Genomic DNA, 63,925 nt, shown 5'->3' with positions numbered 1-63,925 from the left:
TCTTTCCCCCTCTCCTCATCAGAGGAGAGCGTGGGGATAGCAATTGTGAAGTTTGACATGAGCTTTGCAAGCTGGTGTGCTTGAGCAAGCTGGAAATGAAACAGAATGAGGTCACTCCACCCTGAATACAGCTGATAGTAAATCATGGTTCCAAAAAGCCCCTTTCATTGAAAAATCAGAGTTCAGCTATATTAATTCAGGAGCTAAGGTTGAGAAAGCTTGTCAAGTCAATGGTATTTCTTCTGCACTGAGATTGCAGGGAGCAGGCCCAGTTTCAGCAGAGAATAACAGCAGTTTGAAAAGGGTCACTGATTGCTCAGCTTTGTCTAATGTATTCTACTTCAGATTACAGATAGAAAAATTACACATTAAACGGCTGGAACTATGAGCATAGATTACATATCTGGGGGTTTTGGACAGGCAAAGGTCACAAGAGATAACCTTGAATGTGTCTCGAACTTTTCCAAATCCACTGAATTAGTTTCTCTGAATTGTGATTTCCCCACGTCTCCAAAGACAGAAGTACTGAAATAATATATAATATTTCTTTGAGATCCAAATAGTAAAAAAATAAACAGATACATTTATGCTGATGTATATACAATGCTTTCCTCATAAAAATATGGCCAAGCTGATAGAGGTATTACTGTTATTAATTTTTCTTCAATTTGTTTCCTGTGTAGGTATTTAGTAGTCATGCAGGCTTCATGTATTGATCAGTGTTTCTTCCTCTTTGTCACTGTGACTTCCACCCACTCAGCCTCAGACCTTTTATTCTTCCATTTCTGAGCCTGCCATTGTTTTGTAAACCTTTTGAGTCACTTAATGTTCATTGGGTACAGTATTGGCTCATGGGCACATAAGCCTTAGTAAAGTGCACTGAAGCACTGCATTAATTTTGATTCACTTACAAGTGATAATTTTGTTTCATGACTTGCAGCTGGGTAAAACTGGAAGGAAAACAATTCCTTCCCCAGAAAAAATAAACTGCCTAAAATAAAACAAAAACAGGTAAAAAAGGAAAAAAAATGAAACAAACCAGAAAGAATATCTAATAGCATTTCCCAGGGAAGAGGAGGTTGTTCAGTTATAGAAAAGGAAGACTGAGGAGGTTCCTTGTTGATACTTTGAAATCCTCACCTTTTCATAAAGATCCAGTGGTTCCCAAGAGGAGGCTGGTACTTTGTGTCCTCTTCTGTCAGGCTGAGTTTCTCATTTTATCTCATGGGTCCTGATTTTGTAAGTCATCCAAAAGGCTAATAATTATTTTTGCTGGACAAAAGTGTCGCTGAACATTCCTGTGTATATTAGCTAGGACTTTTCTAAAACCAGTAGCAGCAACAACAAAATTCTATGCTTGCTGTCTGAATTATTTTCCTGAAAACCTTGTTTTGGTGGAAGTTTTTTGATTGCCTTACTTTTAATTCAGTGAGTGATTAATGAGATACAGGAAGTTCTGCCTCAGTTGTACTTTCTTTTGAGATTTATAAGGATCTCAGACCTTAACTTTTTTGACATTGAGTTGACATTGAGCTGAGTGCTTTTGTAGTTGCTCATGTTCCAAGCGAGGTACATAAGCCAGTGTGCTGAAGCATGGTGTTGGGACCCACTGAGGGCCTGCCCAGGTGTGCAGGTGAACACTGGTGAGTTTGGAAGCAGCTTCTCTCATCCCTCACTGTAGTTCAGGATAACCTCACTCCCAGAAAGAAACATAAGTAATTAATCAAAGCTGACACTTAAGATGCTTGATGAAGACATCGATGATCTGTCTCATTGCCCTAAGTGACAAGTTCAAAATAAGAGGGACATGGTAACATCGTTTCGGCTTGAGCAGAACAGATGATGACAGATTATTTGTGAATTGGATTGAAACATCTCCGTTCCCCCATTAGTCTCCTCTTTTCCAGTGCAGCAAAGGATAGATTTTTTTAGGTATTTCTTATGACCAGACCTGTGATACAACTTGTCCTGATAAGACTGTGTTCTTTAAAAGTTGATAGAATAAATTTTGGAAAGAGGAGAAATTCAGAAAAAGCTCATAGTTAGGCATCCTAAAATTGTTGTTTGGGGAAGGAAAAAGTGTTTTTAAAATGATCCCTGGGTTTTCAGTTCTTTCCAGTTTTATCTGAGGGAAGCTGTATAAAATTTAGAAAGTATGTTATCATCACTATGCTGACACTGTTACACCACTCGTTACCCTAGTTTAAGTTCTACTTGGTTTTTAACTGAACTGTAAATGTACTGTGAGAGCCTACTACTGTTACCTCTGACTAGTGTTAGTTAGGGATGTATCATTATGAATGGTTCCTTTTGCTAAACCCATTCTCACAAAGCTGAGCTACAATCTGTGAAAAGACCCTCATCTGCAAGTGTATATGGGTACAAAGCAGCTCAAGTTCACCAAAACTTTAAAAAAAGGTTATATGCAAACAGATTCTCATATTACCTTCCCCAGCTTTCCACAGGTTCTTCCACACCAGCCTTTCCCTGAAGCATTTCTTACTAGAGCCATTAATCTTTTCTCCAAGGAAAGATTCTCCTTTTGATCCTCTTATTTTATTCCCTTCTGTTCCAGCTATATCAAATTGCCTACTATTTTACCCCAATTTTGTTTTAAATAAGCATGAGAAATTCAAATGAAATATTCAGAAGTGTTTGGAATAACTGGGAATAAGTGGGAGAAGGTAGTTTGGAGCTGCATAAGGGCAGTGGGAGTAGAAGCTCCCTGGCCCTCTGTCCCCCACAGGCCAGTGCCTTGCTGTGCTGCAGGTTTTGCCAGCAGCCTTCCATGCTCCAGCAAGGCATCTGCTCTTGACCTCACAGACAGGTTCCTTCTGCTAATGTCAGTGAACCTCATAACAGGTTTCCAACCTGGAGCCTTTCTAATGACTTTCACCTCAGTTGTTTGGCAGGACGGGCATCCAGATCTTTCTTCTTTTGAATTATGTAATACCAGGAAGAATTAAAACCATTTCCTGTGCAGATGTCACTGTCCTAAATTAAATGAAATCAAGACTGAAAAGAGGGGAAAAAAATATTTCTTATATATATATTGCAATGCAAATTGCACGCATTATCTATTAGGTTGGGCTTATTCCAAATCATATTTTATTAATGGTGTCAACAGATTCAGGATTATCTTACCAAACTAATTTTGTTTTGGAAAGCTCCTTGCCTACTTATGTAATGACCTCTCTAGCCTCACTGACTGAATTACCTGAGCATCTATCTTGTGTGAGTCTTTCAGTGACGAGTAAGAGCTAAAACTCCATTTTTTCTTTTCTATGGGAAAAATATTTTAAATGAGTTATGCTGCTCAGAAGTTGACTGCAGATGAGGAACATGCTTTGGTTCATTCTTGTCTGGTATTTTCTGTAATCTTTTTCCAGGTGCAAGTAAACATAAAGCACTATCAATTTTGATTTGATAGTCTTTTACAATAACTTTGCATTCAGCTTGTATCAGGGTGAACAAGGATTTTCTAGAGTGAAATTGGACTATAAATCAGACTATGTCTACAAAAATAACCACTTTAATGCATTGCTAACTTTCCAATTTCTTGTCCTTTTGCTTTGCAATATGCTGGAAGTCTTTTCCTCACCAACTATTACATTAGTCTGAGCAGGTTTTCTCATTTCCCCCAGGTCTGTTAAAATAATTTAACTCAAATGATTTAGACCAGAAACTTTTGCATATTGTGTTTACTTGTAAACCGAAGAAGTGATTTCTTTTCAAAATGAGTGCACCCAAGTTAATATGCAAAATGTAAGCAGGAGTGAAAACAGTTTCAAAGAAGCTTGTGTACAAGGAGAATATAAACTGCTTTTGTTTAATTTATTAGGTATTGATTTATTTGTATATTATAATAGTGAAAGGGGAAAAAAGACAAATCAAACAGGATGCTGAATGACATGTTTGCAATCAAGCATCCAAGGAAGTTGAAAATGAGTTGATATGTTTGCAAATCTGTCAGACAAACAAATTCTTTTCATATCATAATGTTAACATGTTTCATCTTACTCTAGAAGCTGTGTCGCCCAGTTCCAATAAGACAAAAAAGTTGTCATAGAGAAAATGCAATTTATTAATTTAGTGTATTTTCAGTAACCCTGGTCATGAATCTCAAAAAAATATTTGAACAAATGACTGACATAAGGAATAATTGCTAAATTATGATTTCTATACTAAATCAAAAGATGTCCCTATATATATATATGCTGAAAATGTCAGAGAAATTAGATTAATCAGTTTTAGGTCACTGACTACATAATGACACGTATGTTTGATTCGGTAACTGTGGCCAATATTCAGTGAAAGTACTTTGTATTAATGAAGACCACAGTTAATCAATTGTCATCACTCCCTCTCTCTTGGATATTTGCTTATTTTGCTTTTCTGTGCTTGAGGTGTTCTGTACCTACAGTAAGGAGTTAATATAAAAATCAGGGAGGGTTTCATAGATATGTAGAATCTAAATAACTGTATTGCAACTTACCTCTGCTCGTTCAATTCTCCAGAGGGCAAGACATTATATAGTTACCTGATAAGCAATTCTGTAATTTAGCAGGTCATCATTATGCACCTAGTAATGTGCAGCTTTGCTTGTTAAGAAAAATTTCTTTAATGAAAGACTAAGAATACACAGTACATACAAGATAAACCTTACAATGGGAAAAATCTAGACCTGCAGTCTAGGTCTTGCAGACAAAGATTCTCTCTGAAATGAGGTAGCATATTGTAACTGTCTGGGAACTTTCCAAGTAAAATCAGTTGGATTGTTTGTTTTTTCCCCACCAAAAGAGCAACATAGTCCAAGATGTCCAGAAAGATACAGCTGCTAAAAGCACAGAGCACACTTCAAAGGAAAGAATTTTTGGAGTATATTCCAGTTAAAGGAGATTTTTCTCAGAGCAAAAATGACTTTGAAACAGATAAATATAAAACAATTTTCTAAAGAGCTATAGAAACTGTAAATAAACTCTCACAGAACTCTAATGCTTTACTTGGCATATAATAAGGCATTCAGCTTGGTAACATACTGCATTTTTAATTGTAAGTTGTTACAATAAAAAAAATCAAGATGGAACACTTGAAAGTACCTTTAAAAACTTACAAACTAATAATTCCAAAGCAAAAGTAGGAAATAAAATATAGATCACAGAAGGGATGTGTTCCTAATGAGTTCCCACAGCAATTCCTTACGGACTTATGCATTGCTGTGATTCGAGAAGAGAATGTAAAATAATTACCTACCACGGTTTGCATATGAGACAAAAAAAGGTAGTAAAGAAAGGATAGGAAAGTTCACCAATACAGAATTATCTGAAGGTCACAAAAGAGCAACAAGCATTTTATTATGGTTAGTTTAGATACCAAGTGATACAAGATGTGTTACGTTGTAGAAGAATAAGGTACGGTCTCTGAGAAGTGGTGACTTAAGGGTTGTGGTAGATTATGAACTGAATAGAGTAACACGGTAGCCAATACCCAGCGTGGTCCCTTAATGTCTAGTCCCTGTGGTGACTAGATTGTACTCTACCTCTTTATTTGTCATTTGTGTTTGCAAGCAAAAAGCCTTTAGTAACAAAACAAGGTGTGTGAGTATAAACATTGGGCTTTTTTGAATGGCTCCAGTTAACTCTGACAAAAGAGTATTGAAGCTTGAGGGCAAAAAAGCAGCAGATAAATGTAAAATAATGGTTGTTGAAATGAAATTTTGTGGTAGGGGAGCCCTAGATCAGCACTTTCTTTTTTTCTTTTTTTTTTTTTTTTTGTCTTGCAGATAAGGAATAATAAATTTATAGAAAAAATATTGCTGACATTGAATACAGTCAAATCTGACTAGAATATGCTAACTGATTTAAGCTAAATAACTAATGACACGTAAGGTTGATTTATGTTTGCCTGTGGAAAGGAAGGTAGCAATGTAAAACCAGGTTGGAGTCAATCATTTGCCTCCCTCTCTGCCACTATGATGTTGACTGATTGCCCACTAGTTTGTCTAATACAAATAGGACATGTCTGACATCCAGTTTTGTGCCATCTCCTCAAAGATCAAACAGACCGGCAAGTTGAGAAATTGTTTTCAGGACACCACATTCACTTGTGGGGACCAAAACAAATACAGACGATTAAATCCAGAAAAGCATTAGAGACAGATATGAAAATATCAGACAGAAGCAGCATCTCTGTATTATGGTCATTTAGGTACTGAATCTTCAGTGGAAAAGGTGAAACTCAAATACATCTTCTGTCTTTGTGCCATTTATGGCTAATGGTCTTTGAGCATTTGTGTCACAGTAGGTTAATCGTGGCATCCAGTTCATTGACTAATTGCCAGCAATATAGAGTTTATTGAGAAAAATACCAGAAGGGAAAGAATCTGAAGTTAAAAACCTGAGAATTAAATACAAGACTTGGAGTAAAATTGCAGCCTTCCTGAATTTCAAAAGGCACTAAGTAGGTCCTTTCTGCAGTGGTTATGAATGTGTGTAGGGTATTAAAGGGGGGTTCAGTATTGCAGCTCCTCAAATCCTAATGGTCCAGAGCACTGGGAACAAAGTGACCTTCTCCACCTTCCTGCCATTGATAGTCTGAAACCTATGATATATTTAGAAAGTGTACACAGATTGAGATGGTGTAATTTACATGATCAATCATTATTTAAGTACTTGTTTTCAGAAATGACAGCTAACAGCTTGATTACAAATGCAAATTCTAATGCAGTAGCACAAAGTGAGTTTTAGGAGGTTATCAGCTGGCAGGAGCAAAATGGTAGGTGCTTTGGGTGCTGATGCCTTTGCTGCTTGCTTTGAGTCATGAATGAACCAAGGTATGGCTAGACCATTGCTCAATAGCTCCAAGTCTATAAGTACTAATGATGTTATGGACCTGGCTTTAAACTGTGGGCCTGTTTCAGTTCAAATGAAACTGAACTGAAAAATTCCCGATTTTCATTAACATGGTTTGGTGCTTGTCCCATGATTTATGTATTCCAGCCATAGATGTGCAGCTTAGAAATAAGATGCATTTGGATGATCTAGCAAAAATAAGAGCTTTCATTAATCTGAAACATTTTATGAAACTTCAGCCTCAAAAATCTCGGCAAGAAAACCATAGAAAATTCTCAGAATTTATGCCTATAGCTTCTAGTCTTGTGATGGGATAGTGAATAATCATGCATAATTATATTGGAGTATTATTATTATTGTCTTTGAACAATCATGCAATCTGTATTACCCATTTTTCTGTGATTATACAGATAACTTATACTTACTTCTTTATTTAAAAAAAACCCTAACTTAAACAATAGAACAGATAGAAGAGACTATTGTTTTGTCTTCTTGTGATTCTGAAAATAGTTGGGCCTCTTCAGCTTAAACACTTCTGAAGTCTGAATAGAAAACCTGCTTCATATGTAAATATTTATCATGAAAACTTAAAGAATTTTTGCCTGCTCATTTTCTAACCCTATCTTCTCCTGTTTCTTATATGCCCTTAAATTCTGGATTACAAACTAACATGCTGAAACTCAGGAATGCTGGGAGAAATGTAGTTTACAGTCTCTTGTTAACACAATCCATCTTACTTGGTGTGCTGTTAGGTCTTAATTACACAAAAATAAATTACTTATTTACTAATCCACACAGTCTACCCTAATTTGTTATTTTATCTCACCGAGAATAATTAAGTTCCATTCAAATATCGTATCGGTTAATCCTCCCTAGAAAATAAGCACATTAAATATGTGTGAGAAGGGTATTTTGTGTCAAGAATCTTTCTCCTGGTTGAATAAACAGAACTTTATTTGTGTTGCTGAGTAGGAACATTATTAACTTCTTGGTGACATTTTAATTATGACTGCTGATGCTGCAATAAGGAGCACAGTGAAAGCAGTGCAGTAAGACAAGGCCATTCCCAACCTATGACTACCTGTCACCTTCCAGAATACTTAGACTTTTATTTCTCTCCACATAAAAACACATGGAAGAGGTAGGGCTAACACAGGGGTAATTCTTATTTGAAGAAAGTGATAGTTGGAGCCATTGTTCTTGGTCCAGAATGAGATTATTTGAACTGTAGTTGTTGCTTGATAACAGTCTTTTCTGTTTCCTGTGAGGACTGAGGTGGTTCTTGTAGACTAGTCATTGGTGGCCAAATTCAGAGCACACAGTTCCTGAAATATAGCAATTTAAACACTCCTGTGTGTTTTAGTGACCCAGTTGTTGCAGGAGGGGAAGTTGAGAAGGTGTGAAAATGCATTTGATGATTTCCAGCTACACTGAACCGTAACACTATAGTGCCTTTTTTTTGTGTGTGTGTCAAAGCAGCTGGCACTAGTTTTGAACTTTGGCTTGAAAACTCAGTAAGACCACGTTCATTTCTTCAGCCGGTGTTTGTGCAGTACCTGGCACAATATACTATGGGCTGTGGTTCGGATAAACATAATAATAATAAAGGGAGTGTCACAATAACACACGTGTCATTTACATGTTTGCATATGTTTGCTTTCTTTGCATATGCTGTGTTCAATATTTTAAGCTATTTCAGATTCCTTCTGAAGTATCTAATTCTGTTATGTGAACTCACTTAATTTTTCATTCCTGGATGATTTCACTGGTCTATAAATGTCATTAGATATCCCTGGTATGGAAAAGCTGACTACTTTACACACCTGTCTTACAAATCAATAAAGAAGCATATGCAACAGCAAACAAGTCTCAATGAACTCCATTCAGTAGCTGGATTATGTACCAAAATTCAGTTGTCTATGACTCTCTTATATTTTAGTCTCTTTAAATAGTTGTTGGTCAGAATCATGGTTATGAACCTGTCTGACAGCTGTCAATCACAAGCTAATTGGAGTGTGACTGTGCAAAGAATTTGGTTTCCATTCTATGTTGAAGAAAATGTGTTAGAACTAACCTTGACTTCTGGAATCTTAAAGTCAAAATTAGGACATGTTTAATGATTTTGATTGGGTTTTGGGGGTGTGTGTTGTTTGGTTTGGTTTGGTTTTTTAGATAGTATCTGGGTTTTAGGAATGTCCCTGTTGTTTCTTCAGATCTTATTTATCTTCCAGAAAAGTAGAAATAGAAAGTCACCCAAATACAGATTTTCCTTTTATGGATAAGTGTTAAGAGTAGAAATAACTACTTTAAGGTTTCTTGCTCTATAACAGTGCTGGAACAGTTGTGGGTTAATGTAATTTTCCAGGCCATTTATGATAATCCCTTCATGATAGCAAGATTATCTGGCAGAGTGAAGCAACAAGTGAGCTGAGATCACTTAAATCTTTTTATGACAAGGGCTATAGCACTTTCATTATTATGGGGATTCAGGAGAGACTTAGGTTGTATTTCAGAATGGCAAGGGTCTGCTGGGGAGGGAAATTAATTTTATAGAGAGGTTATATGCTATCCCTTTCAAATGATGATTGTTCCAGCAGAGCTGAAAAGTGAGCCTCCAGTCTGTTGTCTAGCCATCTTGTAGTGTCTGAAGAGCAAGGAATAAGGCAGTAATAGGGGTAGGGAGAGAACACAAGATATACATTTTATATTCAGAGTATGATGGAGATACAGCAATGTATATAGGAGAAACTGGGCAAGACTTAGAAGATCCGCTTCTCTTTCTCACCTGCTCTCTTCTTTATCTGTGTGTCTCATTTCCTTTCAACCTTTCTTTTGCTTTGTTAATGGTAGTTTTCTGAAGACTTCTCATTTGTGTAGTGCCTGTTTCAGCTAAGTCACAGTATTGTCTGGGGCTCTGGACTATCTATTGTGCTGACTGAAACGCCCATTTTGCCCAATGTGGACCAAATAAGCATTTATATCTACATAGCATTTTCAAATATCTCTTTTAACTGGAATTAACTTTTCATCAATCAAGATGATGCACAGTGAGGACTCCCAGACCAGTTTACTTGTATGTTTCTCAGCAGTCTGCAAACCGAACAAGAATTAGCCCTTTGAGCTTTACGCTTTCATGGCAGCAGGATTTGGCAATGAAGTAGATAGATAAATTTCCTTCACTTTGGCTTAGGAATGTGGCTTTTCTGGTGAACAGTAATTCTACTTTTTGGAAAATGTCCTAATAGGCCAATTAGTTTGAATTTGCTGCATAATATTAATTGGTCTTGTTAACTTGCCTGATTAGTGCTTCAGAATGAAACAAGTAATATATCATTTTATGTTTAGTTGTCTGAACTGCTGCACAGATTTCCTTGCTTTTGCCTCACATTTTAATCTTTTCTAACAGAGATGTTCTTTCATTTTTTAACTTACGATATTTCAAAAACTAATTCTGATGAGTATTAAGTAATGTGCTGTACATTTACTTATGCTACTCAGTCGCTGCTGGGTAACCTCATTCCTTGTCTTGATTTTCTCATTCAGAGATGAACAGGATTTCTGTATTTACATCCCAGTGTTGTATGTGAGAATAGAATAGACACCACCACCAATTCTTTCTTATTTATATTCCACTTCTGTCTCTTTGGAGCTTTGATTCTGATTTTCATTTTCCTCCTTCATGACAGCAGTGCATTGGAGTGAAGTCTGTAAATTTTCAACAGTAGCTCTCAAATCCCTACCCTGGTCAGTGTGCAACAGCATAAGTGTAGACCTTGCATCAGTAATTTTCTTGCTCACTTTTCTGACTTATTTTTCCAGTTTGTGCTTGTAGATTTTCCTTTTATTGCTAAATAAAAGGATTTTACCTGTAGCTGTATTCATCCGCTATTTCCATCATTTAAGCCCAGGAAGTAAAATGATACTGTAAGCCACTTCAAATCGTATTATAACAATCGTCATTAATTGAGGCTTTGTCTTTAATCATCTGAGATTACAAAAATACATTTTTGCCTAAAAACTGTCACCCAAGTTATGAATAGGGCCACTGAATCTCCCTGAAAGCTTCTATTTCTCTTCAGTTGAAAATGTTACTTCACTAAAAACCTTTCACTTTCCAGCCTGATTCCAACATGCACTTTTTTTCACACATGACTCAGCATCATACTCACAACCTGCAAACTATCAAATTAGTCAAATCTCTGTTCACTGCTGAGGTGCAAAAAACCCACAGCTATGAGCCACATAATTTCCAACTCTTGAGTGCAGGACATTTGATGGTTCAAAATTATTTTCCTAATTAGGGTTTGCAGTTTCTTATCAGATCTCTTGGTCATGTAGCATATGAGAGGGGCATTTACCTTGATTAAGGTGCAGGAATGTTTTTCTTTTTTCCACATATCTTTCCTCCAAATAAATCAGGAATTAAGTCCAATTTGAATTATATGGTATTTTGGCTCAATTACTAAAATAACAAAAGTTTTGTCATGTAGCTGGAGAGGGGCCTGACTTAGATGAAATCACTACTTAGATCTTAGTCACTCAGTGTGAATCAATGAAGACATAAAAATACAGCTAAATAGTGAAGTTCTAGGATATATGTGAACATCCTCAAATTTCTTTACTGGAGGATGGTAGCTTCTTCCCTCTTTCTTTTTGCTGCATCCTCTTTGAGTCTTCCTTTTCTTGCACATAGGGCTTTTTTCACTTCTTAATACTTCCCTTTCCAGACAAATCTCTGAAATCCAATACTGTGCTGCCTTTTTTGCCCCTGGCAGATCTCACTGCTCATCTTTTTGTCTTTTGTACATAATATACTTTTTATACTATTCAGTATAAAGCACAAGACAGACTGTAGATGTGAGAATGTTTTATATAGCAGAGTATACCTGACATTTACAATAGATTTTATTATCTCATGGAAGTTGAGCAGAATTATTTTTTACAGTCAGCTATTTATTTCCTATGAATCGCTTGGTACCACATTAATAATATTACTACATTATCAACTTTTCATTTTAGCCATCATATTTAAATTTCCACACTTCCTTTTCATAACATCTTATATCCTCTATTCAGTTCAAAATAAAATTCCTACAATTTCTCATCACAGTTCTTTTAAAGCAAGAATGTATTGCTCAAAATAAAGTACATCTGTATCTTTTAAAATCTACAGGGAAAAAAAAACCCCTTCTGAGCAAAGCCAGTGAAATTATGTCTCAGTATTTAACAGGCTATTTTTATACTGATAGCTCAGAGTCTTGCATATACGGTGCAATTATACTTAGTTTAGACTAGAGCAATGGTACAGGGTTATTTCTAATTCAGGTTTCTCAAACTGTACATTATTGACTCAGAAAGATTTGAACTACAGGAATCTTGATGTTCAAAGTACCTGTTCATTAAGTATGATCTAATAAATGTAAATTCTAGTATTTTTTCAACATTCATTAAGGGCAAACCTGTTTCATGCACTAGGTAAAAAGCAATCTAAAAGATCAAGTCAGAAATATCTGTTATGTTATCCTTTGTTATAATACCATTTCAAGACCTTAAACAGCACCAACAATTACAAATCATAACAAGTGAGAGGTATCCAATTACCACTTTCTTTACTGTAAGGGATGTTAGCATTGCTAGATCTCAAATGAGACGCAAATAAACGTTGTTTATTCTGAGCCATTTCACTCAGTGAAACTGAAAGCACACTTATGTCCCTCACCACTCCTTCTCTTTGCAAAATACTGCTTTCCTCCTTGGATACTTGTAGAAGGAATGGTAATACAGGGGTTCCTATCCACTGTTAAACCTGGGGTAATTTCCCAGTATAATTGAAGCAAAAGCCATGATCTTCCTCTCCCTTATCTTTGCTTTCTTGAGTCCAAGTAACAAGTATGGAGAAAAACTATATTAAAAAGGGAAGGGAAATGTGTGTGTGTGTGGGGGGGGAAATTAGTGGGGATACTCATGCCAAAGATCTAGTTCAGGATAAGATGCTCAGAGTGGGCAGGAGGGCAACACCACTTAGTTATTCTGTTATATTTTACTGTCTCCTTTGACTAGATCAGAGATGACTAAATGGTTGGATTTGAGGTTTTTATGTCGTTTAGGCCACATACAGTTCTTACAAGTCACAGCTCTGGGGCACTGCTGTCCCAGGACTATTGCTCTCGATCCTGACACAGGTTGCCTGCAGCCACTAGATCTTTCTACAAGCTTTTTGTGGTTTTTTTTTTTAATCCCATGGTCCCTTGTGGCACAAAACAATCTTGTCATCTCAGTTTTGTCCTGATCTATTCCCTATATCTAGTCCTAACAAGTCTTGGCAAAAGCAACAGTGAAACAAAAGCAGGTAATTTAAAGTTTAGCAAAATAAGAGGGAATCTGCAAGAAAATTCTATTTCAAATGTTAATATCACAGAGAAATGTACTTACATGACATTATTTTAACAAGGTATGTCAAGAGTGAAAAATCAATACATTTCAGCCTACATTGTCCAAGACCTGAACTCATTTAGACACCCACATTCCAGGGGTTACCCACAGTTAAGGGAGAGACAACTGGCCATCATGCGCCCAGTCATCACATTTGGCTACCTTAATTTTCCTAGTTCACATGATGACTCTATCTAGATAAACAGCCTGAAACCCAGGATAGTAGAAAAGCCCAACAAATATGTTAAACCAAATATGCCCATATAATAATACAGTTACTTTGTAGAGGAAGGAGGAAGAAAAGATGTCAAATCAGTGTAATGAACAGAATAAAGACCTCTGCAAATATCACAACCTGAAATATCCATTTAGAGTCAGACTTCCAGGTTAGGTATGTAATTGCCATTCACACATTTGAATAGCTTGTCATTTATCTCCATAAGAGACTGGAAGAAAGTTCGGGGGGTTACTGAAATGTGTATCACTCATGGAGTGCTCACTCTGGCTTGTTTAAAACTGTGGTTATAGCTCAGCCAGATACAAAGATTCATTCACCCCAACTGTGCTGACGCTCACAGCTTGCTCTTAGCTAAAGGCATTCACAGCAAATCAGAGGTGTGCTCTAGCTGGGTAGGTGAAATGGGGTTGGAAGGTACACTGTTGACAGCAGTTGTCATGCCTGGGTCTCAGTGGCACTGTGCAGTAATACTCAAGCATGCTGTTTTCAGGTACTGAAGATGTTTAAACGTGCTAGCCAAGGTTAAATGCCATATCAGAAAAAATACTTTCAGAAGGTTTTGTACTTTGTTATCAAAATGCTAATAATTACATTAAGGCAAATAAGGGAATTTTTCAGATTATGATCTAATCCACCATTTAAGTCTATGAAAAGAAATTAATAAACCTAAACTAAATTTAATAAACCAAAACTCATCATCTTAGCAGATGGTGCAGCCATTGAGTAGTGGGATGTTGTACCTGAGCTTCTAACACATTTCACTCCTTCGAGAAAAAAGTAAAATTTGAAGTGGGTGTCAAACCCAAAACTTTGCATAGATTTCCACAAAGTTTAGGAGGAATTGTGGCAAGGTTCACACTTCTCAGGAAATTATGTAATATGTCATTCTTTACATGAATCCTGTAACTGTGTGTCTAGACAACAAAGTTTAAGTACAAATTAACAATGAAGGTATGGCAGAAAGAAGAACCATGTGAAGTTGGAAAGAAAAGTCATATATATGTGTATAAATTTGTCTACATTAAAAAATATCTATTAACAGGATTCTAATAATTTGATTACAGGTTTAGAAATGTTTCATTAAGGCTGAGAGATCCCCCTTAATTATCCCTTAATTATCCTACAATTTAAGCTCTAAATGTATCTATTTAAGGCATAGTTGTTTTTCCCCAAGGACATTTTGCCCTTGGTAGAGTCCCCGGACCTGATGCAAATTTGTTTAAGGGTCAGCAGCTTTTTTGCACCCTTTCTGTAATGTTAGCCAAGGCAGTATTTTAAAGTATTTTATACAGACATATGCTCTCCTATTTCATACACACACATTCATACACACACACAGCAAATAGTAATTAGGACTAATGGAAGAAAAATCTTATTCACTCTGACTTGCCATAGGACCTGATTTCATGTTACTGAAGATCAGTCTCACAGTGTCGTCCTTGGAAGATTCAAGTGCCATAAGGCAACTGGTTGTACTTAGCAATCTTCTGCATCAGTACTTTTGCCTTTTGGGCTCCAGAATTGATTATTCTCATCTTGGCATATCTTTACAGCTATGCCCCTTGACCTATTGCACTGCACTGGCCAGCAGTGGCATAAGTGGCAGAAGAAATGTTAGTCAGACTGGTGATTTCTGGGACATCAGAAGTGACAGCTTCATGAGTAGATGGAGTTGAGACAGACATTATGAAATATATTACAGCTGGGAATCAGTCACTGTGGAGGTTATTCAAACTTAGGAAACTTTCTTGTTTACGAAGAAATCACTTGCAAGACAGGGAATGTGTCTACCCGGTAAGCACACAACCCAGAGTTGGTTTTAGCACATTGTAGACTTCTGCTAAGAATTTCTTAAATTGTGTGAGAACTGTTTATGTCAAAATTCTTAGATTTATTTTATATTTAGAAACATGCTGGATGAAAAAGACTTCTGTAAAATGTCTTCTTGTTTTATTTAAAATTCTCTTTTAAAACTGCCTTAGCCACAATATTCTTGTATACTATTGTCTAGGATTGGCTAGACTTTTGGCTGTCAATAGCACATTCCACTGCTGAGACCTGTAATGTACATAAAAATAACCATCCCTGTGCTGAGATTTTCACCTTTTCCCTCTTTTTTTTTTTTTATTATCTGCCTCTTACCTCTTTGTACAATAGTCATTGTTGAGAAGTTCCAATCACTGACTGAGGATTCTAGTTGCATTTATAGCTAATAGCAACAATACCTCGCTGATACGTGACCTTTTTTTCCTCAGCAGAATCTAAAGGTAGTACAAAGGAGTCTTGGAGAGCAAAGTGGATTCTTGCCTGATGTCTTTAAATCTAGGGAACTGCAGGATGCTTCCTCTTAACCTTCATTTGTTTAAAGACAGAAATAAGAATTCAGAGTGTTTATCTACATTCACCTAGAAAAAGACTTAATAGTTTAGGTCCTTGGCAGTTAAACCATGCCTAAACCACTGGATTATATCACCTGAGTTATGGTGGTGTGACTGTGGTGAATATTTTTCTTTTGATAGTGCAGAAGTGGACAGAAAGTTTTGTTTAGATGAGCAGTTTCTTAAACCCCAGGCATCATGAGTTAGCAGTTACTATAACCAGCAGGTTGTGGCCTGGCCTGACCTGTGGCATTGCCTCATCCCCCATCATACAAATGCATATGTTCACTCCTTGTCAGCCTTCCCTAGCCTTTTCTAAGTTGCTTCACCACTGACTTTACAGCCCTCTTGCCTTCAGTTCCTTCTGCTGTGGTATAGGCAAAGTTTCTTTGTGTCTGTATTTTTCTCCATGTATGCTGGTGAGAACAGTACATCCATTCTAACCAGTGCTGGTGCTCTTTGCGTAATGCCTCAAGTAGTAGAACTGAAATCTCAGGCAGTTCTCTGCTATTATACAAAAACTAAAAATAGTAGAAACAAGATATGTTTTTAATCTGGGATTGGGGTCGTCCTGCATTACAACTCAGTTTCCACTGCACTGGTTTCTGTTTAAGGTCTTTCACTGCGCTGACCTTGAAGCAAGTTTTCTTTAGTGATGTACACCATCCAGCCACAGTTATGATGAGAAGAGCAATGGGTGAATATTTGCCATTTGCACTGGCCATAGCTTCCGATATCATCAATCTTTTTATCTGTTAAACGTGCATTCACAGCCACTAAGTACTAGATATAATAAAACAAAATAATAGCTAATAATCTGTATAGCTTGCTTGCAATACAGAGGTGTAATAGTTTGTCTGACATGTTTTAGAGCTAATATTTACCTTTATCACTGGTAAGTGCCTCCTGAGACTCATTATTCATGTAATTCCCATTAAGAGGCAGTAGTAAAACAGCCTGTTGTCTTACAACTCTTGCTGTTAAGTACACTAAGTTTAGTAATAAATACGTCAGCTTGTGCTACACCAGAGAATTATTATTATTTATCTCTAGACATTTATAAAGAAATGAATCATGTTTATTTATAGACTTCTTTCCTTTTACTACTTGCAATAGCCAGATAAAACTGCTTTTCTTTAGATATATGGACATATTTTTTGAAGCTTGATGTTCCCTTAGAAGCTAAGGCTGTATCAAAATTAATATTCTTTATATCTTTGCAATTAACCAAGGATGATACGTAGGAGTAAAAGTTGTACTGAAAGATATATTAGTCCATTCTAGAATAATGTGATAGAAATATTTCACAGAATTGCATTGCTTGAACTTGTTATTTCCCCTGCTATTACTAAGGCCTGATATGGGAAGATAACAATTAACTTGTGTCTCTAATTTGTTTGATCAATGGCTCCATACAGATCTATGACAAACCTCAATATAAATTTCAAGCTCTGTTATATAATTTAGAAAATCTTTTGTGACTATAACCAGGAATTTTTTTCTCTCTTTTAAATACTTAAAAGGCATTTCTAAACACGGGTAGAAATATTGGGTGAGCTTTTCAAATACATCAAGCACTCATTTAATTCTGCTCAGAAGTTTTTTTTGTTGTTTTATTAACTCATTTGCTAGGAGAAGGCCATGCTGTCTGGGGTGGGGGACTAGATGATGGATGGTTAATCATCAGAACTAAAGCTACGATAAACACCTGGAAGTGAACTTTCTGGTTTACAAGTGCTCTATGTTATCCATAGTTTTTTCTCTTCTGTCTGTGTTCCCAAAATTAATCTTCTCAATTGTTATAGTTTTTGGAGTTGCAAGCAAAAAAAATGTTTCCGTTCAAAACCTATTAAATGGAAATGGACATTTTCATCCCTGCCACCTTTTTTGGAGAAGGCAACCTAGGTTAGAGTCGTTTACAAATGATCATAACTATTGAGATTCAGTAACTCAAAGACTAAAGCACAACTCCTATGCGTTCTTAGAAAGCTTCTAGTGAAATCATGGCTATGAAGCTCTGGAACTGCAGAAATTTACCTTCTTTGGAAATCTGGCTCTCTTTTAGTGGAGGAGATTACATATGGATGTAAGAGAAGTATATTCAAGTGTGAAAATTCTGGCTTTGCAGCCAGTTAAACATTCTATTGTACATATATTACTCTCATAGTACACACTGTGTTTTTTTAGGGTGTTGAAATGGGATGTGTTGTGCTATTGCTTTGTTTTCTTTGCCTTCCCATAGATAAGTTAGGAGAGAAGGTAGTCATAATGACCCCAAGGCTCTGTTTTTCTTGGATTAAATTGGCCCAGTTCCTTACAAATCAAGTGTTAGTGAGAAAATCAACAGTCTGATTGACAGTAAGTATTGTCTTTTGAATAGCTGCATGCAGCAGTTTTCTTTTGAAAAAGAAATTTGATTTAGCTGTCTCACATGAATGAAGAAGCAAAATCCTATCAAGCCCACAACGTTTTGCGTTAATCTGCATATTATTTTGTTGTGTCTATGAGGCTTAACTGAGCATTACGTGTCATTATAAAAATATTTCACATTGTCATATTAAAACTCATGTTTGATCTCAGACTCCCACGCTGTTATTTCCTGCACCATTACCTTTGAGAACTATCCCCCTCACCTCTTCACGTCTGCCGTAGCCACTCAGGCAGGAAAAAGATGAAAACCGATGTGGGATTTCACGGGTTTTTGTAGAAAAACAAAATCAGAGCAAAAACCCTGTCTGAAACAACTCCTGAAGCTATTAAAATTAACAATTTCCTCCAAAAATGAGATGGCCTCTTAGTTTATTTTGGTTAACGGAAAAATGTTATGCTTCTTTCTTAAATTCATGTCTCTACAGCAGGTCTTAACAACTGGCAGAGATTTTTACTGTGGCCTCTGTCGGCTTTTTCTCTTATTCCAAAGTATAATCATTTGAAAGATTCTTGGCTTAAATCCACTTTTCTGGTTTTTTGTAAGGTAGTTAATTAAAAAAAAAAAAAAAAAGAAAGATCTTTCTATTGTAGCTTTGCAGGTTTTATTTTTTATTTTAGATGACCATAAAAGATTTTCATCTGGTTTGGTTTTTTCTGGATGTTTTCATACCCTAAATCTGTTGCTATACTACAATGAAGAGCAACCCTAGAAAGTTACAAACCACTTGTTTACAAGTGTGGTTCTGCTGCTACAAGCAGCAGTGGAATAGAACCTCTAAGTGTGGAGTTGCATGAATCGTATAGCAGCCAAATTACTCTTTTTCCCACGAGGCACTCAAGTCACCCACTATTAAGCAGATGATGCATATATGTAAAACTATAGCATAGCAAGGATTGTGCATTCTAGGCAGCCATTAACCAACCACTTCTAAAGAAATTTAGTATCCTAGGCCTGGTTCAGATCCTTAAACTTGTATAATTTGAGGTTAATTAAATACTTCATATGTAAGAACACTCAGAAAGAAATTCCAAATGCAAACCGTATGGGTTTGCATTCAATTGTCCTTGATTGGAGAGACTTCAGCAAATACATCTTTCCTCCCTTGACAGCACATTCAGAAAAGCAGTGCCCTTTGTTGGTCAATCTGTCTGTCTGCAGGTTTTTGAAGGCAAATGTCTCTAGTGTCTGGGTTGAAATCCATGTAAGAGCTGTGCTGGAAGTGCAAAACCTACTCAGAGCATCTTCAAATGCCCTGAAGCAGTTTAATCAAATAAGTTTATCAGCAGCTGTGAAGTCATCCTGCCTGCTTGGATGGGCCTATAGCCAGAGTGGAGGAGACTATGGAAACTTGTTTCAAGGCTTTTAACTCTGTTGTTGTATTTGACGTAGTTTGTAATCAGATGTAACATGACAGCAACAGCTTGACAAGCTGATAATACGCTTCACTTGCAAAATTCATGTGCTAAGACTACAAACACATTTTTATTTAAGCTATGTCATGTTTATGCATAGTAGGAGGATTTATTTTTTCTTCTGCGCATCTGCTATAGAAAGTCTGAGGAGATCTTGAGGTTTTTTATCTCTTAAAATATGACTGATATTTTTATAGCCCCTAAGAAAAAGTTTGACTTTCCCCAGTCACACTAATTTATTCGGACAGTCATTCAGATACAAAGCATGTATCTACAAAGCTGAAAGAGGTTCTCCTAGTATTTGCTCCTTGAAGCATGCGTGCCCCATTTTCTAACCCTTAGGGTGTTTCATAAGCTTTTATTATTTACCATATTGGTGAAAAATAGGAGATAGAAAAGTAAATCAGAGAATTTTTTTTTTTTTTTTTTTGGTCCTACATGGTCAGTCCAAGAGAAAGAATATAATTCAGAAAGTCATTGGTGGGCTTAAACCATGACAGTGATGTAAAAAAAGTTCTTGGTCATTAAGATAGTCCTGCAGTAGCTTCTAGGGATGATCTAAGTAAAACTGAAGGAGTTTCTCCTACTGATGTAGTATCAGAGAAAACACGGTAATGCCATGTTAGGGCATCATGCTGGACTGCCTGGTATCTGTGAATCTGTCATCTGACAAGGCTGTTCTTCCACTCTGTGAAGCTGAGTAGTGCTGTATGTTTTTCTCCAAGTCAAATCCTGTTGCATCTAGCCTATTATACTTGAGTAAAATTCTGCCTAAAAACATCTGAGCAGTGACAAAGTAGATGTGAGAATCCCCATGTATGCTCTGTATCTGGCATGTGAACATAGGAGGTGGGTGTTCAAATGGTGTCACTCACCAGTTGCTTTCCCATACTCCTCCAGAAAATCCTGTGTGGGTTTCCATAGGGATTCATCTCTGAGTATTTAGTAGGAGGAGGCAAGGAACAGGGGTTCAGACTGCATTATTTTCACCCAAAATAGAGGAAAGCATAAAAAGTTAATAGAATGTGAGTCTGTATTAAGACAATCTTTCCTTCTATTTTGAATTTGTCTGTAGGAGTCATGCTTGAGAACACTATGAATATTGTTATATGCTTATATACACTTAAACCAGTTTTTCCTGCTTTGGATCCTCTAAAATTGTATCTGCAGTCAGTTGTCTCCCACTACATAAAAGCACAATACTTGCTTTTCAAGAAGTTTTCCAAGAAAATTTGAAAGCTGCATGCACCAGAATGACTTTTCCTGTCTGTGTTTTTCTGTGTGGGAAAGAAGGAAGAGCTGAGATTTCAACATACATGTATGATTTTTCGAATGCTATCCTCAAAACTCAATAAATAAGTGAAATAATAAGTGAAATTACTTTACATAGCCTGAGGTACTCTTCTAACAGTCTTTCTTCAATATGTTCATTTATTTAGACAGTGAATCTGTAAAATAAATAGCTGCATTTTTACTCTCACTCTCTGCCATTTTACCTGAGAGACAAAGTACTTCTGTTCCTACCCTATAGCATATTCACTGTTGTGGTACTAAACCTTAACAATTGTTCATCTGATTCAGTTGTTTGATGGGATACACATTGTACAGATTGAATTATCTTTTTTGAATGTCAAATCAGATTTTGGAAACATTCCTGTTATATTTTTTCCTAGAAAACACTGGACAAAAATTTACATTTATTAAAACTGCATTCATTACCAAAGCCACAGAAACTAAGGTATTGAATGAATAGCAGTTTATCAAGCAATGTGTCATAAAAGGCAGTAACTAAAGAAAACCAAAGTAAAACATTCACTTTCATTATTGAACATTTTTAGCTTTATTATTATAATAGAATTACAATCTGACATAAAATAAAGAGCTTTTGCTAAACTCTGTAAAGCAATACATGCTTCTGCCATAAACAACCTCTATTAGATTTAGGTTTTATTGCCACATCACTGCACTGAGGTGCAATAAACATTCAATGTCATCTTTTTAAAATTATCCCAGGAGTAAACAGAAACTGTCCTCTATAAGAGTGTATCGTTATTTTCAAGGAAGACTTACTATTATTACATGGTTTAGCAAAGCATTGTAAAAAAGCTACATAGAGAATACCTTGTCTTTGATAAACTGTGCAATCAAGTTTATACAGTATAATACTATTGGCATAGACTAACTAAGAGGTGATATAATGCAATCATTGCATAGCAAAAAGCAGACTAGGTAAGTAATATTCACATCTAATGTGCAAAATGCAGACCAAAAGGTAGCTATGGATTGCTGGAAAGATAAAATGCCCTAAATGAACACACTAGTTTAACGCCAAAAATAACAAGATAAACAAGTACACAGAAGTTAAAGAGCCATAGTTTATTTTTTTCTATACATATATCTACACATGATACCAGAAGATGAAACATCCCCTTTAAATAAGGTTCCAATCAGATAACTTATTAAGTTTAGACAGGACTAAATGCTAGACAATGAAGCATTATTAAAGAAAAAAAAATCTTCCCTAAATAAAACATTAACTATTTCCTTTTGTAGGTAGAGAATGTCGACTTTTTCATTTATTGATGGAGTTTAGAAAACATTGCCTATGAAATTTGACTCACAATAGGTGTTTCTCTTGAGGCTTATATAGCATTGTTTTAAAATTTATTCAATAACATGTATTACTTTTTTTAACTGATGCTTGCAAATATCCACATTTCTTCCCATCTCTTTTAATAATCTTTATCTGAAATTTTATTTCTAAGAATCAGCAGTAAAGATACTGACTAGAATTTTTTTTTAAAGGGGCACGATACCTGCAAAATGGACATCTTGTATTTAAAGCCCTTACATATTGTTCCTACAAATATATTGCTACAGTAAAAATGAAATGTAGTAAGTTTACTCAATAAAATCTGTTTTCCTGTACATTCTTTTATGTATGACTTTTTTGTATTTAATGCTACATATATTACATCACTTATTGTAACAGTTATGTATCAGCAAATATAGCAGTAATATACAGATGAACTTCTGTCTTAACAAATATTTCACCATTTTTACCTACCAAATATAATCCCATACTTTAGTATTTATGCATGACCTGAGCAGACCAATCATTAATCTACTAGTATACATTGGATGACATTGTCAAATTGCAAGCTACTGTACACTTAACCACTTTACAAATGGAATTAATTCCAAGCACTTTCTGCGTATTTATTTTTTAGGCTTTCCAGTACTGCTGATTTATTTATTTATTTATTTATTTATTTTTCTTCAGGCTCTAAATATGTTTTATTGAGCATTTAACAACATATTAAGAGCTAAGAGGTGAATCCTACGTGATGTTTTAAGAACACAACTTTAAAAAAGTAAAAAAATGTACAATCTCATGCTGCATATTTACATATATTATTTAAATACTATATTTTGTCTTTCTGCTATCCATAAATCTCAGTCTAAAGCTTCTTTTTAACGTATTGTTTTATAAAAGAATACATTCAACATATCTAGAGCTTGCAAAAATTTTGTTTTGTTTCATTTTAACTCTCTAAAATATAGTGATGAGTAAAAGCTATCTGTAAAAGCATCCAGGAATTGTTTGGATTACACAGGTGATAGGGGGAACTTGGGATCTGCACTTGATTGTGCAACTGGTTTTAAATCTAGTCTAGTGACAACTTAATGCTTAGAACAAGGCTGCAATAAAACAGCAGATTAAAGCATTTGTTACCATTAGATCTTACGTGCTATACAATGACAAACTGTACCTACAGTGAGTAGATTTCCTTTTTCTTTAAAGACCATTTAATGTTATAATTCAGGTGTTTTGAATATAGAAGAGAAAAGGGATTAGGAAAATAACATCTCTTATTTGATTCAGCAAATGGAAAGCTTTACATCCTTGAAAAAATTACAAACAGTGGTTGAATAAATGGTGCAATATAGAATGTGCATCGGGAACATCATAAAGAGTATTTTCCCTCTCCCCACAATCCTTTGAATAAAAATATCTTTTTCACGTACATATACAATACCTCTTGGGGACATTCAGTACTAAGCTACCTACAAATAGTTCCTTTTATTTTTTTTCCTTTGTTTTTTTCATTACCCTACAACTCTTTCCCATCTTCAGAATTACTTTTCTAAAGTATATAGCTTATATTGTTCTCTCTCTCACCCACAGGTTTTTAAAATATACCGATATATTTTACCTTTTGTTAAATAAAGAAACCTTTATTTTCTTTAAGACAGAGGCAATGAAGCAAATGGGAATTACTGTATGTGAAAACGGGAAGCAATTCCCAGAGCAAATGACAAAACAGAACTGTACAAATAAATGAGGTTATTGATGTGGAGTTGGAGCTTTTAACTGGGGCTCCCGGTTTAAATAGGTAGCCCAATAGACTAAGTTAAAGATTCCAAAAAGCAAGGGGAAGGCTATTCTTGATAGTCGATCAATTTTACTGACGCTGTTAAAAGTTTTCTTGGGTTCTGCAGGTTTTGTTTCTGGCTTAACTTCTTTGGGCTCGATCGTTGCACTTTTAGCAATGGTTGCCAGCCCAGGGTCCCTTGCAATATTAGGGGTGTAGCTTGTAGCTGCAGCTGTGTAAGTGTTATTTTTCTTAATGAGAGGATCCTTCACTTTCTTTGGCTGAAGAAAAAAGAAAATGTTTTATTCTCACTGTCTTCTCAACAGATGCGATTATGAAAAAGTATAATAAAATTTTTCAATTAATCAAATTCATACCAAATATTGCAATAACCTGTAAGAAAGAAGTTAGTGTCTGGAGACATGATTTATACAAAATATTTAGGTGAAGACAAATTTAAAAATCATTCATCTGCGTTACCTGCATTACTTAAACCATTATTTATCTAATCTAAAAATTAGATGATGGATAAACTGTAATGAGGGCCTCTACCGATAGCTAGGCTCACTGATCGACAAAATTACTTTTAATGTTGATCAGCAGTGACAAACGACTCAATATTCCTTTAATCAACAGGACTAAAACTTTAAAAGACAGTGAATTTCTTATTGTATTTTCCAATATTAAGATGAATAATGTGTTATGATGCATTCTAAGACAGTTCATACATTAAAATATACAATAAAATTATCATGTGACCATGCACTAAAAGAATGGATCATTTCTTAAACTGTAAAGCTACCAGTATTCTGTTCATGAACAGCTTTCACCAAAAACACATGCATTATGGAATAGAAACTTAATTTTCTTGTTTGAATGTTACAGTTGGATCATAATGGCTGAAATGTCATTCCATATGCAGGACTTAAATAGCTGTATCATTTTTTGCCTCCACCTGACTATACTGCTAAAGTAAGAAAGTATTGAAGGTCTTTTAGTGGAGAAGAACTTATTGATCAGAAAGAATATCTAGATTTTTCCCCTATGTCCTTAAGTTTTCTGGTGTTCTACTTCTAGGATCTACGTGTAGGAAAAAAATATTTTGACATCTGGGGACACCACCTGGAATTCAATTGTCCCTGTTGCATACAGTCCAAACCCTTCCTCCAGCCACTGCACAAAGGTAAACATAAAAGAGATGTAGTAGATCTCTAAGGAGGGATAAAGAAAAGCATCACTTGGCTTCAAGCTCCTCTGCTTATGAGGGGGGGAAAAAAAAAACAAATCTATAACAAAAAATCCCAAGAGTTTAGAAAATCTTTAGGTGGTACTTGGCACAAAAAGAATAGCCAAGTGTTATCCATTCTATCTTCTTATAGGGAGAAAAGGAATGCAAAAAAAAGATATGGCTAAATAGAAAATATCAGCAGAATGTGATCTATTATGTTGTTTCCAAACATAGTAAATACAGCTCTGTTTTCAAGAAGCAGCTGTACAACAAAGACAATATTTTTTTATAGTCACAATACTTCTCATGACAGATTAACTATAGATTAACAGTTATATAGACTACCCAGTGGAGGGGTTGATAGAGACTTCTTGTTCAAGAGGTGAAAGTTTCAGAGAGCAGATAGGCTCCTGCAGGACACTTTAGAAATTGAAGGGAAGCTGCAGAATATCAAGTCATCAGAGGCTTCCCAAAGCATGGCCTGGAGCCCCATGCAGGAAGGAAATTAAGTCTGAAGTGTTAGTTTTCTGCTACTTAGTAAGAAAAGGGAATCACGTGACAGCTCTGACGTAGATGCTCTTTATTGCATGATAATAGCATGTGGCTTAACTTGAGGCTAAGAAAAGGCTTCAGGTTGTCTTAGAATATTTCTGCTGAGCAGGAGGAACAAACAGGTTGAAATAAAAAATACTCGGGGAAGAAAAAGGTCAATGTCAGAAGAAGCTTTAGTTGTCTGTCCATTCTCCTTCTCCTGAGCAAGAAGGCTGTTAATATGCTTGCTCAGTATGAAGCCAGTCCCGTTTCCTTCTTAGCTGGATACTCTAGTGAGCAGCAATACATCCAGCAGGAAAAGAACTTCACTTGACATCTCAGAGGAGAACCTTTCTATAGATTTAAATGTCATGAGGAATCTGATCTGCAGACAGCCCCGACACCAGTCAGGGTCTTAATATTTCATGTCAGATTCAACTTTATGAAAAAATAATACAACAGCTAATTAGAGCTCTAAATTTCATCAAGGTACGATACTCTGTTTACTGGTAGTTTGCCTTCCTTGCCTTTTCTTACGTCTGCAAATAATACATGTATGTCTTTGCTGACTTATATCAAATGATATATAAAGACCCTTACCTGCAGAGGAATGCAAGGCCATAAGTTTTCCAACGTTTTAAACAGTGTTTGAATATTGTGTTTATATTGGTTTATTTTTCTTCTGAAAATGTAATTTTCTTTGAAACAAATGAAATGGCTGATTGTAGTAGTATGTTACAAGGTAGGTTATATTAGCAAGACAATATTTAACATTTAAGGATTTTGCTCTATTAATACAGTGCATTTTTTACAATGCATATGATGAAGATAAGAGACAACAAAGAATCAAACAAATTATTTTCAATAAAAATAATTCTCTTTCATCACCTATAAGTCCTCAACAATTTCTTGAAGCATCTGCAATTTATAGACAAGGTCTGATGCCAGACAAAAGGGAGTCAGTGTGGTGTCTCTCTATTGCATTCATGAAGGTATGGATCAGGATTGTACAGTCCCAACACAACTGTCAACATTTTCCCCAAAACAAATAGACTAAGAAGTAAAAATACTATTTCTATTTTCAAAAAATAGGGAAATAATAGGAGGCAAAAACAGGGAAAGAAAATGTCCTGCAGTGATTTATTTGATCGTGATCATAGAGCAGTCTTCCTGATGGTCATGTTGGGGAGCAATGTACTTAGGAAACTGTCAAATATAGTACTCACAAGATTCTTTTTTTCCTATGTTTATACTTGAGGCATCCACTTTTTCTCTTGCTCACACACTAATTGCCAGCCTTTAGAAAAGATACTCCATTATCCTTTCTGCTCAATAGCACAAGTCAGAATCTTAGTAAAATTTTAAATTACTAATAGCATTAACTATCATCCAGTACGTCAGAAGCAATATTTACATACTCAATGTCTATGTAGTTATTGTTTATGTGTAGCAATGCTGTGTGTGAATAGATGAGGAAACTCTTTGGAATAATTACTTCCTATTCTAAATATAAGAATTTCTAACAGAGTAAAAAACCCCATATAATGACCAAACATGCCACAGGATGACCTGTTGGTATACATATTAAGTGGTGTTACCTTTTCAGGAACGACGCTTTTGCCATCCCATGCATAGCCTCTCTTTGTGAAGTAATTCACAGTTGCAAACTCAATGAGTGCAGAAAACACAAAGGCATAGCACACGGCTATAAACCAATCCATGGCAGTGGCATAGGCCACCTTGGGGAGCGAATTCCTTGCACTTATGCTCAGGGTAGTCATTGTCAGGACAGTTGTCACTCCTGCGAAGCAAAACAGTTTAGTGTCTAGATCAGTGGCTGTGTTTTGTGCTTCATTTCTTAACTGCTACAACAGATGGGAAAGCCTTGTCTTCACCCCTAATTCTTACAAACTTCCCCACTTAAGTCCAGTGCTAAATGAGGAGATCAGAGTTCAAATTCTGTGGAAATTTCAGGATTTGCAAAACATCTTTTATACCTTTATTGTTTGACATTGTTGTAGTAGAATGTTTATAAAGTTGGACTGGAAATTGTATTTTGAGATATGGACTGTATACTACTTTCTGCTTCCTGATATTTGGAGAATCACTGTCATTGTTCCATATTCATGCCCTGTGAAATGTCCTACCGATGTAACAGTTTAACATTTTTCATTCCTTTTTGGAACAGTTATAAGACATTTAGATAGAAAACTAAAAAAAGTTGTTTGCATTCAGCTTATTTGGTGTACGTTCCTTCAAATATATACTCAAGTGCACTAAACTTTATGTGATACTGCATTTTATTTGAATTGATGGGTTTACAGATTTCTGACCCTTTATTCACTGGTGCCCTGAAAACAACAAAGAATTAAGGTAAGAACAATAACAATGTAGTTTACATTTCTGATACCAGAGCTTATCACTGCTGATGAACCCTTTCCCTTAACTGGCCATGGAGAGCAAGCAGGACTCTTATTGAGCTGACTCTGCTTGCAGCTGCTTGAAAAATATTCTGCAAGTGCAGGCTGGGCATTTACATCAAATCACATGTGTAGGAGTTACCTTGACAACTGCAATGTCATGTATTGGATATGTCTTGTAAGCTCAACTTTGCTGCACTGTTAGTGAAAATGTGCAGTGGTCTAAAACAGGCAAAATAATAATGAGTGGTGTATTTATGTGCTGGTGTCAAGAGCATGAAGGAGGAATCAATTTCTCTTCACTGAGAGATAACCTAATCTTGTCTTTGACCCATTACTAGTGATCTTATGTTTCACTTACATAGTAGCAAACCAGGATTTATAGTTTATATAATCTGTTGTAGTAAGTAGACTAACAGATGTAAATCGTGTTTCTGTATGTATATACATTAAAGCAAAACTTTCTGCCACACTGTTTCACTGACATTAAGAAATGAACGAGCTATCTGGATACATAACCATGGAGTAAACACAAGACTATTTACTAAGTATTTGTCTTCTAAAAGGAAAACTTTCAGAAATATGTGGATTCTTGAGCCTCTGAAAATAACATCTTGAACACTGTGCAGTATTACATATTATTTACTGTGAGCTTAGGAAATCTTAGAAATCGTTCTCCATCTAGGACCAATGCAGTACCACATTTCAAACTGATAATCTGACATTTCTTTTTAAATGGCATAAGCAAAAAGAGGTGAAATAGCAATTTCAGTAGCTTTGACTACAGAGGCCCACAAAAATCCCAGGTTAATTCTCAGTGAAGTTGATGACAAAAACTCAGGACTAATTTTAGATGTTAATCTAAATATTACACAAATGAAATTTAATTTTATTGCGGTCTAAACCATTCTTCTGTAAACACACATCCATATATCAACAGAAAACCTCTATGTGGTTCATGAAGTCTAAGGCTATGCAAGTAGTGATTGATTTCCAGAGGCACTGGGAAACTAAAGCACAGCTGTAAAGAGTGCTAGAAAAGGTCTATAAAAACAGGTCTTGAACAAGAGTGTCAGAGTCTGCATTTCTCAACATCAGTCCTTGTGACTCTCTGGCCAGTGTAAACGGTCAAGTGCTCTTTGGCAAAGCAGGAGTGTGCATGGAGTCCTGTCCCAACAGTGCCCTGAGGCAGGAAAACCAGTGTAAATGCCAACTTGAATGTGTGTTCTTCCACGTCCTCCTGCCAAAGATGTTCTGGTGTCCCATCTGAACATCACAAAAAAGACTAAGTCACAGCAAAATCCCAGGTTCTGTCTTCCTTAACTGAAGATTTTTTACTCTTTTTCTAAATTATGGATGTGACTTGGATTAGTATCTCCAAAGTCTATGCTAGTTGTTTGTTTCTAATTTTAAGATAAGTGTTTGCAAGAGGTGGTTAAAGCACTAGGGACCAACTGTATAAACTGTATAAAGACTGCCTTCTTACTACATTTGTTGAGTGTACCTATTCACTGCTGTAAGCACAATAAGCTGTCACGGATTTCAAGAGCAGACCTTTAGCAGCAGCCTGCAAAAGGGATTGATGGATTAGATATTTTAAGAATTTTCAAAGGGCCTAAGGATGTCAAATGACCAACAACCATTGATTAAAACCTTTCTGACAATCCCCACTATGAATGTCATTGCTATTGTCAGAAATACTTTATTAATACATTTCTTGTTTTGGAAAAGTCAAACTGCAATAGATTGCTCAAGGTATTTTCAGGTCTCTTCACAATCAGTTTAAAAGCTTTAGTCCTTAAATCAGTTTCTGCTATATCTTTGCAATGAAGTGTGTTAACTACTGTGTACTCCACTATGTCCAGGCTTGTGCTGTTCTCCAATATCATGTTATGCATAAACATAAAATTTCTTAAGCCTATTTGGCTGATGATTGCCAAGCAGGTTATAGGTCTTGCTTACCAAATACAGTTCTTGCTGGAACAGATTCTCTATTAAGCCAGAAGGACACCTGTGAGAGTATCACTGTCATGATGCATGGCAGATAAGTCTGGATGACAAAGTAACCAATCTTCCTCTTCAAATGAAAATGTGTAGTCATAACAACATATTCCCCTACAACCAAGAAAAACGGGAACATTAAAGCTTCTATAAATATCCAAATTAGAAGGCTCTACAGGAAATACTTTTTTCATTATATTCACCCCTATTATAAAAAAAAGAAAAAGTCCTCACATCAAATTGGGTCAGCTTTGAAGAAAACATTTAATAAAGCAGGTTCTGAAGTTCTACTAGTAATACAAAACTAGACAGTTCTGAGAAATGCTAATTAAACTTACATATTTTAATCTCTGAGTAGTGAGTGAAAGTCTGCATCAGAGGCTGTTTAGGCCTCTTGTGAAAGGTCTTATTCTATTAGAAGATAGAAAACCACCATAATATATACATGTAAACATCAAAAAAAGACTAAATCAAGACAGGTTCTCAGAAGCGTTTCAGGGCCAGGCTTAAGAGGTACTTGTTGATGTGATTTGGTCTGCATTACCACTGTCTGTGCTTTATGTACTCTGAAGATTTTGTCCCTGTTCTGCTAACTCAGTACTTTACTAAATGAGTATTCTGTCCTGAAGTAAATGGTGAACAAAAGACTATTTTTATTACCACTAACTTTTTGGGTGCTATGAAAACATATAAACTGGATATTCTAGTTGCAATTGAAAGGAATCATAAGTATTTATACAACTTTATAAATCTTCTGTGCCAGAGTACAACAAATAATGCTGGATTTTTAAAAACTGTGTATTCTCAAAAGATTGGGAAACCTATTGGTGTGACTTTTTTTTTTTTTTTTATTGTTTCTTCTTGTTATGCAATAAATATTACCTTAGGAAAGGAACAAGTGGACATGTAACTGAATGGAAACCTCTGTCTAGATTAGAGATGACACATGAAATTACTGTTATTCTATTTTAAAATGGAGGCAGCTGGAAAGAGAAAGTTGCTCTTGTACAGGAAAAACTTAAATTGGATTGAAAAACTATGTCTAGACAGTGACTGCTTATGCACCAAGCATGTCAAATGCCCTTTTCTTTAATTCAGAGTCTAGAAGAACATTCATTTGAACAATCTTGCTCAATGTATAACCCTGAGGAAAGCTTATAAATAAGATGTGACAATACTCCTGATATGATTCAATATAAAAGACAGTAGCAGAGGGGGAAAAAGAGAATCAATTATAAATTGAAAGATATAGCAAAGGATATACAAGGAAAATTTTCTTTTAAAAGTGGGACAGGCAGAAGTAGTATAGTGGGCACTATTACTTGAATTTTGCCCACCTTTCTTTAACTTTCAGTGAAACAACCTTCTTTTCTTCTGTACCAGAGATTATGATCTCATAAAGAGTGCCAGCTTTGGCTAGAAGAGACAATAACTTAATTTTATCTACAAAAATGACGTGGGAAGCTATTTTAATGCAATCGGATATAGAATGCTCACAATGGTATGTCAGCATTAATTCAGTGATTGTAGATGGCAAGCTAAGAATACAAAGTGAACACACCACTGTACTCTGAAGCTTTATGTAGCTACTTATATTATCAAAGTATTTTTAACCTCTGGAAAATGAGAACAAGATTCAAAGCATAAAGGCAATTAAAAAGACAGGGATTACTCTCACCTGTTAAGCATTGCAGCAGGTCTGAGCTAGAAGTCAGATAAAGGTAGTGCCACGAGGAGTAAATCAGGCAAAGCACAGGTCTAGAACAATGCCTACAGTTCAGTTATGAGGCAAAACCACGTTTTTCAGTCTCCAAAGTACCAATGGACTGCAGCCATTTATTAAGAGAGAATAGATCTTTGAGATTTGCTTAAATAACTGAAGTACATGAAATTACTCAGTTATTTGCTGAATCTTTAGCTTCCTGCATCTTACATCTTTCTCTAATAGAAAAACTTTCTGCTGACCACTATCTAACTTCCCAGAAATTCCTCTGTAACTCTCTTTTCAAAGGCCATAAAATTCCATACAAGCTAAAATTTCAAGTAGTTCTTGAGCAAAATATTTCTTGTATTCGCGTTGTCTGATTAAGGTCACATTGGCTTTCATAAGTTGTAGCAGAAGTTGTAGCTTACATTCTCTTATCTCCTATCCTTTTATCAAAGAAGTTAGAACAAAGGTATTTCTTTTTAGCTTTCCTGGAATTCCTAAATTCTTCTACAAATAGCTGTGTTCATCAAATTTGGTTTTCAGTTTATTTATTCTCTGAAGTTTAAACTAGTTTATATGTATTTCAGAATATGAAGCATTTAAAATTGTGGAACAACTCCTTCATCTATATTAACTTAATGTTTTGAATGATTCTATGATTTCCAAATTTGAATACTTCCAGTGTTCTGGCTGCAGTTTCTAAATAGCCCTTAATTCTATAGTGTATCCCAATGCTCAGGTTGTATAAACTAACCTATGTCCTAGGAAGAAAATAGTTGATAATTCAGCAAAGTTACATCAAACCTACTACTCAGTGTTCCATAAACTATTTGTAATAAACCCAGTTTATCAGGTGAGCACCTATAATTGATGTTAATCACATCAGACATAAGGTTTGAGCAGGGGACTGAGTGTTAGCTATAATACTACTTCTATCACTGCAGATAGAAAGCAACACTTTCTTTGTCATTAATTTAAAACGTAGCTTTTCTCATTTATTACTTTTGCCATGTAACCCAATAGGAAACTCTGAACAGCATCCTCTCAGAAGATTTACAAAACATCAGAAAAAAATAAACTACTGTGAATATAAATCCTGATAATTCTCAGTGCAAAGCAATGTTTTCAAAGTTCCAAAATATTTCTATGTAAATAGGAACTTGCATGAGCCCTTTGAGCATCTGTTAAGATGCTTACAAAAAAGATCACTTTAACCTCTTTCTGAGTCAATACGAGTTAGTAGTTGGAGATTGACAACAATTTTACAAACAAGTAAAAAATGGATATGAATAAAATTTTAAGCCTGTAGTACCTTCACACAGATGTAGTACCTGCCAGCACAGATAAATAACTATGCTATAGAGATGTTTGAAGTCTTTCAAGATTTTCTTGTCATAATAAATAAATAAATCAGCATTTAAAAAAGTCAGATCCAGAAATAAGGCTAGCAGATGAAGAAACGAAAGGCGGGGGGGAAAGGACTTTATGGATTTACGAAGTCACTTATTAGTTTTGAGAATGAGTAACCCAGTTGCACCCAAATTCTTGGAAAATACGTGTTTGGCATTCCAGGCAAGTGCAAATATTATCTTAAAATTGCCGAAGATGATGTAGATTCCTCTAATGATCTACAGAATCAGCAGCACAAGGCTTCATTTTCTTGCCTAATAAAGGTGCTGAGACTCTTAAGTGAAGATTGTTTTCAATTCCTTTTCTCTTTTTGTCAGATGAGTCACCATCCACAACTCTGAAAGCAGGGAGGAATTTCATAATTTTCATTACATATATCATATCTTAAACCAGAGATGATCAGAGGACAAATTTGTGCTGGAGGATTCTGTTGAGACTAGCTGCTCACCTACCTGAATGGGGAGAAAAGTGATTATTAACCACTTCTGATCCCCAACACTATTTTGAGGAAGGCAAACCATTTTCCTTTCCAAAGCAAATCAAGAAGAATTTTTTGTTAAGACATTGAATTTGGAAACAAGAAATATGTTTCTTGTATATTTTAATCAGGTAGCAACTACAGAGGATTGCAAGTTTGGTAATAAAAAGATTCTTTAATGGACTTTTTTTTTTCTTTTTCTGATAACCACTGTAGTTATTTCTTTGTAGTGTTGTTCTGCATCTAGACAACAGCATCTTCATTTCAGCATTAAATACATTTACTGTATTTAACTTTATGGATAGGTATGGTAAAGAGTTTCACAGGTAGAAGAAGGAGGCAGAATTCAAACTTAGGAAGTATGGGCAAAACAAATATTTATTTCTTCATAGAAATGTAGGAAGAATTTTTACATTTGTTTGCCTTCAGTTCTGTTTAAAAATTTATTATCTGCCTTTCTTAACAATTTATAGGGTTCTTCTCATGCTACTGTCCGATTACCCTGAACTATATCTGGTACTACCTATTTGGATTACTATTTGGATTAGGTATGTTCCCAAGGTTACAAAGTCTCTTCTAATTATCCTGCCACCTTTATAATGCGTCCAGCAAGCAGAGAATTGTCAATGAGTGCAGAAGCGCAGGGACACAGGCTGTCAAGGTGAACAAGTAGCTTCAGAAAAGAAAGAGCAAAGAGCTTGAGATCCTTGCAGTTCCTCTCAAATCCCACTGACTTTCCAGCAAAGGGCAGCTGAGGTGAATTATTGGCTTCACAAAAGCCAGTGACAACATTTCTAGCTGTGGCCAGGCCAAGAGATCTCCCCTTTTCCCTTTACTTGTCTTACGCATGCCTCTGCGCTCAATACTGGAAGCAGTGAATCTGCAGGAACAGTTGTGTTGATACTGCCCTTGTGCCCTTAGTACTGTTATCCCACTTCTTTTGTGATTACATCAACGGAACAGAAGCTTCCAAGCAGTAACCTGAATATTGGTCCACTAGAAACTATTGTCTGTGAGAAGTTCTGTTGGCTTAAGTGAGCATATGAACATATTTTAGCAAGCTAAATAAAAAGTCAGACATGAACTAGGGTTCAGCTTAAAATTACTCAATTTTCCTTAAATGTTCATGACTTGGAGTGACACATTAGAAGGTCTGAATTACGCAGGTGTAAGTGTACTTCTCTAGTTTAGTTACAAAGTTGGGTATATTCAAAACAATACAACTGCTTCTAATGCAGCGCTTCTTTTGGTCCACTGAACAGTCAGCCTAGTTAACACTTTGAGCTCTTATTCATGCCTTATGCTCAGTTTCTGACTGTATCTGAGTCTTCATGCCACTTCCAAATTATCAGGAAAAAAAAACCCCAAACAAAACATCTTAAACACTACAAAGTGAAAAGCAATGTGTTTTAGCCATCTTTAAGGTTACAAGCATATGACATTGTAGATGTTGGCTGTGTTTCTGTATCTTATTACTAGTTTTGGAGGTAAAGCTGGTGCTAGCATTAAGATACCTAAATCCTGTTTGAATGTTCCAGATGGTTTTTTATTTGATGACATATTTTTTTTCACTCTCTACATACCTCTCTGAGAAACTATATGCTGGCTTTTAGCAACTTCACTGCCTCCAGGAATGCAATCCTTGAGGATTCATATTTTTATACAATTATTTTTTTTAAGCTTATATGGTAAGGACATAATACAACAAAGATATGAGGAGTGCTTCTTTATAATGTAAATTACTGTTTCTTCATTGTGTGAAGCTTTTTAATTGTTCAAATATTATAATCACTAGTTGAAAAAGGAGAATCCCAGGATACATTCTTTTCAAAGTCACAGTTTCCTAATCTGAAGCTCATATACTGCAATTTACCTCTCTCAATCTTTGGCCTTTGCATTTTTTCTCCTGCCCTAAATTATGTTTTGGCAGTTAGATATGACCCTTACGAAAAACAAAACCAAAAACAAGCCCACAAAATTTTCACAGACCTGTACTGGACTGAACAATTCCAGAGTCCACAGTTTGTCCAAGGAGATCATATTGGTTCAATCGAGAGCCGTCTTCAGCCACAACTACTGACCTTGCTGGTTCCCGTGTCCATTCATACACAACCTCTGCTCTGGTATAAGCATCTAATTTAAAAGAAATACACTGCATTTCAGCTTCGAACCTTCTGTTGCCATACGGCTTTATCAGAACAATGTTTTGAGCAGTTGTTTCAATATTAAATTCTCTTTAATTATCTATAGAAACCCACAACCAGCTTACTGGAACTTTTTATCTATGGGAAAATAGAACTGATTTTACAGGTGTATCCATATGATGATTAGCTATGTAACTGGTGTAGGGCTTGATTAAAGTTGGTCCTCAATGGCAAGAAAATCTTTCTCTTCCTTACATCATCTCTCCATTTGGTTATCCCCTCTCATACTGACCCTGCTGTATAACAGGCATAGCAGACATTTCTGAGGCTACCAAGGCTCAAGTGAGGTTAAATCACAATGAATTTTTTTTTTTTTTGTTTTTTTTTTTTTTTTGCTCTGGTTATTTCTGAGAAATGCTCACACTCAAGTTCACATTTATCTGAGACTGGAACAAAGCAACAGAGAACCACTGTGGATTCTCCAAACCTGAGTAGTCTAGTATGTTACATAGGTGATTCAATAGCATCCTACATATGCTATCCAGGTTGTTTTGTGCTGTTATTTGTAAGTTATTTATGTTATTTCAGAAATCAAACTATATATCAGTATTTTTAATCTTGGTCCCATTGTAAAATTCCTCTGTCATTTTGCATAGTCTGGAGCCTGACACACTTGCTATGAGCAGTTAGGGTAGGAATTAGTTGTCTACATAGAGGCATCTAGTGTCATTCTTCACACCTAAGGGTATCCAAGACATGTATGGGACAGAATGTGTGATTAGAACCTGCATAAAGCTTGCACACACTCAAGTCAGCTGCAAACCAGGTGGGACATCTTAGGGTATCTAAAATGGCACTAGACTACTATCTAGAGGGTGAGATTTTTCCCTTTTTTCAGTATTGGCAAGCAGGAAAGGAAAGGGAGGGATCTGATTCACTTGACTTCATTTGTGAGTTAATAATTTTATCTTATCCATGTAAGAGATAACAGTAATTGAAGAGCTGGTGTTGGATGGAGTATGCTGGTAAATTCCTTGCATGGCATTTGATCCTGCATTATTGAAGTGGAAGGGCGCTTTTACCCTCAGACTTCATATTCCCCAAGCACTGTAACATATACATAGCTTTTTGGAATCAGTGGTAAATGCAAGTCTGTATCTGAAAAATAATGGTCACATTAATACAACAATTGGTTTGCTAATCTAGTCACATAAAAAGTGGCAATAATATTAATTTTGAAGCATTTTACTTGTTCTGGAGCATGAGAGTAGTCTGGGGGAAAAAAAAGGACTGATTACCTAAGCTGATGAGAGCCAATGGATTGAAAGGAGGGGACTACACTCAACAATGCTGGAAATGAGTTTGCCCTGCCCTGTAACTGCCACATTCAGTGCTCTGTTCAGCTTCCATCCCCAGCTTTCGACTCAGATATTGCATAAGTAGCAGCACAGTCTTTTGCTCCTACCACTGCTGCTTTCCAGAGTGGCCTTAGTTTTAAACTGACAATCAGATTTTTGTGGTAAGAGTTGAGGAGAGCATCTGCCTTTCTGATTTTGTTTTGCCAACATATGGCTTTTTATTGTTCCAGAATGTCTTTAGCATTTGTCACATTGAATTTACACTGGAATAACCTCTAGCTTAAGCTGCTATTTTGGCAAATCACTTTAGCCTTGGAGCTGGGTCAAACATTTATCGGCCTCTACAGTATGGGCAGAGACCATAGGAGACGTGCAACTCCCTCAATACGAGGCTTTTCTGAATCCAGCTCCAATGTGACGAGTAACAGTGGAGGACATGGAAAACTTATCCAATTTAATCCAAAACAAACAGAGCTGGGCAAACATTACCTTAGGGAGCTACTAAGTGTAATGTTGCAGTCTGCACTTAGAGCATGGCTTTCATGACAACTAAATGTCTTTTTCAGTAAATTTTTCAGTACATTAAGATGATTATATTGAACTGCTTTAGTTGTTTTACAGAACTGTCCCAAATGTATTTAATATGATCCCCACTGGAAAGTGGTAATTAAATATAAGAACTGTTCTTTTTCTGTGTACAATGGCAAGTCCCATTTTCATATCATTCTTGGGTCCAGCCATTTGTCCCATGGAATTTATTTCTGTTTAAATCAGTAGCTAAATATTTAGCCAACTATTCTATAATCTGATAGTTATAGCATATAACCTGATGAGAAGGAGGGGGAAGGTCCAGCTTTAAGGTCCTGTTCTGGACAGTTAATTCCCCATGCAGTGCTTTCAGTAAAACCATGTTACAGAAGGAATTCCTCCTCATGAGGATCCCAGATGAGAAACTCACCTGAATTTAGTAGGAGAATGCAGTTTTGCTGAAAACTCCTTGATTTTGTCTCATGGCCCTTCCCAGCATTTGGAGTTACTTGCCTGACATGGGCTTGTTTAGGACAGCTGACATGATAGCCAGTTAGTGTTAAAAACAAAAAAATAATGAAAATAGCCTGTAAAATGTGACAGACCATGCCTGCACTCTGACATTAGAATGCCAGTTATTGCCTTGGACTTGAGTGTAAGAAATTGTCTTTCAATCAGAAATATCACTGATGTAATTATTTATTTTCCATTTAAGAAAACTATGGATAATAAAATAATAAAAAATATTTTGCAGGATTAAAAGGAAAACAATTTAGTTACAAATGACATGCAGATATACTTGCAAGTCTCTGCTATCTTGCTTTTACCTTATGGTGGAGTTGTATTCAAATCCATATTATCCAGCCCTTTTCAGTCATAATTTCTGCATCTCTTAATCATTTAATGGAAGCAAGATTCGAGTAATCTGGAAAGCCATGCACTTTGTGAACCGAGAGTACACTCATCTGGGACACAAAGGGCCAGAAAGAACTCAATGTAGGAAAACCATGGGAACTACTGTGCAAACTAGGGAGTGTCTGGTGTTTAGGCTGTGGCTCAATGATGCACACGTGATAGGTGTCGTATCCAGTCTACAGAACTTCAATCTAATAGTTCACATTTGTTCAAAAACTGTTGATGGTTTAGCTTTGCATTAGCAGGTTTTATGCAGGATTAGCCATCTTCCCACCTCCCAGATCCAGCACGTGCTCCCCATAAGTGGTTTCATGGGCATTTCAAAAGAAATTCATCTTGTGACCACTCCAGATCTAACTGGGATCTCCCTTTATTAATCAAGAACCCACTATCTGCCCTATTATTAGCTGGAGTAAGGCTTCCCCTCCACCCCCTTCTGTTTCACAGGAGATTTCTAAAGACTTATTGGAAGTGCTGTAAGAAAGCTTAAGTTTCAGGAGTAAACTGTTCTTGTCAGTGATACTCCAAGTTTGTATGAGCTTTTGTTCTCTGCATCTTATCTAGGCGGCCAGTAGCTCTTTAAAGACATAACATCAGTCCTTTCTCATGGTAAACACAGAGCCGTTCAGCCCAAAGTAAATTATCACCCTGTCTAGTACCGTGTGAAGAATGAATTGGGTGTTCTGTTTGTTGACTTCTGAAATTGATCAAGCCACTAAGTACCCATTATCAGTGAAACGACCCATTTCTACTAGAAAAAAATAGCCGTTGAGGAAACAATTTGTACACTATTAAATCTTCTATACTTTTTGTCTTCCTTGTTTGTGTAGAACCAACTAGAGTAAAAGAGCTTTTCACTGTTTTTTGTTTCTTTGTTTTTTGTTTTTTTTTTTTTTTACTTAAAGAGTTGGAGGGGGCTATATTTAATTTTTTTAAATATTTTGTTTAGCTAAGTTTGACTGCATCAGTGTCAGGTTGGTTGCTACTCAAAGTTCTGGGGGAAATTCTCAACTTACAGAAAGCTTTGTCTGTTATTAAACTGATTTCAATTACATTATATTTTGTCCAGTATGTTCTCTGATCTTAGGTTACAAATGCTGCAAGTGTAGGACTCAGTTTGGAGATCTGTGAGATTTTTCACTTTCAGAAATGTTACATAATTGGAATATGAGCATTTTATAATCTCAGGCACAATTTTGTTCTAAATATGCCAAACTCTGATGAGGGAATTGTTTTCAATTAAACCAAATCAGTTATCCATGGTCTGCATTACTTTAACACTGGTTTTGGGTCTTAACAAAATAAATCAGCTATAAGGTTAACAGTATTTTCTAAGCGCCAAACTACTTTTCTAGATGTTTAGAGCACTGCCGTTTTTCTCTTTTGTGAATGTCCAGGCATGACATTGGAGGATATTAAAGACATGAAAAGGTTCATTATATTAACTATAAATATATGCAAGAATAAAAATACACAAGATTAAAACCTTGAGGTTTTCTCAGTTGCTAAATACTTTTGTAAACTGGCCTAAAAAGGGAGAAACCTCAATTTAAAGTAAACTTACAGCTTCCAAATTTCAAGGGGCAAGCATGTACATCCATAGGAAAGTCTTCTAAATGCATTGGACATTCTGCTCTCACAGTCAATCTATAATGGATTAATGAGCAAAAGCACACATTTATTCTAGTTTCATAGAAATAGCAAATAGACTTCCATTAAGACATATAGAATAAGTATTGCATAATATCTGTTATGTGATTAATAATCTACTAGAACGGGACCCGAATTGTCTGGCTGGGGGTGCCAACAGGCATGTGTGGACACAGCAGTGCAACTGGCTCTGCCCCTCTACCATGTTCACTGTACAGCAAAGACATGCTCAGACTTCTAACTTGGCATAAGGATTAAAATCTATTAGCAACTGAAAGTGGTTCCTTTTTGGCATCATTACATTGGCGCACTCTGGATGCTCAGACATTTACTGCAGTCATTTCATTGCTATCAGCTTGGGTGCAAACATGTTTCTCAATAATAGAGATTAAATAAACTATAAACAGTCACATACTACACATCAGCAAAGAATGAACAACAATACTTGAATACTAGGCAGAAGATTGCTTCAAGGCACTTGCAAAGGTGGGCAAATAGAAATGGTTATAGTCAAAAAAAAGAGACATATGAACAATGTGCTGCCAAGATAGTGTTCTTGTGGGTTAAATCCCTATCAGTCAAGCATCTAGGAAGACAAGGAAAATTGACCTGGACTTTTGTAACTAGCAGCCAAGCAGATTCTACCCTAGCCTAGGCAGTCTTGAAAGATGTTGTAGAATAAATTGAACATATTTGACAAGCTCCCAAAAGCCTGGAGACTTTGTTTTCTCCAAATACTTGCACTGCTTTTAAAAACATCTTTAAAATTGTTAAAAGAAAACTCAGTGTTCACCTACATACTAAGCTATTTATCTTGACCTTAGTCAACAGAGTCACTTTATGCCTTGTTCGATTCCATGGAGACATAAATGGGGAATGTGTAGCTCTGTACAGACAACATACCATTTCTTTTTAGTGTTTAATTTCCAGTCTTTTAATCCAGAATGCTTCCGTGACTGTGTATCATTATTATTTCAAAAGGATTTATTTAACTCCTCTGCTGACAACTGGATAGCTAAAGTTCAGTTATCCATGAAGAGAATCATACATTTCCAATAAAACTGGTGCCAGCACAGAAATATTATTTTTTCTCCTAACCTTCCAGTGAGTTGTCTTTCCTGTTATGAACGGAATGAGAAATGTCTATTTTTAGACTGTCATGCTCTGTATTCCAAGCACAAGAAATGTGAAGAATGGGCAATGAATTCTGTGCATCTGCTAGTTCTTAGAATCTGCTTTCTATACGATCTAAAGATTAATATCCCTTGTACACCATCTAGTAGTCTAGATTATATTAAACTTTCAGGCTTTATAATACTTTGCTAATGGAATCCTTGAAAGCAACTTCAAAATAAGGTCCTTTGCAAACTGATGGATTCACAATACTATAGGTACCTTTACAAAATCATGCGTTAAGACACATCCAGGCAGTGTAAAGGTAGCACAGCAGGAGGGGAAAAAAAACATACCAGTCTAAATGCCTCAGTTTGTCTATCATTCTATGGCCTATTGTGAAAATAATTACTAAGCAGGAATCAAATTATGCTCAAAAAGGAAACATGTTTCCTGTTTGGAAAATATCATGCTTTAACAAGTTAAATTGTCAAACTAAACGAAGGTTATAATATTTTAGGGCTCACCTCATTGTGTATAGCAATGTCCCATCCTCTGTAATTCGTAATAGTTTATTTGGCATTGTCATGTTATGAGCCACTGACTTCTTTCCATTGTGGAAAAACGTATCAGGTGTCCAGATTTTGCTGGCCATTAAATTATTTAGCCGGAGAACGGTCATAGGTCCTTTGAATTTTAATCTCTCATCTTTCCAGCTTTGGCGGAAAAATACATCTATAGTGTATTCCTACATCGATTCAGAAAAAAGGGAAACACTTATGATGCTCTATGTCGCAATATGAGAACCTGAAAAGTATATTGTTGCTGTTCCCTAGAAGCAAGATGACTATTAAGGAAATTAGTAATTATCAGAACATTTCTTTTCTATATTACAACGTACCTGAAGCCGGTTATTAACCAGTTACAATATCATTACTGTGTTCAACAGAATAAAGATTAGGGAGAACAGTATATCAAGTTAGACAAGAATGTGAGATAGACTATAGTGGAAACAAAATAATTCACCCTTTGCTCACTTTTCCTTCACCTTCTATAAAACTGTAATTTGAACCTGTGGATATGCAGCCAGTATGCATAGCCGAGGAAGAATATGTCTCTTAGAATAAAACAAGCCTGGTGAGACAGGGTCTTCCTAGAGGCTTTTGTTCTGTTTCATTAGCATAAATATGTACTCAACCTGCAAATAGTCCACAGTTCACTTAGAATTATGTGGTCCAATATATGAGATGTTGAATGGCTCATTGGTCCAAATCACTGGACTACAGCTTGCAGAAGCTGGGGACAGCTTTGGACCAAGAATTATAGTTGGTTATGCAAGGACTAGGCCAATGGGAAAGAGGTACAGTGGCTTACTCAGTGCATATGGAGCAAATCAAAATAACCAGCACTCACCACGAAATGAAAGAATTATTTGTTACAAAGCAACAGGAACAAAGTTAAGAGGGAGAAAGTGAAATTAGGAAAAGTATGTTAGAGTATTATAAAATAAACACAGATGTACATGGGGTGAAAACGTGGAAAACTCCTGTGGATGCAGTGTCGTATAGTATTTTCCCAGGGAAAAATTCCATTCAGTCATGAAAGTTCAGTATGGGATTATCCTGACCCTTCCATCATTCATGGTTATGCTATTGTGATAAACATAAAAAGTAGCTATCCAAAGACTGCTCAAAATTGCCCCGAATGATAATCTTTTGGCTGAAAAACTGAACCTTTGCTGAGATCTCCTGCCAACAGAGATGGCAAATCCTGAAGTTAAGGAAATTCCTGTGTGTGAGGGCACACACAGCTGTAAGGAAAAGAGCTGCCCCAAGGAATATGTTAGTAAATAATTCTGGAACTGGTATGCAAAATCACTCTGTACCAGACTCTCTCAGATTTGTAATTTTTCTTTTAACAAATGGTAACACTCCTTACAATGTAAGCAATTGTGAGCTGTTTATTTCTTGTGCAGCTATCAGCAAGTAAGAATGGTGGTTCTTACTGGTGGTGTGTTTTTCCTGATTTTAGGGCATGAAATATCTAAATTTCTTGTGGCCTTGGAAATGTTATAGTTCCATGGGGTATTCTTAATTTGGGTTTCTTCAAGTTTTAGAGTTGGGGATTTTTTGGTTGTTGTTCTTTTGGTGTTTTTTTAATTTTTATTTACATCCTGTACCTGTGAATCATTTAGGTGCGTAGTTAATTGTATTTCCATTTTTTCATCATGTGCTCAGTGAGCCCAGATGTGTTCCGCTCCAGTGACAGCAGTTGTGCACTTGCAACCAACTACTTGCTTCAAGAATATCGCTGGGTCAAGGCTTTAGGTTGAACAGTGTGCAAAATCTTGTCCCAGGTGTGCAGCAGAGTAGCAGAGAAGGAGGTTTAAGAGGCAGTAGATGGTATTAAAATGTTGGATTTCCTCCATGTTGACTACCTCCAAAGAAAATTTCCTCCTACACACATGGGAAGGTAGAAGACATACCCAGAAGGTGACATCATTTCAGTGTGCATGTAAACCATTCCCTTTTTATCTCTTTCAACTGCAAAGAAGGAGGTGAGTGGGAGGTGGTACAGGTTGAGAGAAGTGAGTCTGGTTCTTCCCTTTATATGAACACAAGTTTCTTATGCTAAGAAAGAACATGGAATCTGAGAGATATGACAGCATAAGATAGAACTCAATTAAAAAGTAGCTGACAGGTCATGTCTGGCACAGACTTAATCTCTCTCTGTCCCAGGCTGTTGCACTACATAGGATGAATTTGTTTCAGCTGAGATTTCTCAACTCCTTAGTTTTCACTACCCGCTTTAACATATACGATAATTCTCCTCAAATGAATCCTGATAGATAGCTGATCTTTAAGATCAAGTCATCGAATACTCTAATTAGGGCTTTCTTCTATAGGAGGGTGCCATACAGTACAAGGGAACAGAAGGATTTTTTCCAAACCGTGTAGTATAGCAGTGGTCTATGTACAAATATATGAGTGAGATGAAATTTGGAATAAGTTCTCCACAGTAGAGACTCTTCATTCCTTAGCGTGCAGGTAAAGAAAGAAAATTCCTGTCTGCACTTTGGCAGTAAGTTGTATGATATTAAATATTTACAACACTTTGACTTAAATATTCTCTGATTTACTCATCTAATATCTCTTCCCAGAAACTGTACAGGAATGTAGTAAGATAAAATTAAATTCCTGAGGAGCTTACAGTACAGATCAGTGGGAATGAAGGTTTACTAAGGGGAAAAAAGAAAAGTCTTTATGAAAAAAAAAGTTAATTTTAAAATGCTTCATATCCCACATAATATACATCAAAAATTTCACAAAAATGAGTCATGTGAGAATAGCCAGTTATCTGTTGATTACTCCAATCCACCATCTGAGAGAGCATCCCTGAAAACCTGCAAAGTTCTTCCAGGAAAGATATTTTTAAAAGTGCTTTTTTCCTCTTTAACTTTATTCACAAGTTGAAGAACAAGCCAAGACATTCTCTTTATAGATTAACAGGTTATGTCTATGCTGCTCTTAAAAAAGTGTATCGAGAGTGGGTAGGAACACCATGTACTCCCTGATATATCAACCTACTATCTATATAGCTGCCTCATTGGATTCTGCAAACAGATGGTCTCTAGGTATGCTGATGTCTCACTGTGGCTGTAGTTTCATAACACATGGCGTCAGCTGGAAAAGCTCATTGCCAGTTCCCAGCCATCAGTCCCAGGCTCAGACAGCAGCGCATCGTTCCCCCAGTGTGCCAGTACAGCTGCGTGTGAGGCCTCCCTATTCCCAAATCCCACAGCCCAGGCTACACTTACTGTAAATCTGCTCACTGGAGCAAATTTGGGGTAGCCCTCAAGTGACAGTGTCAACAACCAACCTGTAGTATGCACAGAGGAATTTGCACTACATGTACACTGGAATTAAATCATACAAACTTTATATTCTGGCAAGTTCTTCATTTTATCTTTCTCTCTCTGCTTCTGATTTCACATTTATTTCCTTATGCAAAAGAGTTAGCTGAGTAGGCAGCACACACATTACTTTTTAGGAAAGGTGAGTAGGAGTTTTACACTAAATACTTTTCTGTAATTCCTTAGTTTCCAAAACACATGAACACCTGCCTGTGTGTTTCTTGGTCGCACACTATATTAAGAGAATGATGAATTCTTTCTCCTGTTTAACTAGGTGAGAATCAGGAGCCATGTGGTATGGGGTTTTAATTATTTTTGACAAATGTTTTTGTAGGTAATGATGGTTTATGGTACAGTAATTCAGCTACACTGAATTATAGTCAATGTTTTGGGTTGTGGGCTTTTTTAAATATACCTATTCATATTTCTGAAAGTAGATTATTTTTGGCTTCAGTATTATATTCTTCCTTAAAACTCAGATCCCATACAAATATTAGTTTGTCCTAGGAATGTTGAATTAGCTTTACCTTCTACTTAATAATTAAATCACCTGAAAATACAAAGTAGAAGTAGATGCTGAAGTCCAAGCATTATATAGTCCTAAGTACTTCAGAAGGCCTATCAGTTACTCTAAACTTACGTCTACATGTAGGAGAGCATCCATGTCCATTTGTTTAGTAGATTGCCATTTGTTATTGGAGTTTTCTCGTAAATATGACTCAACAGAGCAAACAATAGCTTAGCCAGCTGACTTACAGAAAACAACTCTAATAAATATTAATATAGAGCACACATTCACCCGCATAGATCTATCACTCTTTTTTTTCATTGATCTCTCATAAACATCTCTATCCAGCCCAATACTTTAAATTACATTACATTAATTTTCAGGAAAATAGTAAGAGATCCATTCCGAGAAGGCAGGTCTCTATAAAACTGCAGCAACTTCAGATCACTTATAAACTGCAGCTGCTACAGTTTTAATTCAAAGACTATTAAATCAAAAATAAAAATTGGTCACATGACTGCATTTGAAATTTCCAGTTTGTCCAGCGGTGATTGGTTACCTATTTTGAGACAGAAATGGAAAAGCAAGATGAGGTGTTTTACCAAATACAAATAGTGTATATCAGTGGTTTCTATCGATCTTTAATCCAAGGAATGTGCTCATTCTAATGTAAAATTTAGAGTAATAAGTAGACATCGTAATTTCACAACATCATCATAGAACAAAAAAGCAGAAATTATTGAATGATTTTATTTAGGTAGTTATTCATCTTCATGGTATATATAGTTCTTAGACAGACAAATCACCAATCTAGTTATTTCCCTAGATTACTTTTCTATTGTAAGTAGTCGTAGCGAAATGACTGGTCAGAAAGTCTGTGCTGCCCAAGCTATTCTTTCTCATTTAAATATCATGGCATCAGTTGCAATTATAAATTTAATTATAGTTTTATAAATGCTATTTTCCAAGCAATCAGGGAAGTGGTGTCTTTGCATAACGTTCATTTAGGAAAATAAACTATCTTGTCAAAGTTATTCTCTGTTTTCCATCCCTTATCATTGTTTTGAATAGTTAGATACTTGTACTAACCTGATATGTAAGACATGTCTACAGTTTAAACTGAAGTTTTAGTTTAAATTAAACAACTGACAATTTTGTGGTAAGAAAAGGAACTTGTTTCCTTTCCTGTGATAATGTGTTTTTTTTGGGGTGTCCTCCCCCCACCCTCATTTTTCTTTTGGTGAATGTATATAGCTAAATGTAGCCAGCTACAAGGTTGAACTGTTTTCTTCATTTAAATTAACGAGGGTGTTTTCAGCATTCATCCTAACACAGAATCCAGCAGATACTAGTGGATGCAGACCAGACTTTCCCTGTCAATAACAACCTACTTGTGAAGACCTCGTTTATATGCAAAATATTAAGTCCCTTATGAGTATTTTTACACACTTTTGAGTATCTCTTAAGACCAGAGCTCACAACATCTTCATTCAGTGTTCTGAACTTCTCCATTCCCTGCAGTTATCTAGCAATTTGATTTTAATATTTATTCCATAAAGAATTGACACTAATTCTCTCATTAATCTTCTCCTCTCTCTCAGCAGCCAAGATCTAGAAGAGTCACTTCCCATTGATCAGTAGCTTTTAATATAAAACTACAGGTTAGACTGTATGGATGTCACACTGTAGGCATAAGTGTTAATTGCATTTTAAGATGATGATCTTTCTCAGCAAATTGGATCAGTGATGTGCCAGCAAGGACCTGAGCAATCATTCTCAGGAGAATGTGTATCCAAACCCTAATGCATTTCATAATATATTATGTAGCAAATAGAAGGTCTGTTAAAACACTTATTAAAGTCACTGAGGCTGCTAATTTCAGGGCACTTAAATGCAGCCACAACTGGCAGGAACGGTCGCACATAAAAGCTGACAGCATTTTGGAATCCAAGGTTTAATAAAGGCCCAGACTTAAAAGGAGTAAGTAAGTTACTGCATATATTTTTCATCCTCCAAATTAAAAAGACAAGACAAAATGAATGCTGTAGAAATATAGGCTATCACTTACCATATCATGGTCTGAAACAGGCCCAAAACTGGTGACGAAGATGTCAGTCTTCACTTCAGTTACACGCTCTGATGAAGCAGGAAATTAGGACAGTGAGTGTCTATCAACAGTCTTCATTAGATCTAACCACTACAAATTTTCACAATAAATAGAAAAATTATTGGCTTTGATTAGCTATTCTAAAATTGGTCTACAATATGGTCCTGGTAATTTATTGCTTCTCAATTTAATTTCACAGTCAATATTGTCAGCAACAATCTTTTTATTGCAGTGTTTCCACAGAACTTTTTGAGACATGGCTTGTGATACCACAGTACAGCAGCCATAGCTGCACTGTTGTATAAATCTTTTCACTCTTTGACTAATAAATCTTCCTGTCTGGTAACATAAACAGTGCTATATATTTTACACAGTACTCAAAAGTCTTATTAGGTACTCAGAGTTTCTGGGCAAGCTGAAAGAAGGTCTCTAATAATTAACCCTGGGCTTATGAATTTTGTAACTTTTATTGAGACACAGGAATAATGAAGAAAAAGAGATGATGCATCATGGTGTATAAAAATGTACAGATATTTTATTAGCATGAGTGAGAAATGGCTGCACTACCCTTAACTGCAACAAAAAAAAGGAGTTAAAATTTTCCAAACAAATATCAGCTAAACTTATCTACTACAATTTTTCACTTATGTATAAACACTATAGGTTGTAAATGTTCTTGATTTGTTTTTAAACTGATACAGGCATTAACAACAGTAGATTTCTTGAGCTACCTGATTTGTTTTTAATAGGCCTCAATGATAGATTAGTGTAAATGATAATTCAGAAATCTAGAATGTGTACACAACACAGATTATATGTATATACTATGCCATAAAGCTAGACTTCTCTGTGATTTCAAAGATGTACATTTGCTCCATGGCACAATGCCCTTGTCCACTTCAGAAGGATATAATGATTTTAGTCGTCACAGATGCTGAGTCTGAGACACCTAAAATGGTGCTGATCTATTGTTAAAAGTCACTTTGAAAAACACATGAGTTTAACCTCCCTCTTCCTCTCCTCTCCTCCCCCGCTACACACACTTTGGAACATACTGGTATTTTCCAGGCCACACATCACGAAATATTCACCCAGGATGGCATATATCAAAATCACTCTGCTGATTTAAATATAGCTACAGGGAGTAACACCACCTGGAGGCTTAAATTCAAACAGCTAACCCCATCAGCTTTCAGAATTTACAGTGATGTTGAGTCTGAATACGTTTACTATGGTGCTGTATGAGCCAGGGTGGAGTTTTTGGTAGAAGTTTCAAATATGGAAGGAGTGATACGTTTCTCAAATAACTTTAAAAAAAAAAAAAAAAAAAGTAGTTTAGAATATTAGAAGTAATCCTAAAGAAAAAGAGCTAACAGAGAATTACAGGTGTAGTAAGCAAAAGTCATGCAGCAAGCAAAAATTTTCATAAGAGTAAGAAATGCATATATGTAGCTATCTGTATAATGCTATTTAAATATTTTAAAATAACTAAGTTTAAACCCCAGTATAATGCAACCTTCTGATTTCAAAAGGCTTTGGACTGCTTAAATATGATTTGTTCCATCTAACAAGAAACTTCTGACAAAAGAGAAGCGAAATAAGGAATCAAGGTTAAGCAGCCAGTAACAATATACATTTCTGTATCTGATGAAAAGTTCTAATGAGGATCCGTGTTCTACAGTGCACATACAGGTTTTTCACTTTCATTCAAAAAGTCTACAAATTCTAAATATATATAATGTAAGCAGTTTAATATAATTTTTGATATATAATAAAAAATTTCCTTCTGTGAGACAGCAATAATCGAGATAACATATCAGATCTGATTCTATTGCCATCCGAGTAATGCACTGAATGACACCTGTATTCTGTTAGTAAGTTAATGCAAAAATTAGATGGTAGCAAAGTAATCTCCAGGAATCATTAAAATAATTAAAGGATGAAGTTTCCGATGTGCTATCCATAACCACTGAAAGTAAAATACTATAATGTGGCTGAATTGCCTAATAATATTGTTTTTGTTCTTTGTATCTGTGACTGAGATGTGTACAAATTACAGTGACTACTGACAAAAGCATTGGATAGGTGAAATTTCCTCCTTGGCTGTCCAGTGAAATTAGTGTGTGACCTTAACATTGTTTTAAGCTTTAGAGAAATTCAAGTCATCTCTTGACAGTTAATTGGCTCTGATCTTGAAGAAGATCATAGTGAGAATATAACCTTCTATTACTGGAAAAAACACATGGCTGTCCAGAAATTGCTTAGCTTGGAAGAAAAGTATTCTCTCCTTCAGCCCATCACTTTCACAACAATCCAAGAGGCTGTGGTCTTGTATGAAACACCTGGCAGAAAAAGGACATTGCGATTTCACAAGGTCCAGTAAAACATTGCTGAATGGATTCTTTTTAAGTTCCAGCTACTGAATCACCTCTTCTTAAGACTGAGAAACTAATAATATCATGAAACCTATTAGCGTTTTACATCTTGAAAAGTGAAGCTCAAATGAGTTCTTACGAAGATCTTTCATCCTGACTCCCTGTCTCTTCATCTTCTTTCCATGGAGGCACTGGTGTCATTAGGAGAGAGGAGACACTAGAAGATCCTCAGCCATAATCCATCATCCGTTAGTGGTGTAAACTCAAGAGCCCCAGCTCTGAGTAAGCCTCTATATAACATAACTAACTGATTTACATTGCACAAACACAGAATATGCTCTTTGAATCAGTGGCACATTATGAATTCTAGCTTTTGGAGACATATGATCAATCACTCTAAGAACACAAAATGGAAACCAAAGACTTTGGCAGTAAGATGGAAGATTTCCAAGGAAGTGGAAAAATGAGTGATGTCTTTCATTTCTGTATAATGTTCAAGATATTTTAAGTGGCGTGTAAGCCATAAGTAATAATAGAAAATTTAGCAAATTCAGATTGTGAACTCACAAGAGATTGTCTTCATACTGATTACACTTTTGCAGAACATCTAATCCCAGTCTCTTCAAAAGCAGATAAAACCACTGTACACATCACCAAATGATTTATTTTTTTCTTTGATATGTACCTCTTTATCAAGAGCAATGAAAAAAGTGTGTATGAACACCCAGGAAAAGATTAGCCTCTCCAAAGCCATATGGAAGTTTTGAGATTTCTGCTTACTGTTTTACTAATTAGATGATTCAACTGTGCTTTGTTAAGGGCTTCAAAAGTTGTGAGTCACCCCTGTACAGGACATGTGTTTACTCGTACAGTTGGGATTTATATTTAGAATCAAGGTTAACTATGTTCAGTTTGCAGCTTGGTTAGCATGGAAAGGCTTAAACTGTACTTCAAATGCCCAGGATGCGTTTTTTCAGGAACCTCAGATCCTGAGCTATGGTCAAAACCTTCACAATATTCTTAAGAACTAGAGAAAATTATAAGTCATTGAACAGAACAAGCTTGGGTCAGGAGCCAATCTCACTGCTGAAGATAAATCCATTGGTTGTAAAGACATGTTAACCTGTCTCTTGATTATGAAATCAATCTCATGAACCAAGACTAAGTAATATAGGGATATCTGTAGAACACAAAACAATCCCAGTTAAAAAAAAAACCAAAACAACAACAAGGGAATTAATGACTTGTGAGTTTTACTATAAGGCAACCATAGGGTTCAGCAAAATAGCAACTGATTACCATACCTAGGCACTCTGGAACACGGCCTCAGGCAATTGATCCACATATAGCTATGAAAACAGCAGTCAATGTCAACTGCTGTAATTTTACTGTTTACAAATACTGTGTTTTGCTAATGATGCTAGACTAACATAAACTCTCAACATTAATAACAATAAATATTTTGATTTAAACTCCCAGGGAGCTCGTTAGTGCTAGAATTGTGATTGGATTACAAATTGAGAACAAAAATAAGAAATAGAGATTTATTTATATGGCAGGAAATAATTATAGAAAACTATGTATTAACTGTTTCCCTTTCAGACCTGCTGGTATTTGAGCACAAGGCTTATTTGAATTGCATATTTTAGTGGTTTAAATTAATTTCATCTTATTTGGTAATGCACTTGTTCCTTCTGCATGTTTGGTGTGTGTGCTATAGTTATTAAAATGGAAAAGACTTTTGCTATGGTTTTGAAGGAAAATAATTTGGATGCCTGTATAGCGTACTCTATTAGTACTGAAAAAAAGCCACATAGACTAATCACCCTGGCTGCATCCTATGATGTGTTTTGATTTAAGAACCACAACAAATACACTCATAAGGATTTTGTGCTGCTGCTTTTGTAAAAGAAACCAAAAGGGAGAAGCGTGAGCTGTCCTGTGATTACCTGCTGTAGTCTGTGCTGCGATCAAGGGCTTACCGAGAGCTGTGCAGTGTCCTGGCAGCTCTCCCCATGCCAATTAACAGCTCAGAGTTGCTCATATCCCTCCTCCCTCCCTACTGTTGTATTAGATCAATTTTCTTAGGTTCTTCTATGGCTTTTTACAGTTGCCTTTACACCAATGTGGTGCCTCAGAGTGGCAAAAAGACCAAAATCAGCCATTTCAGTTTTTACATAGTCCCATATAGGATCTAGTTTTTCCTTACTTGCAGAATTATGTGTAAGGGATCCAGTATAGGACTCTCTTTCAATTTAGGGTAGAAACATTTAGTTTTAACTGAGTTTTATTATCCGTATTTTCCTTAAACTTTAAGTTAGCCCAGCTTTAAGAGCGAATTCAACAATTTCCATTTGGACCTCAATCACTAAGAGATAAGTTTATCATATATTTATAGATAATGATCTCATAAAACTGAATTCTAAAACCTAATTAACGTAATACTGTCAGGTTTATTTTCCATCACTTTAAATATAAGCATTCTGTGGAAGTAATGAATTGCCTGAGATGGACTCATGTTCCACTTAAGGACAGTCACACTCAATTTTGATAAACATCACACAAGAGAGGTCAACAAATAGCTTTTACTGATGGCATAAAACAAGTATAACTCTGTTCAATACTGAGGTAATATTAATAATCTACTTGGACTGATCTAATGGGCATTCATCCAAACTATAAAAGTGAATTTCATTTAAAAAGATTCTCATTTGCCTGATCAAACCCACACTTAGTTCTGTATTGAGCAACCTTTCTACTACCAAATCTGTCTCAAAGGGATAAACCACATTCACAACTGAAAGGTCACAGACTACATGATATCCTTCAGTTTTAGAGAGGGGTTGATAGTCTTAAAAAAAATAATCTGTAGCTGCACCTGATTTCACGTTAATGAATCTCAGCACCAAGTACAACCAACCTACCCTGTGCAAGGCTGGCCTCTTGCCACTGTGGCACTCCCGATATGCCATGGTGGCATCCCAAGCTCATCTCTATTCCCCACATGAAGACAACCAAGAATGAAAGGCAATGGCATAGCCATTTATCTGAAGAACTTATTTTTTCCACCATTTTTTTGTTGCTTTTCAAGTCTTTGAAACTCCCACTCTAAATACAGTGGTTTACTAGGAGAGGTCACCAAACACTGAGATGAAATTTCCTCCTTATTTAACTCCTTCCCAGCACAATCTGATCCTTTATTTTGTTCAGGATTGTGTATTTGAAAAGATAACAGTATCTTTATTGTTCAGGCTATTTTTTAGCATCTCTGGTTCTAGGATCCAGATATTTCCCACAGAAAATTACGCTATTACCTAAATGACTTCACTGTTCATTTTCCCCTTAATGTCTAACATGATTTCCTCTTTTTCAGCTTCAATATTTTACTCCTTGTAATTCCTCCTCCTTGCTTTTTGAAAATTATTTTCTTCTCATAGTGTTAATAGGTGTCCTCTAGTATGATAAAGAACATTTTTGCATTTGTTTTTAAAGTTTTATTTTCCAGGCACAAATAACTGTAAATGTAGTTATTTGTCCATGTTTATGGATGGGTACAACAGATGCTATTTCCTGGCGATGTCTGACTATGCCCACATATGAAGGAGGCAAACATCTAAATAACAATTTATACCAATAATTATTGATAGGAGGTGTAAATGTGCCAATGTGTAACAGTGCTGTGTGTTTCTTTTAAAGAAAAATCAGATTAATTTTAGCCACAATGCCATTCTTAAAATAAAGAGCCTATTCAATCACTGTAACTTTTCAGTGTGGGTCACCTCCTCTTTTATTTATTTATTTATTTTTGTTAATAAGAAATCACTTCTCTGTTTAACAGCAAAATGCTTAAAGTTGCTCACTTATTTCAGATACAGCCTTACTGGGTTGTCTGAATAATAACAATTTTCATTCCCATATTCTTTAATGGAGCATTTGTGTGTTTTATTTTTCCTTTTGAAGTAATACCCCAAAAGAAGATCTGAAAAAAGGAAAGGGAGGAGTTAATATTAATCTAGCACTGATAACATGCATGTCGAAAGAGTGATTCAAAATTCAGCCCCTCTAAATTTTGCTTTATCTTAATGCTCCACCTTTTAACCTGGCTTCCCAATGAATATTATAGCTCAAACTTTGTAATGATATCTCTCCAAGAACTTGTTTCTGGCTTCATAGTGCCTTATCTGCCTCACCAGGATATTTATTCCAAACAATGAAACTGTTCACCACACTAATAAGAAGTTTGTAAACTTGGGATAGAGAAGTATCACGGCACTTATTTCAAAAAGGAGGAAATTACTCTCATAAGTAAGTAGAGCCATATCAAGATCAAACCCCTTTCACAGTTCAATACAACTTTTCAGTAAACATACCATTTTGTCACTGAATTCTTCATGAATAAACACAAGGAAAGAGAAACAAATAAACTGACTGAAGAAACTCTGCCACCTACTTTTTCTTCCATAGGTGAGAAAGAGAGAAATCGGTTCTCTGCTCTGTTTCTGTTTCATGGATAGAATTCTGTTTTCTGTAGGTGTATATATTTGAAAAGCTGCGCTATAGAAGGAGAGGTCCCACAGGGATAAGCTGTTTTCTGCAATATGCCCCTTTCTGTAGAAGAAAGTAACTGTACCACACAATGTTGTACTTCATCTACCGTTGATGAAGGCATATGAAGACAGGATAGATAATTCTGGATAACTGCAAGAGTGCCAGCCGTAGTGTAATCAGTGGTACACAGATTTACATGTTGCCTAACAGATTATAATTCATCAACATAACATATATGAGGGTCTCTAGTCTCTTAAATTCTCTGATAGTCACGACACAGTTAATATGGAATGAATGAGTTAGACCTAATTTTATGTATCTAAACATGATATTATATTTGTACCTTTCTTAACTTTCTCTTTAGAGTAGACAAAAATCATGTTCTGACTGAAATGCTTAAGAAGCCATCACTGATGTTGGGAAGAAAAACGAAACCACTCTTTTTACATTTAATTTTAACATTTTCAGCAACAGATCAAGCTGTAACTGAAGGCTGTTGAACTTCCAACTCCAAAAACATTGCTATATTTGATATATTAATTTAGATTTCTCACTAGATGTTTTTCCCGCACAGAAAATTTCAGAATACATTTCCCCATTATACCAAGTGTCTTAATCAAATGTGTCAAAATTGAGCCATCTTGAGGTTCTTAGCTCATATTTGGGTACCTCAGCAAGAAGGTTTTGCAGAGGTGAATTTCAAAATTTCCGAGCAAACCGTTTAATTGGTACCAGAATTGAAAACATTGGCCTAGATGTTAGTCCCTGGTTTCTGAAATATAAAATTTATGTCTTGAATAACACATTGTTTAGCAGTTAAAAGATTAATGCTACTTCTTACTATATTTGTTTTTAAACATCAATTTACTGCCCACAATTTGATCAGATGTGGATCGGATATTTTTTTATAACAGATAAATTAAATTTACACTGTTGAACTGACATCATGAAACTATAATGTACTGAGCAACGGGGATATTGTGATATTCGAGGGGTTTGGCTACAGGCAGGAACATGCAACACAATTCAAAACGGGAGGGATGCAAAGATTATTTACATTTCTCTAACCTGTGGTTAAAGAAACTACTCCAATCCTGCCTTCCCTCCATCCCATTTTTCCCATGCTCCACTCATTTTTGCTTTTAACTGATAGTGATGCAAATGGCTCTTAAAATTTCTGAAGAGACTCAGTTCCTCCTATAGAAGCAGCGATATTAAACAATCTTGCTCTCAGGATTAAATTTTAGCTGGACTGGGTGATCCTTTCATGAAGTATGCAGACCTGTTCTCCCAGTACACCCTTGAAGTCTGGCTTCAGAAATATAGATAGAAACATGCATACTTAAGACTCTGTACCAATGTCCTTAGTTTCTAATCTGCAATCCAGAGAATGAGACAAAATTCTTTCCCTGCAGCTCCCTGTTTGTTCTTCCAGTAACAGTAACAGTTCAACAAATCATAATAGCTACAAAACTCATATAAGAAATCATCATATGCTCAATTTTTTCCTGTAGACATGTACCAGACACTACACAGTTTGCAGAGTTTCATTTATTTATTGCCTTCTCTGCTATGTTTATATACTGTGATACAGTAGCTGACTGAACTGTATAGTTGCATTAATCAAAGATTAAGGAGCATTTATTTCTAAACTAGTCCAAGGGTTTACAAATAAGCAGGCAAAAGTACTGGTAGGTAAAAGGAAAAAGTTATTCTTATTTTGTTGCATATTACCTGAAATTGCACACAAAAATTTAGACCAACACATTTTAAAATGCATTAATATTTTATGACCAGAATTTTATCTTTGGCCGTTCCCTGAAGTCAGTGACATCAAACCATTGAAGAAGGTGGCTCACAATTCAAGAACTGTTGCAAGGCGGTAGCCTCAAACCACAGAATAAGCTTACCCTTAATTATCTTACATTTCATCCTCAGGAGATGGTATAAAAATTCTAGTGTAATACCCTGTTCTTCTTATAATGAAATTCCTCTGAGAGCTATTATATGGTTGAACTATACTTTGTGGGGTGGGTTGCTTTGTTTTATTTTACCTGAAGAATCCAAAAGGAAAGATAATAAAAAACACATTGAAAAGAAATAAATCCAACCTTTCCATGCACCAGAAAGACAGGTTTGTGCTTGTATGTTCAGAACTTTCATGTCAGTGAACAACAAGCTTTTAAGACCTGATTTGGGGATTGTGTCACAGCAGAGCAGAGTGAACAGAGGGATGCTGATAAAGACAATACCTTCAAAACAACGTTTTTAGAAAGATGGAATTACTATGTGGTTTTATACCTTTTTATGGATTCAGCACCAAAAGCCGAAGAAGAAAGACATTTTTATCAAGCTGTGAAGACAAAATGCTAGAGAAACAAATCCTGACATACCCATGTAGAAAAAAAATCTTATAAATTTCTCTGAGACTTTTATGGCTAAGGCTGATTGATGCTTTCAGTTCGAAAACCAAATCTTCTCATGAAAGTAGTCACAGATAGATGTGCTATCTAGGCCTGATTCATAAACTTGTCATTTGTCAGGTCACAGGTCATATTTTATTATATTTTATCCTTCATACAATTTTTATACATATTCAGAGGTCTTCTTGAATTGTGAACCATTTTCTTCTTTTGGGTATAAGTGTGAGAATACCAAGTATGTGAAAGACAGAGAAGGGATGGCATATTTGAAAAGATGGATATTGTATGCCAGCATTATTTTATAGGTATATAGAAACACAATTAAAACAAGTATATAATGGGAAAATAGAATTGTTTTACCTAACACATAACCTTGAAAATTATAATACAACCCACCTCCCAGTCCTGGTCTCAAGCGGTTATCATAGCCATCCAGCAGACGATCCAATATCCTGGTAAATACTGTGGTGTTGTCTTTAAGTTCATCTTGTGATGACGTTTGTCCGTAGCTGAAATACAGAACCATGAAAACTGAAAACCAGTAATCCACCAATAAGCTTACAAAACAATTCAAAATTCTGTTTAATCTTGCTTATAGTGGTTTACATGCACAATATCTCCCCCATAAAACAATATTGTAGTACTTTATAGGGTTCTTTCACTGAAACATTTTCTTCTTAAATTGTACATTTTTTTGTAAAATCCTAGAAAATCAGTGCCTCTCTGTAAACAGTGAGCAAATGGAATGTCAGTTCCTCGGTGTTTATCTCATTATTCATTAATGGTTATAATGTTCTGTGCGTTCCTCAGGAAAAGGCTCATTTGTCAGCAAAAGATAACATGTTTAATTCATAGTAGTTATAAAGGGTTTGCATACAAAGAAAGATACAGTAATTTAAAACACTGACACTTAAGTACTGAAAATAAACTCTAGAGCAAAGATAAAACAAAAAATAGAGATGACTTCCGTATCGATATAGAAGTCAATCAAGTGAGTGTTCATTTTCAATATATAATTTTGCTTTATTTTCTTTCCTATTTTCCTTTAGCAATTAGATTTGGAGGAATACCTCCAACTTTTCCTTAAAAACGTGTACAAAACCATCTGTTGATACAGTAATCTCTTATGTCTATCAAGTTTCACTTACAGATCCCTAATGTATATCTTGAACTCAGCCAAAGGTCCTGAAATTTTGCTTGAACAAGGATAAAATTAAGCTTTTTGAGCTCAGCTACCAAAATCTTATTTCCATCAATACAAATGGTATGGAATCCTTGGGCTAAGTGGTTTCTGTCTGCTGTAGATGACATCAGAACCAACCTTTTTCTTAAATCTGAAACCTTTACCAAACACCCCGTCATAGATGATTCTCTTAATCATAGATTACAGTTGTCTTAAATCCAAACCCAGTATTGTTTTTTCATTCATTACTGGGAGGACTTCCATTAGAAACCTGTGTAGTCATCATGACCAAAAGCAAAAACACTGCTTTCCAAAACATCATTTTGTCTCACACATTGCTACTGAACTGGATAACCAGTGCAGTGCCAAAACCTTTTGTTAGGATCAAGTCTAGTCACAGAAGTGATCCTTCCATTGGGCAGCTCGTTATCCGTACAGCTACGGCGATCTGCGGGTCTCGGTGCTCTCTGCCAGTTGCTCCTGCTCTAACCAGCAAAGACCGTCTTATGAGGAATATACTGCTACATGAAATGATCTCGTTCTACTGAAATACCTACAAAATTATTTTCTGTTAAGCTGCATCAGTCAAACATCATTTATATATCATACACATCTGATCCACTTTTATTTAAGAGAGAAGGAGGAAAGATACCCTGAATATAGGTGCTCTGGAAATGCTTCCAAGCTATTTTGCAGTACAGATTTGAATATGTAAACACTACAAATTTAAATGAGTTTCAAAACAGACACTCCTAGAAGTTTTACTAACTTTTGTTTTATTTCAGTAAGGTGTGACTTTGTAGAGAACAATATTCAGGGTTTTTAATGCATATAGATCACTGTTTCTAATGAAGAGACAAAATCTCTAACAGCTTTAAAAAATACTATTAATTTCCTGCACCCATATCATATAATTTTGCTTAATGAAAAAAGGGTTGATTTATATTTATTTTCATACCTACAGTTGAATTTTAAGTCACAGCCATTAACATTTCTTTTTCTTTTATGCTTCCTATATGTTACCAAATAACAAGTTCTCCTGCTGTCTCCAGTGAGCATTATCTTTCAAAGGATCATTCCTCATGCGCCTTATGTAGAACTGCAACACAGGTCTTTTCACTGGATTAAATCTTACATTAACACTCATTGTCAGTAAACAAGCTGCTGTACATACATATCTCAAGGATAGTAGAAGGTCATCAGAATTAAGGTGGCAAAAGGATATAAAAGCACTTCAAAAATTGTAGTGGTAAATAAATGAGCATGTTTGCAGAAGAGGCGTCAGAAAGATGGACTGTTGGCAGTGCGCTCGGCAAGGATGCAACACAATGCACCGCTTCCATTCTGAGTGTCACATTTGTCAGTACCCTTACCTGTTCTTCCCACCATTTTATCAGAGGTAAAAAAGCACCCTTAGGGCTGGCTTTAACTGACATATGGTCACAACAAGAAGAATCTGGACATTTGTGTACATACAGAGTACTGTAACTCCAGAGGGGTTGTGATTTTTCATTCAAAACACATACGTTAAAATAGTCCTAGTGTTGCTTTTTATGACAAGAAGAATGATACGAGAAGGCTGCATCTTTCTGTATTACAGGCACTTCTAATTCATCATTCTTTTTTATCTTAAAAGATTAACAGCACTTCAGAAGAACAGGCAAGGGAAGATACTATGACAAAACGGTTTTAAAACCAGATGTATTTCATGTAAGGTGTGTACATTTTGAGGGAAAGGTGACTGTAAGCTATTGTGTTTTCATGTTAAACCACAGTATAATAAAAAACTGTGCACTAACTCCATCTACAGGTCATTATAATAGTGACACGCCACATAATTTTTAAACACTAGTCCAATGCAGTTTAATTCTCACTTTAAAAATGCACATGCATACATTAGATATATAATAAATACATTTACACATGTATATGTACACATATCTATATAATAAACCTGTTTCCACAAAATTCTCTAGCTAGGCCAGATGAAGTACTTCATGAATACTTTGAATCTCACCTTTCTTAATATATTATCAAAATCAAGGTATTGCTTCTAAAATGCCATGTCTATTCAATGCAGCAATTGTTACATGAATCACCTGATTTCATTTTCTTTTAAAGGAAATGCTTGTACGGAAGAACCTTTGCCCACCCCACTCTATCTAAAATCTTCAACCTAGCCAGAAGGTAAGTTTGTCTAGAGGTGCAGATGCATAAGGAGACACTATGGAGGTCAAGGCACAAATACACCTTTGTGGGATCGCTGTTGACAATATAAAATTTCTAGTGCTTTTTGGTCATTAGGTGACATTATTGACTGGACTTTAATATTTTTAAAATACAGAAATATAAGTCTTCTTAAACATCTTTACTGAATTCTGAATTGCAGACAGTACTTCAAGCATACTCTAAAGTCCTTGACAATCTAGTTAACTTACTAGTTGTTAGATGAGGTGTTGTATGATTACAAATTGTTCTTAATACTAATGCTGGTTTTAGATTATGATTTCAACATATATTCCGTACACATTCAGTGCAGCATGGTCTTTCAAACACAAACTGTTACGGGATTTGTGCTTACAGATTCTCCTTCATCCAAGCAGTCTCCCTTCACCAGGAAGGTCTATTTCAGATTTGCAAAAACAGCTGCTAAGGTAGGACACAATCCTGACCAACAGACAAGTAAAAGTTTTGCCTCTGCTTGCAAGAACAATAGTTACTAAATAGCACTTAAACAAAATTTAAAAAAGGCTTGATTACACTTTTTTTTTCCTCTAAAGAAACTTGTATTTCTGAGCAGTCATTATACAAGAGTAGAAAGGATTGCACAGGTGTTTAAGAGGTATTTCAATTTGTTTCAGAAAGGCTTTGCTTTTTTTTCTTCACAATATTGAAAAAGATGTTATGCAAACAAATTGTAGTTTTCTTTCAGACTTCCCTTAGTTATATTTAGCTGGGATTTGAACAGGGATTAACCTCCCCCAATACACTTAGTAGTAGTGCAGCCCATGCAGTATTTGTCTTACGCTGCTGTATTAAGTTAAATGTTCCAAAAATACGTTAGTGCGTTAAAGAATATCACCCCACCTTCTTTCAGTCAGTGCATTCAGGAGGAGGCTCCAGGCCCAGAGGCAGTCACAAAGCACCAAGAGTCTCTTCATGGTGGGCTCTGAAACTAAAAGGAAAATAACCATCAACATCCTCTGAATTAAAACAGGTACTGTGAAAAAAATGTCCAATTTAGGAAACTTTTGCAGCATAATTTGATGTCAGGCAACAACCTCACAATACTACAGCTCCTGTCATCCAGAATAAGGGAGCATGGTTTTGGCTGCTCTCATTTACCTTTTACTTTTAGACAGAGGCTTAGGGTGGGATTTATTTTGCGGTAAGGGAGTATTCCTGTTTGCATTATTCTTGAAATTTAACAAAACCAGTTATGAGTTAAAGCTGCTGTCCCCAAACTCTGTACCAATTCTTACTCACTTCCCTCCTGTGTTGAAAATGTGACAAGGCGCCTCTATAACATTTCCAGATAACCAAGTGTAACTGGTTTTTGTTTGGCTTGAACCAGCCTGAGTCCTTCCAAACCTCTTGGAAGGTGTCAGTGTGTGGTAGTGTGACTGGGGAGAGAGCGGTGCTTCCCTCACAGCTACTGCTTTGCTTTGATGTGGTGGAAGCAACTTCTTCTACAGATATTACTACTCTTTCCTGAAATACTGGCATCAGAGAAGGAGTAAAATGATCAGATTCTGACTCTGTGATCAGCTGCTACATATGTACACTAATATTTTTGTTGGGCTAAAGGGCACAATTCATAATCAAACCATGTGCTGACAACCTACACACCATCTCCTACATCTCTACCAGTCTCTGCTGCTAGGAAATGGTTTTGCATTAGCAGCCTTCTCATCCTCTTCAAATATCTCCAGTCCTCCCTCCAGACTTCCCCAAGTTACTCTCAGTTTACCTGTGAGCAAAAACTAACACAACTCGGGTTTCTTTCACTTTCTAATAAACCATAAAATACAAAGTTAACTGGTATTTGTGGAACCGGTGTTCCAGATACAGCTGGCTGCCTGGGAGATGCTGCAGGTCCGTTATCTGTGTGCTGGAATCCAGGCGATTTTTAGTATTCATTACATTAAAAAAGGGCAACGAAATAAGAAGCCTGTATTTTCCTTCAGTAGTGAATTGGAGGTTTTTTAAATGCCTAAGAAAACAAAGCACTGTATGTGCAAATGTTGTTGTACCTTTAAATAAAGCTACCCCAATTCACTGCATACTCTCAGGGACAATTTAAATCAATAAAATATCATTACAAAGCGGCATGTAAGCAATGAGATACAATTAATGCGTTTATAGCCAAATGATCGGCAGATAAGCATAGACTGGGGCTGAGCTAATCTCACTGGGTAGCAAAGAGCTGGCTGTGACTGGGAAGCGTGGATAAAGATCTTCAGGGACGAGACTGCATCTTAACTTGCCCTGTAACCAGCCCCCTTACAAAGGGAAAGGCAACATCTGTGGCTTCAAAAATCGCCTTCTCCCGGTCCTGCCAACTTCTGCCTCTACAAAAGGCTCCTCGGGATAAAGAACGGAAAGTGAATTATTCCCAACTATCTTGATCTGTTGAGCTCCGCGCTCGCCCCCCTCCCGGCACCACCCCCCGCTTCAATAAACCCATACAGGCGCTATAAATCCTGGAGAAGGAAAGTTTCTTGCAGCTAGAAAAAGCAAATGTTAGCAAAGACTTTCAAGGAGCGCTGGACCCCCGCAGCCCCCAGCCCCTGGCCTCCCTCTGCCCGCACCGCCTGGGGAACCAGCTCGGCTTTTCCCATTCAAAATGGGAGAAAAATCCACGTTTTGGGAGAATGTCAGCAGCGCCCGTGGGAAAAAGGAAAAAAAAAAAAAAGAAAAAAATTAAAAAGGGGAAAAAATTAAAAACCGGGGGAAGAAGGGAACATTTTGATGCAGTTTTGACTCCTGGTGAGAGATTTGCCCATCTCTGAGGCGTAAATCGAGACTTGTTTTCCTCCCGGCATTTCAACTTTGTATTTTCCCCTCACCCCGAGAAAGCCACCCCTCCCACTGCCTCCCGCGGAGGGGGAAAACGGGGGGAAAAAAGAGCCCCAAACCCAAAAAAAACCTTTCCCAAGCGACCGGTGGAAATCAGTCCACGCTAAAAAATAAATAAATAAGGCAAATTACAAAGCCCATCGATCGCTGCGGATTTTCAGGCTGGAGGGATAGGGAAAAAAATCCC

General features: G+C 36.1%; 1 protein-coding gene across 1 annotated transcript; it reads right to left on the bottom strand.

Annotated features, from left to right (window-relative positions):
- Positions 1-23,857: 23,857 nt before the first annotated feature.
- On the bottom strand, positions 23,858-61,859 carry GABRA1 (gamma-aminobutyric acid (GABA) A receptor, alpha 1). Its single transcript, XM_010014964.1, has 9 exons — positions 61,747-61,859; positions 57,873-57,985; positions 48,092-48,159; positions 42,130-42,350; positions 40,404-40,486; positions 35,884-36,027; positions 30,260-30,412; positions 27,476-27,678; positions 23,858-24,399 (listed from the first exon to the last, which is right to left on the bottom strand). Exons 1-9 carry the CDS (start codon positions 61,857-61,859, stop codon positions 24,091-24,093), a joined length of 1,407 nt encoding a protein of 468 aa, XP_010013266.1. The 3' UTR covers positions 23,858-24,090.
- Positions 61,860-63,925: the final 2,066 nt, after the last annotated feature.

This window comes from Nestor notabilis, unplaced genomic scaffold, assembly GCF_000696875.1.
Source record: "Nestor notabilis isolate BGI_N333 unplaced genomic scaffold, ASM69687v1 scaffold32525, whole genome shotgun sequence".
Lineage (NCBI taxonomy): Eukaryota > Metazoa > Chordata > Aves > Psittaciformes > Psittacidae > Nestor > Nestor notabilis.
Note: the sequence above shows the minus strand (reverse complement) of the source record. Positions and strands in the feature narration are given on the sequence as shown.

Coding starts and splice junctions, on each gene's coding strand:
- GABRA1 (XM_010014964.1), bottom strand. CDS start 61,859: ATGTTGATGGTTATTTTCCTTTTAGTTTCAGAGCCCACCATGAAGAGA. Junction 48,160..57,872: donor CTTGAGACCAGGACTGGGAG/GTGGGTTGTATT, acceptor CTGCTTCATCAG/AGCGTGTAACTGAAGTGAAG. Junction 36,028..40,403: donor CCCCTTGAAATTTGGAAGCT/GTAAGTTTACTT, acceptor CTTTTAAATTAG/ATGCTTATACCAGAGCAGAG.